A 60,948-nucleotide genomic window follows, 5' to 3' on the forward strand; every position below is an offset into this window, starting at 1 on the left:
TCATTCTCATTCCAATGGAGATGTCCACTGAGACAGGCTTCCATAGACCGGTATATTGCTGCTGTCTGTCTTGCTGAAACATGTTGCACTCCAGTTCACAGCAGGGTTTATCCTTGACTGCAGGTCTAGTAGCATCAGCTAGTCACCCAACTATAGGCTAATGTAATGGTTATGTGGTAATGGTAATGTGTGGTTATGGGTATACTTATCACTATATTGTGAATGGATATTCTTAGGAAACAGAATCAACAATGATAAATACTTGGTGCAGGATAATAACAATGATTCCTAACAATTATTCCTTAATGATATGTGAGGTAAAAGTGTAGCTGGTCATCTTTTTGTAAGCCTACTCCAATCCTACGACCTTTAGCTACTGACATGAGGTCAGAAGCCAGACTCTATGCCAGTGTCTAAGGGCAGCCCTCAACTTTACCTGGTGACCTTAGAAGGGAAAGCTGATTCTAGGTCAGTGCCTAGGGGCCAGAGCTATCCAAACACAACCATGGAGGCAGAAAGCCCTCATGCAACAGTCCTCACTGTAGTCTAGTAGTCCTTGGGCCATCCTGTTGAACCAGCAACATCCGTAAAGGCGTATGCTTTTTACCCATAAATGCCTCAAAGGCCAAAATAAAACTCTGTTCGCTGGCATTTCAAATGAAGAGCACTTCAAATTTCCAAATGGTATTTTGATGAAGCATGACTGTTTTATGGACTTTTGGCTACACCGTTTTGACCTCAGCCTTTACACCTAGCAGCTAGGACACACAAATAGCCTGTAAAAAGCCAGACGTGGCTGGAGAAGGAGCTGCAGTGAAGACTTGAATAATCAGTTTAATAACATTATCCTGGCTGTACTCTGTAGCGCGTGGACGGTACCCTTTAATGGAGTGTCATTGTTAAACCACAGCATCTCCTTCCCGTTATTAACGGCAGCCTACCTTCAACCACGCACACATAATAAAACATCAACAGACAGTCCAGGCTTAATTAAATAGTTATGAGAAGAGCGGTTATAGTGATGAGCGGTGAAACAAATACGTTAAGGTTACAAGGCAACAGAGGAGAAAATGAAAGAATGAAGTTGTAGCCTGGCTGGGAGAGGGAGAGTTATTAATGGTGCTGTAGGATGCAGTGGGGAATGAACGATGTTTAACCACATACATAGCCTCACTTAAAACAATGGGTAGATGCCTCAAGGTTGTCTGTCTGTCTTCTGTTATTGACTGGGCATATCATATGTAGGCTCTCTCTCCATGGTTAGATGGTGTGAGTGAGGTGCAAATAATGGTGCAACTCTCTATCTTTCTCTCCTCTGTAGTTCTCTGGGCAGTCCATTTACAAATAATGGTGCAACTCTAGTTACACATAGTTCCATGTGTAACTATGTGTTGTTGTATGTGTCGAACTGCTTTGCTTTATCTTGGCCAGGTCGCAATTGTAAATGAGAACGTGTTCTCAATTTGCCTACCTGGTTAAATAAAGGTTAAATAAAAAATAAAAAATAAAAATAAAGGTTAGCTGTAGAGGAAGGCCTTGCAGAATGGATAGGAAGTGGAGGGAACTGAGGTTATAGAGAGGATAGGAGGTCAAGAGGCCATTGGATTTACTGTATGTGTCCAAGCTTGTACCAGCATCCAGCTTTCACAGCATTGTCAGTACTCCTCCCCCTCTCGATATGTCCTACATTTAAATCAATGATAAAAGACACTGGGGAATTACTATTAGAATGTCTCAAAGAAACTTTATATCATGAATATTAAAAGTACAGGAAATACAGCAAATAGATAACTCTGAGGGTAATGTTTCAAAGTGCTTCAGTTGTCATTGGAATATAGAGATAGAAAATAATCTACAAGTGTACATCTTGTCTGTATACTTTGAAGTGCATCACCACTACTATGCTACATAAGGTTATACATTTCCTTGAAAAAAAAATCCACACCAAAATTCTACACCACGTAAAAGTATTGAGGGGAAAAGGCACATTTGTGATACAGCAGTCACATTATATTTGCAACGTAAGAGGCATTCCTTTTTGTGAGCCCAAGGCTGCAAAAGTGGTGGTGGTGAGCAGTTTAACTCAAGGTAACCTCCTGAAACCTGTCTGCAGCTGCTCAGGGTTCACACAGTACAAAAGACTCCTCCCCCTTGCCTTGCCTCAGATAAGAAAGTGAATGTCAATTTTGCAGGTTGCGAGATCAATAAAGAGAAAATTGCACACCTTTTGTTCAAGAACACTTCAGCCAGCCCCGCTGGAAGCAAACCACCCCAGTAAAACAATCATTTGTCTCCCTCCTCTTACACGCAGCCAGCCTTTGATAATAGCTTCGATTTTACTCTGCATCCTGGCTCACTGCAACTCTGCATCCATAACCCAGGCACCTCTCCTCCCACCTTGACATCTTCCCTCCTTCCTATTCCTCACTCCCTTGCCCCCTTTACCATCTTTCTCCATTTGTTCCACTACTTCTTCTCTCCATCTCTTGGCGCGGTCACACCAGTGGTTGTTTGTCTCCACTGGTAGAGGCCAGAGACTCCACACTGGCTGTGTAGATGGGCTTCTTCTGAGAGTGGTCATCACTGGAGATAGAGAGAGGGGGAGGAGAGAAAGAGTGAGTTGCACCATTATTTGTAAATGGACTGCCCAGAGAACTACAGAGGAGAGAAAGATAGAGAGTTGCACCATTATTTGTATATGGACTGCCCAGAGAATCACAGAGGAGAGAACGACAAGTAAAAGAGAACAAATAGATTGCCAACCAGTGATCTACAGAATATACTGTAGGTCAAACACACACAGATGTAAAAAGCAACCTAACCTCAATAGCTTTCATATATTATATAAGACAGAATACCTATTACAGAAAGCATGTACTGTACTCATGTTGTAATCACCCTGATATGAGGTTGACCAACATAAGTTGTGGGTCACAATGTGTCTGATTACTGTGTATTTATTATGATTTTAACAGTACATACTATATGACCACAGTATCCTTACATGTTTTGCAAAAGTCTGGTGAAAACACATCCACATGAAAAAAATACTATAGTATAAATACTATAGTATGCATTGCAGTGATTTTGAGGACTACAGTCTGCAAAACACTACAGTGAATACTGTAGTACTTAGTGTAGTATACTGTAGTATCTACAGTTAACTATCTACAGTATAAATACAGTCGTTAAAGAAAACATGTAATATGTACTACAGTAATTAATGTAGTGTTTTTGTGGACTGTAGTATAATGTAGTATTTATTGTAGTGTTTTTGCAGACATTACTGTAGTGTCCACTATAGTGTTTTGTTTTATCTTTTACATAGAAGTGGAGGCTTTCACTTAGAAGAAACGTACTAGAGAAATTCTAAGAGCACATTTTCCATAACCTCTACGTAGGTAGGACTGGGGTCTGAACGTCAGCTCTTTTCTCTGACCTGTAAGTAGGTAGGACTGGGGTCTGAACGTCAGCTCTTTTCTCTAACCTGTAAGTAGGTAGGACTGGGGTCTGAACGTCAGCTCTTTTCTCTAACCTGTACGTAGGTAGGACTGGGGTCTGAACGTCAGCTCTTTTCTCTGACCTGTAAGTAGGTAGGACTGGGGTCTGAACGTCAGCTCTTTCCTCTAACCTGTATGGAACACAATATATGGTCTATACTTGGCATGTAGATGTCTTACTTATAGGTGGCACAAATTGGGATAGGGGAATGGGTAGGGAATATGCAAATTAAATACTGTAGTATTTACTTTAGTTTAAAAAAGTGTTGTGTTTTTGCAGACATTACTGTAGTATTTACTATAGTATTCTACAACATACTACACATGATTGAGGGATACTACAGTGTGTAGTATAGTATTTTACAGTATACCACATAATGCTATAGTAAGTACTGTAGTATTTTATAATAAACTGTAGTATTTTTTCATGTGGGCAGGGAAGAGATCAGGGAGGAAGTCAGCGACTGGGTCGAGCTGGTCACCGCCACTGGGACGCAGCGGTCTACAAGAACACTAACACACACAGTAAATCCACCTTTGACTCTTACGATAGTACCAAGGCTGAGTGAAATATAAGGCAATAGATATAATATATTGGCCTGGCTATAACCTGGGATAAATGGAAGAGGGGAGGGGAAGGAGATAAGAGAAAGGAGGGGGCACCACACACACACACACACACAGGGAGGGAGAGAGAGAGAGAGAGGTGAGAAGGGCACTGTGCCACAGAGCTCAGCACTCACATGGGTCCCTTGGTGCTCTTGGCCTGCTTGGCCCTGCGGACCAGGAAGACGGTGATAGACAGGATGAGCACCAGGAGAACTGCCCCCGCCACGGAGGTCATCAACACCAGGTTGGTGGAGTCGTACCAGGCTTGGTTGAGACGGCCGTTGGTGGCTGCAGACCGGAGAGTCAGACACACTACAGGCTTTAATAGTGGATGATTCACAGACAGTTTATTTTGTTAGCCTAGCTCCATACTGTCCATGTTGTAGTGTATCCAACTCTTCTGGATAAAATGGTTATAATCTGACCCTGCTGGTCATCTATGAACGTTTGAATGTCTTGAAAAACGATCTGGCCTTAATGGCCACATGCATCTCCACCCGGTACAGCCAGAAGAGCCTGATTCCTCTCTAGGTTTCTTACTAGGTTCCTACTTTTTAGGGAGTTTTTCCTAGCCTCTGTGCTGCTTCATCTGCATAGCTTGCTCTCTGGGGTTTTAGGCTGGGCATCTGTAAAGCACTGTGACAACTGCTGATGTAAAAAGGGCTGTATTAAATACATTTGATTGATTGAAAATAGTGTAAAATGAAGAGCAATTGATTGTTCACTTCGATTATTCACTTCCACTTCATACTGAAGCAGTGTCTTTACTGTTATAATTGACATGCATCCATCAAGTTTGATTGGCGTAACTGACTTGGAGGCTAGATAATTGAAACGATTGTAATCGCAAGGATTAAAATGGACTCTATATTGGCGATATGATCGTGTGGAAAAACCCGTGACCATTAATGCAGCGTAATCATCTCGCAGGTCGCTGATAAAAATGAACAATGATCAGTATGATAAATTGAATTAGCTGTAACATAATGAGTCCTCTTCTTCAGTGACATATTTAGTGTTCTAAGAGACGTCCTCTGCAGTGGCCAATTCCCTCCTCCATCACATAGCCGTAAGACCCTCGCCTTCATGGGAGCCTCTCGCTAGACACTCCCCTGTACCCCTCCTCTACATATGTGCATTGGCCCTAACATCTGTACCTCTCGCCCTCCCTCTTCTCCTTCCTGCATTCTAACCCCGACACATAATGTCCCTTTTCATAACCCCTGACCCCCGTAGTCCCCCCCTTCCTAACCCCTGACCCCTACCTACCTGGCAGCACAGTGATGGAGATGGTGCTGCTCTTCTTCAGGCTGGACAGGGTGGGGTGCTCAGCCATGCAGGTGTAGTCTCCACCATCCTCCATCCTCACCTTCTTCAGCCTCAGCTTGGAGGAGGGCACGATCCAGTCCTCTCCCTGTTAGAGGGAAGGATGGTGGGTGAGAGAGAGAGGAGAGAGGGGGGGGGGGTGCGAATGGAGGAGAAAGCGAGCAAACGAGTCAAGAAAACGTTTCTCAGTGGAGTTACAGTATGCTTGTCCCTTTGAGAGAAGCGATAAACTCCCGGACAAGGTGTATTTACCTGAACAGTAATCCCACTGAATAAATTCCACATAAACCCCATTCACTGACCTAGATGGGGAAATCAGCAAAGAATAGCACAGCAACACTGTTAACACAACACATAATGAGAAAACGGGAGGCACTGTGGACACAGAATTAGCTGCTGCGCTATTATTAAGAGGGAGAGTTAGACACAGTAGGGGAGGAATAATAGGAGAAACAGAATAGAAACAAACAAAAAAAAAACATTACACCTTGCAAATGATTTGGCTCCTGGGATCTCACATTTTCCTGCCAAGAAAGTACATTTCAATTTGAATGAGGGGCTGAATTAAGAGGATTTCCAGGAAAGGCCAGGTTTGGCCAAAACAGCATTCTGTATGCAAATCCACTGGCTCAGATGCATCTAGCCTCCTGCCTACCTCCCATTGACATTACTAGAGACCAGGACTGTGCAGTCAGTCAGCTGCTGTCCATCAAATGGCCCATACTGTTTGTTTCTCTGCCCCCATAATTCCTCCCATCCCCATCCTTGAATACTTTCTACCACTTGTCTAGACCTCATTAAACTAGTAATCCTCTAAGTGGGCAAGCTGCTCTACAGAAAGAGGAGGGCCCAAACCAGGGAATACCAATGAATACTGAGCTCCTCTTATGGTGCTGAGAGAGAAAGAGGAGGGCCCAAACCAGGGAATACCAATGAATACTGAGCTCCTCTTATGGTGCTGAGAGAGAAAGAGGAGACAGAGATGTTGTAACAGTTATGCAAATAGTTATGAATGTGTGGACAGACCAGTTCAAAAGGTAGATGGAGGATATTCACAGTGACAGATATTGGAGGGTGGAGGGGTATTCAAACTCAGAAAAATGTATTAAAATTAGGACTAACTTGATTTTAAAGGTGTGAAATTGTATCAGGTCTGAAATAGTTGACCCACAATGTCCTGAAGTAGTGATATCTCATTTTACCACTAGGGAGCAGCAAATCAATTCACCAAGGTCTTATTGTTGCCTGCATGGCCATTCGGAGTTTGACATTTAGCATTGAGAGGTCTTAATTCCCCTGGGCATTTGGTTTGTGGCTTTGGTAACAGCAAGTTGAATAATTCAACAATGGTTAACTGAACATTGAAAAATCATTAGAAATCTATCCACAGAATGGCTTTCAGGTTGAATGCCACTTGTCTAGACCTCATTAAACTATTAATCCTCTGTAAGTGGGCAAGCTGCTCTCCAGAATGAGGAGGGCCCAAACCAGGAAATAACAATGAATACTGAGCACCTCTTATGGTGCTGAGAGAGAAAGAGGAGCGGGATAGAGAGTGAGAGATCGAGCGATAGAAGGCCAGATCCTGACAGACCCAAACTCACATATTTCTGCCAGAAGTATTGTGGTGCCTCAGAGGCTGTGGTGGAGCACTCCACCTCCACGTCGTCGCCTAGTGTCACAAGCAGGTTTTCCTTGATGAACTTCCGGCTGGAGGAGGACACATCGTACACAGACAGCTCACGCATGTCTGAACAGGGGATCAGAAACACAGCAGGTTCAGGCAGAAATCAAGAAGAATGCATGTGTGATGGTTTTAAGAGGTTTGAGTGTGTGTGTGTGTGTGCAGCTGTGCGCACAGTGTACAAGCATGCATAGACATCAGTCAACAGAGTCATATCCTTGAGTATACTGCAGTATCGTGCCTCAAATCCTCTACAAATTGCCCATGAGGGAACAATCAGATAAAGGTAATTGCCTTCATCTTCCTAAGTCCTCACAATGGTGCACTGTGGAGTGTGACGGTTAATTTTCTCCCTCTCTACGTCAACGGAACCATCTCCATGTGCCTTGGGCTCTCTCCTTCTGTCCACACAAATAATTCCCCATTATCGATTGCTCCACAGGCAAAGAAGCCTATCAAAAGACATGACGGACAATTTGATCGCCCCTGTAGCGGAAGGCAAAATAGGCCTCACGCTATGACCACCCTTTCATGAGCCTTGTACAATATGTCTCTTCTTCTGGTTGCTTTGTATTTCTATCTATCCCCTGTGAATTTCTGTTTCTGGAACATTGTTTTTGAAAACAATGAGGAGAATGGATATACTGTACGGTGGAGTGGACAGCAGGCACTCCTCCTGGAGAGCTACTACTGGGTGTGCAGGGGTTTGTTCCAGCACTACACTTACCCTCCGGATTCAGCTAATCAAGGTTCTGGGGAGCAGCTGGTACAAATCAGGTGTATTAAAGCAGGGTTGTACTAAAAGCCTGCATACCCAGCAGCTCTCCAGGAGGTTTGGTCTTTCCTGCTGTGCCGACTTATTGGCCATCGCAACATTTTTTTTAAACAGCTGTTACAGACATGCATGTGACTATATAGCCCACCCCATACTCACAGTTGATGGTGATAGCCAGGGGCTGGGAGGAGTTGTCGGTTGCCGTGGCATTGTCTGCGACACAGCGGTAGAGTCCCTGGTGGAAGTAGCTGTGGATGCTGCGGATGGACAGAAGCAGTTGGCTCGCCTCACGCCTCAAGATAACACCAGGGATACATTGGCGGTACATGGGCTCCTCCTCCAGCCGATACCACTTATTCATGTACTGATGGAGAGTAGGAGAGAGAGGAACAGTGAGAGAGAGAGAAACAGAGATTTACCTAATCTGCAAACAGCAGTCATATGCAGGACTGGCTCAGTGATATGAGTAGTAGTAGTGAGAATGATTACCTTCTTGGTCTACACACATTGGTCATTTTACATACAATAAAAATGATAAAGCTGAGCCCTGTTGACATAAACATACTGCACTAACTGAAGTCGAGTTCAAGTCATGTTTCGATAAGTGCAGCACCTCAACACGCTTTACTTCACATAGTTCAGCAACAGAATTGGCAATCATATAACGCAATTATAAGTAAAGTCAGAGGTAGAAGTAGCATGTGTCCTGACCTTGGAAAACTTCTCAAAGTGGACTTGGCTGGTGTTGAGCTCCGAGTCAGAAAGCAGACATTCCAGGGTGACTTCATCGTTCTCCAGAACAGGCTTGTCTGGTCCCTTTATGACCAGGGCCGCTAGACAGCACAGAAGAAGACAACAGGGACCAAATCAACACCATCATCATACACTTTAGTTGTCGATGCTAGTTTATTGTTTAGTTAATCTCGTCCCATGGCTGGTAGTAGACAAGATTATTGTTTAGCCCACCTATTGCTATAGTCATTCCAGTGGGGTTTCTTTGTTGAGAAGTATTTTGATACACTTCAGTGGATGGGCTGGTGTGCCTAACAATTAGGCCACATATAGGGCATTAGACTGGGCTGTTGCAGCAGCTTACTGTTTGAGTGACAAATACAGTGTTTAATATTTATACAAGTGCTTCCTTTTCCTTCTTGTTGACTGGTTCAAACCAGACTGGCAATTAGCCAAACACAGCCAGATGAACAACAGGTTTGTCTACTTGACGAGGAGATGCTGGTAATAAAAGGTTGGTAGGACAAAGCTGGACAAAGCGTTTTAGTGCAAAAACACAGACCATCCACACACTTGCATTACTTGTCAGAGGAGCTGAACAACACGTTGAAAGCACACCATTTCATGGGGATGACTGTGGCATTATCGATCCACACCATGGACAATGCTGAAGAAAAGCAATTGGAAACATGTTTTTAGATAGTGACAAAAATCTAAACAGTGACTTAAATTGTTTTTCTCTACAGGCGTTGAGTCTCCAAGGTAAATCAAATCCCATGGAATTGGATAGAGGTGCAGAGATTCATGTGATTTGTCACACTTTCAATTCATATTCAAATAATTGGCTTTTCAGGGGAGTTCCGCTCTCAATTAATAATTGAATTGATTACCCAGGCACAAACAGAGACAATATAAAAAAATATATATAAACTCACCAAAAACAAGAAACGTCCCTTTTTCAGGACACTGTCTTCAAAGATCATTCGTAAAAATCCAAATAACTTCACAGATCTCCATTGTAAAGGGTTTAAACACTGTTTCCCATGCTTGTTCAATAAACCATAAACAATTAATGAACATGCACCTGTGGAACGGTCGTTAAGACACTAACAGCTTACAGACGGTAGGTAATTAAGGTCACAGTTATGAAAACTTAGGACACTAAAGAGGCCTTTGTACTGACTCTGAATAACACCAAAATAAAGATGCCCTGGGTCCCTGCTCATCTGCGTGAACGTGCCTTAGGCATGCTGCAAGGAGGCATGAGGACTGCAGATGTGGCCAGGGAAATACATTGCAATGTCTGTACTGTGAGACGCCTAAGACGCTACAGGGAGACAGGACGGACAGCTGATCGTCCTCGCAGTGGCAGAACACGTGTAACAACACCTGCACAGGATCGGTACATCCGAACATCACACCTGAAGGACAAGTACAGGATGGCAACAACAACTGCGCGAGTTACAACAGGAACGCACAATCCCTCCATCAGTGCTCAGACTGTCCGCAATAGGCTGAGAGAGGCTGGACTGAGGGCTTGTAGGCCTGTTGTAAGGCAGGTCCTCACCATACATCACCGGCAACAACGTCGCCTATGGACACAAACCCACCGTCACTGGACCAGACAGGACTGGCAAAAAGTTATTTTCACTGACGAGTCGCGGTTTTGTCTCACCAGGGGTGATGGTCGGATTCGCGTTTATCGTCGAAGGAATGAGCGTTACACCGAGGTCTGTACTCTGGAGCAGGATCGATTTGGAGGTGGAGGGTCCGTCAAGGTCTGGGGCGGTGTGTCACAGCATCATCAGACTGAGCTTGTTGTCATTGCAGGCAATCTCAACGCTGTGCGTTACAGGGAAGACACCCTCCTCCCTCATGTGGTACCCTTCCTGCAGGCTCATCCTGACATGACCCTCCTGCATGACAATGCCACCAGCCATACTGCTCGTTTTGTGTGTGATTTCCTGCAAGACAGGAATGTCAGTGTTCTGCCATGGCCAGCGAAGAGCCCGGATCTCAATCCCATTGAGCACGTCTGGGACCTGTTGGATCGGAGGGTGAGGGCTAGGGCCATTCCCCACAGAAATGTCTGGGAATTTGCAGGTGCCTTGGTGGAAGAGTGGGGTAACATCTCACAGCAAGAACTGGCAAATCTGGTGCAGTCCATGAGGAGGAGATGCACTTAAGTACTTAATGCAGCTGGTGGCCACACCAGATACTGACTGTTACTTTTGATTTTGACCCCCCCTTTGTTCAGGGACACATTATTCCAATTCTGTTAGTCACATGTCTGTGGAACTTGTTCAGTTTATGTCTCAGTTTTTGAATCTTGTTTTGTTCATACAAATATTTATACATGTTAAGTTTGCTGAAAATAAATGCAGTTGACAGTGAGAGGACGTTTCTTTTTTGCTGAGTTTACATACACATCTGCGTCACCTGATTTTACGCAGCACTTGAGATCGTTTCAGCGCGACCAAATAAACACTTGCAAAACCGAGAACAAAATAATCTCTTTCCCATAATATACCAACCATGATAACACACCATGTGCAGGTAATGAGATAATGAGTGCAAGTTAAATCTGAGTATAAGCCCTTATGTGATGCAAACACAGGTGACCTACAATATCCTGTCAAGCAGTGGTGGAAAAAGTACCCAATTGTCATACTTGAGTAAAAGTATAGATACCTTAATAAAAAGTTACTAAAGTAAAAGTCACGCAGTAAAATACTACTTGAGTAAAAGTCTAAAAGTATTTGGTTCTAAATATACTGAAGTATCAAAAGTAAAAGTATAAATCACTTCAAATTCCTTGTATTAAGCAAAGCAGACGGCACCATTTTCTTGTTTTTAAAATGTATGGATAGCCAGGGGCACACTCCAACATTATTTACAAAAGATGCATTTGTGTTTAGTGAGTCACAGATCAGAGGCAGTAGGGATGACCAGGCATGTTCTCTTGATAAGTGAATTGGACAATTTTTCTGTCCTGCTAAGCATTGAAAATATACTTTTGGGTGTCAGGGAAAATGTATGGAGTAAAAAGTACATTATTTTCTTTAGGAAAGTAGTGAAGAAAAAAGTTATATAAAAGTTATATAAATCGTAATGTACAGATACCCTCCAAAAACTACTTAAGTAGTACTTTCAAGTATTTTTACTTAAGTACTTTACAAGACTGTTGTCAAGTAAACTAACTTGAAGGACAATGCTGAACAGAGTTCACATTTGCAGTTTAATTAAAACGAATAAGCCTACATAAAATGTAAGTGTAAAGAGAGAGTAGAATAAAATGAAATTCACTCAGTTAAAGTAAATAAAATTATATTTACCAATACTGCTGTGAGCATGTGCAATTACTAAAATCGCAAAGAGTATAAAACCTCTCATGTTTGTTATTGAATTCTGGGTATTCCCACTCTGCTTCACAGTCTGTATCCAAATACTGCAAATCCGTCTGACTGTCGAAAGGAACGTCTGGCACTGTACTTATTGATACTGGGGGAGGCGTGGCTTCCAGGGTTGTCTTTCTTTCAAAGTTAGGAAACAAGCTTTACACACACACACATATATATATATATATATATATACACACCTCTTTCTTTCCACGTGCCGAATGTTTTTATTAAAGTGTTTTTTTCTGTTTGGTTTTAAATAACTGTTCTCCACTGTTGTAGATATTAAGTAAAAACAATACGTGTGTATATTGATAACAATGGGAGTATACGCTCCAATTACCAATCACTCGTTAGTGCGTCACTTGTCTCCGTGCGCTCAGGAGGTTGATGTACAGTTTCACGCAGGTCAGCGCTATACGAGATCATTGGAAAGTCCCTAACCACAACCATAGCACTTACCTAACATTTTAAAATTCTACTTTAATGGGGTAGGGATGTCCCAAAGATCCCAGATAGCACTGACCGTGTCATGCATGGCTCTCCAACCCGGTTCCTGGAGAGCTACCCTCCTGTAGTTTTTCGCTCAGAACGGTAGCTCACCAGGACCATGGTTGGAGAGACGTACTGCTATCATAAAGCGCTCTTTTGTCACACACAAGAGCTTTTGCCATCTATAGGTCAATTACCTATCATTAACCAAACCTGTCCCGACTTCAGGTGGGTCCGAAAATGGTTCCGTTTACACTTAATTACATATCATGACAAGTGGAAGGACGCTCTTTACGCATGTGGACTGTTCTGCGTCGCCTGATTTTACGCAGCCCTTGAGATCGTTTCAGCGCGACCAAATAAACACTTGCAAAACCTATAACAAAATCATCTCTTTCCAAAAGGTACTGTGAAATGCTGTTGAGTTTCGAGGAACCGTTAACACACTTGAAACAGAGCCTTTTCATGGACACATTTTGATTAGTCAAACTCCCAAGAATGCCCGTCTCATACGTTTTTCATTTTTTCTGTTTCTGGCAAACCAATTCTGCCATTTCTGTAGTGTCATCACTAGTGGCTTGTCATGCTATATGTCTGATATAAGATCTCCCAGATAATTGTACAAGCCTTGCCTGTTGTTGGGAATCCCAGCTGACCGTGGTTTTAGTATCATTTTATACCAGTTAGTAAACATCTGAGACACATCTTGGGTCAAAGAGGCTGGAGTGAAATGATCATTACAAAAGGCCCTATAGATGATGTTTTTAAACAACCCTGAATGACTGAGGGCAATCATTTACTGAAAACTGGTCTATGTGGAAAAACAGATGGATATATAAAATGTATTTTGACAGGGAGACATCTCTTTTACAGATGAGCCATATCTGTATACATACACACTATATACATCAATATACACAAATATTCACATCAACACACAATCATAGAAAACCAACACAATCTTCAGCAAAAAGGTCCTCAATCAGCCTTTCGAACTGCCCTAGAGGCTACAGAATACCAAAGAAGGGAAGTTGGCCAAACAGAAGTTTCAATAGTTTCAGTGTCTGAAAAAAAAGACCCTAGGCAACAGTAGCATTTGAAAATAGTGGGAGGCAACACAGATATCTAGATCAATGGTTCTTAACCTTTTTCAGTAACTGGACCACCAACTGAATTGTGCTCGGTCCGGACTACCCCTGAAGCACAGGAGGTTGGTGATACCGTCATTTGGTAGGATACGCTCATAATGGCTGGAGCGGAATCGGTGGAATGGTATCAAATACATCAAACAAATGGTTTTCATGCGTTTGATTCCATTCCATTTACTCCGTCCCGGCCATTATTATGAGCCGTCCTCCCCTCAGCAGCCTCCACTGCTGAAGTACCCCCCTCATGTGCATTTTACCAGTAGGCCTATGGTCTCATGAGTCTTCTCAAGTACCCCCTGTGGATAGGCCAAGTAGCCCCAGGGGTCCTAGTACCACTGGTTGGGAACCACTGATCTAGAGAAGGGGTGTCAAACTCATTCCATGGAGGGCCTAGTGTCTACAGGTTTTTGTTTTTTCCTTTCAATTAAGCCCAAGACAACCATGTGTGGGGAGTTCCTTAATAATTAGTGACAGCAATTCATAAATCAAGGACAAGGGAGCAGCTAAAACCTGAAGACACTCGGACCCCCATGGAATGAGTGACACCTGTAGCCTAGACAGACTAGTTTCAGAGCCCGTGTTTCTGCTGCTATGCTTCTAAATGACCACTAGGTGGAGATCTGAAGCAATAGAAAACAGGTCAACAAACCATGTGTCTCTGAGAAATGATCCTGATTAAAAAATACTTTGTATAAGAGCTCATCTTCCAACAGTGAAGATATTGATCCTCAATAAAATCACTAAAACACTAACATATCAGTTGTCATGAAGTTTAGTACAGTGTGGTTTATGCAAATATATAATTTTTTTATGTACTAGAATGATCTAATCTGAGATCAAAGGCACAATGAGCTAAATAGATAAACTGATATACACAAGTATATACGGGCCTATAGACATACAATATCAGTTTCTATTATTACAAAATATATATTACACAATGATGCTAAATACAACATATCCTCACTTCTGCACTTACTTTTTATGTATTATTTAACCTTTATTTAACTAGGCAAGTCAATTAAGAACAAATTCTTATTTACAGCCTACCCCGCCCAAACCCTCCCCTAACCCGGACGACGCTGGGCCAATTGTGCGCCGCCCTATGGGACAATGTCTTACAGTGTCATACATTTGAGATGATGTTATCTGTGGATTTTGCCAAACCAGTAAAATAAATAAAAAATAATCCAAAGCTCTCAAATATCATCTTTAGTAGCCTAATCATGGTATTTGGCTTTTGACAAAGAGAAAATTGGACTCGCAAAATGTGAACACTATCGCAAAAGACTTCCTTAGGCCTGGAGTGCATCTTTTAAAGTGGAAATTCAATCTGAAAAATGTCATAGATCCCATTGATAGAGACACTTAATTGTTCACCTCGTCTTCTCACCTCCCTTCACCAACATGCCTTTACACATTTTCCTCCTCGATGAGTCTCAAGCTTTCAGCCTCTTCTCACCTCTCCCTTAGCCTTTGATCCAACAATCTACTGCATCAAGCTTCCATCTCTCCCTCTCACCCCTCCCCCTCAGTGTCCCCCAGGTCATCCTCCTCTACCCCTTCTGTAGAGTAGTGCACCAGAGTTTGGTGTCTGTTTCTGGAGAGAGCGTCCCCAAAACGCAGCCCACAGTCCTCACAGGTGTACAGCTGAGCCCTCCCTTCCCTGCTACTGTCTGGTTCTGCTCTTCCGGAGGGGATCTTCACACCGCTAGACTGGAACTCTTTGTCTGAGGTTACAGTCAGACCTGACAATGGAGAAGCAAGGAGAGACTCAGGGGAAAGGATTTTGGTCGGGGCAGGAGTAATGCTGGAGCTCACGTCAGTATGGGGGTTGTTGCGTAACCTGTTTGGATTGGCACTGGGGCGTTCCACAGCAGCTGAGCTGCCTAGACTCTGTCTCCCCCTATGGGACCCACCGGCTCCTCCACCCCCGCCCATATCTGACACCATCCCATGGACAGTGCGCTGGTGGAAGCGGATGCCGGAGCGGTTGGAGAAGCCCTTCCCACAGAGGCTGCACACAAACGGCCGTTCCCCGGTGTGGATCCTTGTGTGGATCTTCAGTGCCCCCGACTGAGTGAAGCACTTCCCACACTGGGTGCAGCGGTAGGGCTTCTCACCTGTGTGGGTCCTTTGGTGGGCCCGGACCCCGGCCAGGTGGGGGAAGCCCCTCCCACAGTAGGCGCAGGCATAGGGTCTCTCCCCAGTGTGAATGCGCCGGTGGATCTTTAACGCTCCTGACTGGCTGAAGCTCTTGCCGCAGTCAGGGCATGAGTAGGGCCGGGCGCCGGTGTGTACGTTGAGGTGGATGCGGAGGTTGGAGTGGGAGTTGAAGGCGCGCCCGCACTCAGTGCACAGGAAGCCACCGGCCTTGTGAGCATGCTGGGTGCGCTGGTGCTGTAGCAGCTGAGAGGGTCGGGGGAAGGAGGCTGTACAGTGCATGCATGGGTGTAGGGTGGGGGACACTGTGGTCACCCCTCCAACATGGTTCTGGGGGGGTTTGTGTACCTGCTGGTGGCAGAGGAGATGGGAGCAGGAGGGGAAGGAATGCTGGCAGGACAGGCAGGGGAAGGTGCCAGGGGCCAGGCCAGGGTGGGAGTGGTGGAGGGGCAGGCAGGTGGTAAGTGGGCAGTGGTGGTGGTAGTGGGTGTGCGTCTGGGAGAATGGAAAGTCTGCTGCCCCCTGATGGTGGTGCAGTAGCTGGGTGCAGGTCTGGAAGCCCCGGCGGCAGCAGAAACAAGGGAAGGTGGGGATTTGGGGCAGGGGGCTTGGTGAAGAAGTACCCTGGTTAGTGGGAGTGGTAGGGGCTGGGCTGGGGCTCTGGGTACTGGTCTCCTTGTCCTGACTCTGGGGCTGACTGAGCTCTGGGCTGTAGGTGCTGCTGGGCTCAGGCTGTGAGGACACAGTGCCTCTGGGCTTTATGGTCTGGAAGGAGGAAGAGGAGGAAGAGTAGGGGCAGCCAGGGCAAGTGCAGGTATGGTGCTGAGCTGTGTACAAGTGGGGGAAAAGACAAAATCAAGAAAATACATGTATTATAATGCCAGACAAGCCGTTACCTACGAAAACTAAATCTGTTTCCTTAGTATTCCCTGTCCTTTCTTATTACTCCACAATGTTCTCCACTCACCTTGTCCACTGACGTCTCCGTCTCTGGCCTCTCTAATGCTCTCTGCCTGGGCCTGTCTGGGCTGGGCTGAGCCTGGGGCTGCTGGTGGGGCGTCTTTTAGCCCCAGAGCCCCCCCAGAGACCATCAGGTCTCCAATGAACTGGTGCATCTCCAACCAGGAGCCTGGGTCATGCTGGGTGGGGGGAAATTAAGAGGGAGGATAGGTGTCAATTGTAAATAGCAATGAGATTGCTTATACTACAACATATTTAATTTGCGACTTACATATACATTAGCAACAGTTATCAGTTTTACAAATATTTAAACTGTATTATATATATTTTTACAATAATACTTTATTTTTTTTTAAATCCAAGACTGCTTTTTGGTATTTTTTTTATTATGGATACAAATAGGCTACACAATCATACTCTCACTTCTTCAAAATGTGCATTTTATTGACAGGCCTATATACTTACGCTCACAGCGAACTTGTCTTTGTCCATGTAGAATAATGTGTACAGTTATAGGAAGTTTTTGCCGTCTGTTCCGTTTCATCAGCCTACATTGCTCGAAGCAAGAGAAAGGAATTTGAGCTACGTAACCCAACCGTCTTCCGATCGACACTGAAAGGGATATCTATTGCAAACTGTTGTGTGTTCTTACGCCCGCCACATTTCCCTACTTGTGTTATCTGCGCCGGATTTGACAAATTATTTCCGGGCTTTCTTACCATGTGACAATATTTGTAGTCTTTTCTTCAACCGAGCTCTGTACTGCGCGCATTAGCACTATCCAACTGTTTTAAGGAGGTAGGCCTATATAATTATAGACCTACCTAGCCGAGTTAATAATTTATTAACATTTCAAAATGCAACACTGGAATTACAACGCTTTGGTTAAATGTTAGGTTATGTTATATTAAGATTTATATCATTGTGTTTACAATTAGATACACTTACCATAGTGGCTTCCCTACTTCCTCTCCAGCACTCAAGAGTGTTCTGTATAGGTCAATGAAAGAAGGCTTTCCAAGAAAACCCCTCCATACCATTCCGATACTTTGATCTTTATTTGTATCCTTTAAGATCCCAATTTCAGAACAGAATGTTTTAAACTCTACAAAACACTGTAACCATTCAGTTGAAGTAAGACATTCAACGTGATAGAAAAAGATATACAAGTCAATTTAACATTATAAATTGGACAGCACATATATCTTGCATATTTTACCCATTATGGAACTCAAATCAAACAAAAATCGAGCTGTTGAGAAACATTTCTCAGAAAGTTGACAGTACATTAAATCCTGGCTCCCAAACATTCTCCATCAGTACCTGAATAAGAAACCTTGGCGACTGAAGTCCCATACAGCAGCTTATATAGAATAGAAACTACAAAAATTACAAGGACATTCAATTGAAGACTAACTAGACAACCTATAACAAAAAAAACAAATAAGTTATATTGGTATAGTCAAATAGATATGGAGTGTTTGGAAATGTGTGCGGTAACACTGGAAGAAGTGCATGATCCTATTGCCAGCATACGCAACTACTGTAATATAGAAAACAATAGCCACTATTTACCCCAATCTCAATCTCTTGCCACACAGTAAGCAGCTAACAACAAGGATTGTTAGCTCGCTCAGTAAGCACTAGCAGGTACATTAAACATAGACATTGCAAGGTAACAAAAAAAATCATTGGAATACAGGAAAACAACCAAATCCCGAGGGCAAATTAATGTAGAGGCATGGTTTATCAAAATCACCACTAATTCACTAAATGTGTTGCTATTATGATTTAATAACAAGCCTAGTATGAATTGTTTTACATTAGGCTTGGTTATATTGTCCTCTGTTCCTCGGGCCATTAAAAAGCAGCCTAATTAACATTGTTGTCAGCAATCTTACTTTTCACTCTGTAAAGTACTGCCCTTATAATAAACAGTCGTGTAGGGCTCTAGGCTTTTCCCTTGTCCTTAGTGACCTTCGTCTTTTACATGGTGGTGAGGTGGGAGGAGAAAGGATGGGAGAGGAGGGGAGCTGGGTCTCTGGGTTATGGGCTGTGGGTTCATCAACAGGTGTGTCAGACTTCTCCGTTCCATCCTCCTCCCCTTTCCTCTCCTCCGTTCCATCCTTCTCTTTCCTCTCCTCCGTTCCATCCTCCTCCCCTTTCCTCTCCTCCGTTCCATCCTTCTCTTTCCTCTCCTCCGTTCCATCCTTCTCCTCCATTCCATCCTTCTCTTTCCTCTCCTCCGTTCCATCCTTCTCCTCCGATCCAGCCTTCTCCTCTTTCCTCTCCTCCATTCCATCCTTCTCCTCCATTCCATCCTCCTCCCCTTTCCTCTCCTCCGTTCCATCCTTCTCCTCCGATCCAACCTTCTCTTTCCTCTCCTCCGTTCCATCCTTCTCCTCTTTCCTCTCCTCCGTTCCATCCTTCTCCTCCGATCCATCCTTCTCCTCCGATCCATCCTTCTGCTCTTTCCTCTCCTCCGATCCACCCTCATCTGCTTTCCTTTCCTCTGTTGCTCCATCCTTCTCGCCACCCTCTAGCTCCTCCTCTACACAGTCTCCTTCCATGTTCCTCTCATCTGCTTTCTCCGCCAAATCACAACTGGCTGGGTTCCCTCCATTCAACCTCAAGTCGAGCACACAGCCTGGGGTGCCCCCATCCCATCTCAAGTCCAGCCCCACATCTGGCTCAATCTTCCTCTTCAATGCTGTCAGCGGGCTGTACAAACAGAAGTCTGAGCTCTGTGTTCCACTGTCAGCCTCTAGAAACAGTGGTTCCTGCTTTATCTGGACTAAGCCCCGAATCATTTTGGAGTGCAAAGAGCTGACTGACTCGATTTTCAGCTGATTCACTGGATCCACTTTGGCAGTGTTCTTCTGTTTGACGGTCAGGAGCTGTGGTGTTGACGGGACTCCCGGCTTTGTTGCCTTCTTCATTTGAGACTGAGCTGTTCCATCATCTCTACTGTCATTTTGCCTGTCTTCATCTCCACTCCCTTCTCCATTTTCCCCCTTCTGAGCCATAGCCTCCATTTTAGAATCCTCCCCTGGCTCCCTCTTACTCTGAAAGACTATCCCCTTTTTATCACCTGTTAAACTTGTGAATACTTCTTCCTCAGTCTCCTCTGCAAACCCAGGGTCTCTCGGTTCAGTCTTGACTACAAGGTTAGCAGGAGGAGTGGAGCAAGTCGACTTGTTAGACAGATCAAGAGGTAGTATATTAGCAGGCTCCTGTTCGTAGTCAACTGTCTTTAAAGCCAGATCCAGCGGGGCATCAGAGGAGTAGCGCCGGTTTGCCCCTGCAATGAGGCTCAGACCCGGCTCAGAGGTAAACCTGGACTGGCACAGCACCGGAGGAGGGGCCCCTGGATTTGGTGCTGGGTTGAGTACCTTCCACTGGGGCTGGGTGCCTGAGAGGGCTGGAAGCTGGGGGGTGGAGGATGGGCCAGAGAGGCCAGAGGCCAGAGGGGTGTTGGCAGGGACAAACATGACCAAGGACACCCCAGGAGGCGGCTGTTTGTCCAGGCTGAGCTTCCACAGCCCCTTAGTGGGTTGGTCAGGGCTCACCACGCGGACAGTAGTGGTGTTATGGACTCCCATAGTGACTCTGGCAGGGGCAGAGCCTGGCATTCTTATCAAAGTAGGAAGTGGTGCTGACACTTGTCTCTCTGGTTTCTTCACAGGAGCAGGGAGATGCCTTGGAGCGAGCTGGGGTAGGGGTTTGGAAGGAGCAGCAGGGGGGTCCTTCCGTGGTTTCTTTGGAGCCATCTGCACAAAGAGAGAGTTACAACAGTGAACTACTTGTACCCTTCTCTATCCAATCCAACTTAAACTAAAATAATATGAAAATAATTTTATTCCAAAGAGCCATATACAGTGACAAACATATATCAGTGTATTGCAACAGTCCTTAGGGAGGTAACCCATACTCACCACAGGAGGGGGTTTGCGTCCACAGTCCTTGAGGTGGCTCTCGTAACCCTGCTGGTGAGGGAAGCCCAGGCCGCAGTTCTTACACAGACAGGGCCTCGACCCTGCGTGGCCCCCCATGTGTGACATCAGCATCAAGGCCGAGCGGAAGCCCTTGCCGCACTCGGAACAGGTCATCACCCTCTGGTGGGCCCCGGCGTGATTCTTCAGCTCGTCAGCCGTGGAGAAGGCCTGGCCACACTCCATACAGCGGATCTCATCCCCCTTGGTCCCCTGCTGGCCCCAGCAGCCCGTCTCCCTCTTGTGCCTCTGGAAGTCGTTGTGGCTCTGGAAGACGCCCAGGCATGCCACGCAGTGGAGCCGCTCCGGCTCACACTCGTGCTTACGATAGAGCCTGGCCAGGCGGAAATGTGCGCGGCACTGGATGCAGGTGTAAGGCAGCAGGCCCAGGTGGGAGAAGCTGTGCTTGAGGAGGGCATTCTTGCGGCTGAAGTTCATGGGGCAGTCTGTGCAGCGATAGCTGCGGACACAGCCCCGCTCCTTGTGGCGGCGGAGAGAGCGGCGCAGGCGGAAGCGGCGGCAGCACTGCAGACACACGTGGTCCGCCAGCTCGCGCTTGTGCTCCTCCAGGTGCTCCTCACACTTGGTCAGGCAGGTGAAGATGCGCTTGCATGCGTCACACTCATAGAACTCCTTCTCAAAGTGGGACTTGGCTAGGTGGTCCTTCAAACCCTGCTCAGAATCGAAGCCCTTCAGGCAAACACGGCAGCGAAGCTGTACGGGTGGCACTGAGGTCTGGGGCTGGGCGTGCGTCCGCAGGTGGGAGCGGTAGTTGGCCAGCTGACAGAAGCGCTTGCCACACTCGGCACAGCAGTAGGGGCGTGCCCCTGTGTGCAGGTTCATGTGCTCCTGGAGCTGGAAGCTGGAGGAAAGGACGAGGTCACAGACGCTACAGCGGTGTTCGCCTGAACCTCCAGGCTCTGCTTCTGAAAGGTAGAGGGGGAAGGAGGTTAAAGGTCCAGCACAGTCAAAACGTTTTCAGGAAATGTATGATATTTGGATGAAACCAGATCAAACTAGGATACCTAAAGTGACTGTTGCTTCTTCATTGATAAAAGTTTGATCATAAAATTACTGGTCCCCTCCCCAGTGTCAAACACCAGGATTCAAGAGGTGGGAATATTAAGGGCATTTGTGACATCACAAAATCTAAAATTTGAATACACCAATGGTATTGTCATATTCTCTTACCTCGTTTAAATAAGTACCGCCTTGTAACCAACAATTGCAGAAGGGTGTTCGCAGAGGGGCGTGGTTTACATAGCTAGGTAACTAGTCTACTGGTGCCAAAATTTGACTATACTGTATTTGCTGACATAGTGTAATTAGAGGTTTCCCCTATTCATCTAAGGCAAAGATACTTAGAGGTTTCTGCTTTCTTCTGTGTCTTGTGTTAGCTAGTAGCTGGCTAGCTAGGTCTTCAGCCAGCATGAAACAAAAGCGGGGGAAGGGTTGCAAAGAACTCAGACGCAGTTGTCATGTCATTACATCAAGAGACATGCCAAATGGAAGATTAATACAAGCTTCTTGACATTGATAGCAGAGGTGTGGACTGGAGTCACATGCTGTACAGCTAGCTATAGGATCGGATGCAGAGCAAACATGCAGCTCCAAAAATGTTTGGTGATCAAGAATATTAACTGTTTACTTTGCAAGCTCACCAGCAATGGGGCTTCAAGCAACTAACATAGGCCTACTGGTCTCTTGGTATGTCAATATTGCTTGAAATTAATAATTTACTTGCATTTGGAATTTGTTGTTCAAATGAATAATTACATAATCAAAATATGTTAGAGACAAAATAATGAACAGGGCTGTCTGGTAGCCTCAAGAAATAGACAAAGACTTGTAGTTGAACAAGTCATTGCATGCATAGATTTTTTTTATCTTGACGTGCGACTCGACTAGCTCTTAGAACGCACGACTTGGACTGGACCCAACCCGTTCTACATGGGACTCAACTTGAGAATCGGACCTTGTGACTTGAGACTTGCAACACGAATAATAATGACTTGGTTCCACCTCTGACAGACAGTCATGACATATGAATATTGTCTGGTAGTCAATATACAGAGTGTACAAAACATTAATATTGAGTTGCACCCCTTTTGCCCTCAGAACAGCCTCAATTCGTCGGGGCATGGACTCTACAAGTTGTCGAAATGGTTCCAATGGGATGCAGGCCCATGTTGAATCCAATGCTTCCCACAGTTGTGTCAAGGTGGCTGGATGCCCTTTGGGTGGTGGTCCATTCTTGATACACAGGGGATACTGTTGAGCGTAACAAACTCAGCAGCGTTGCAGTTCTTGACACAAACCGGTGCGCCTGGGACCTACCCCGTTGTAAAGGCACTTAAATCTTTTGTCGTCTCGCCTATTCAACCTCAATGGCACACATAGAAAATCCATGTCTCAATTGGCCAGTGGAGTAAAAAAAACGCATAATTATCAGTTCCATTTAGTCAGCATATAAAACAGTTTGGCCAGGCCAAATATAAACACATTCCTTTTTTCTTGAAACATTAATATCTCATCGCCTATTGAAACCTGGGCTACCTACTTTACTCGTAACATTACTAACTTTTACTTGCATTGAAAAATATTTCTCAGAACTTTGTCAGAATTTCCTTGACTGCCTGCTAGGGAAGAGTGGGGGAAATGTTTGGAAAGTTGCACGCTCACTATTAGTATGGGGAGACCATGGGAAATTGTAAAATCCTTTTATATATATATATATATATATATATATATATTGTAGACATGTTTGCACAGTGGGGAACCTATTGGACCTTCAGTGTATTACAGGCTTTTGATGCTGAAAGGACAGCAACTGTAATACCAGCACATGTAGTGGAGTGCACTTTTTGTAAAACACAAAAGGGCGAGTAGTGTAGTGGAGGCTATACGCAGGTATAAACCCTATACCCACTTTTCTTTCAGTGGGCATTGCCGATCCTCACTTCTTAATCCCCACTTATACGTATCAAAGCAATGTAGTGGAGGTGTACGACTTAACAATTAAGCAGTACAATAAAAAAAATTATGTAAAGTAGCCTACACAAATCACAAAGCATGTGGAATATATTCAAATGCACGCTACTCAGAGCCTAGTTTCAGCAGAATATCATCTGCAGGCAGCAAAAGCACACAGCTCTCAACTGGTTGTGGCATGGAGCAGCTCTCAACTGGTTGTGGCATGGAGCAGCTCTCAACTGGTTGTGGCATGGAGCAGCTCTCAACTGGTTGTGGCATGGAGCAGCTCTCAACTGGTTGTGGCATGGAGCAGCTCTCAACTGGTTGTGGCATGGAGCAGTTCACAGAAGAATGACATCGGTAGCCGGTAGTGTTGGTAGGAAAGAAGGTTAAACTTATCTACCAATAAATAAAATGGAAAATGGGTATGCAAATAAGGTATTGAAAAAGGTTTGGTCCGAAGTCTTGGTTAGTAGGCTATTAGTGATGAAACTGGCTCATGAGGACCGCCACAGGAAAGGAAGACCCAGAGTTACCTCTGCTGCAGAGGATAAGTTCATTAGAGTTACCAGCCCCCCGAAATTGCAGCCCAAATAAATGTTTCACAGAGTTCAAGTAGCAGACACATCTCAACAGCAACTGTTCAGAGGAGACTGTATAAATCAGGCCTTCATGGTCGAATTGCTGCAAAGAAACCACTACTAAAGGACACCAATAAGAAGAAGAGACTTGCTTGGGACAAGAAACACGAGCAATGGACATTAGACCGGTGGAAATCTGTCCAAATTTGTCAGACGCAGAGTAGGTGAACGGATGAACTCCGCATGTGTGGTTCACACCGTGAAGCATGGAGGAGGAGGTGTGATGGTGCTTTGCTGGTGACACTGTCAGTGATTTATTTAGATTTCAAGGCACACTTAACCAGCATGGCTACCGCAGCGATACGCCATCCCATTTGGTTTGCGCTTAGTGGGACGATAATTTGTTTTCAACAGGACAATGACCCAACACACATCCAGACTGTGAAAGGGCTATTTGACCAATAAGGATAGTGATGGAGTGCTGCATCAGATGACCTGGCCCCCACAATCACCCAACCTCAACCCAATTGAGATGGTTTGGGATGAGTTGGACTGCAGAGTGAAGGAAAAGCAGCAAACAAGTGCTCAGCATATGTGGGAACTCCTTCAAGACTGTTGGAAAAGCATTCCAGGTGAAGCTGGTTGAGAGAATGTCAAGCGTGTGAAAAGCTGTCATGGCAAAGGGTGGCTACTTTGAATAATCTAAAATATATTTTGAGTTGTTGAACACTTTTTTGGTTACTAAACTCAGCAAAAAAGGAAAAGTCCCCTTTTCAGGACCCGGTCTTTCAAAGACAATTCGTAAAAATCAAAATAACTTCACAGATCTTCATTGTAAAGGGTTTAAACACTGTTTCCCATGCTTGTTCAATGAACCATAAACAATTAATGAACATGCACCTATGGAACGGTCGTTAACCTGATGAGGACCAGGGGGTGCTGTTTTCACTTTGGGGAAAAATCGTATCCAATTTAAACGGCCTCGTACTCAATTCTTGCTCGTACAATATGCATATTATTAGTACTATTGGATAGAGAACACTCTCTAGTTTCTAAAACCGTTTGAATTTTGTCTGTGGGTAAAACACAGCTCATTTGGCAGCACACTTTCTGACCAGGAAGTGGAAAGTCTGAAATCGATGCTGTGTTCAAGGGTCTGCCTATAAATGGGCATTATACGTATGACTATACGTGCACGTCATACACCTTCACCCGGATGTCAAGAGGAAGTGAGAGGAAAAAGGAGTTGATTATCTCTGTCTGACGTTGAATGAGCCCTCTTGGAACAACGTGTCCCCCATTTTCTGTTGTCTGCAACGCGCGTGGAGGGACCTGTTATTGCCTACTGGAAACCTGCCGTTATGGATGAATATGATCTCCGGCTCTGATTTTATTTGATACATCTTACAATATCATCCTAAAGTATGTTTTTTCAATATAGTTTCATTAGACTATTGAAATTTATTCGGGACTTTAGGCGTGTTGCGATGTTTGACTTTGTTGACGTTGGAGAGCTTAGCGCAGCATGGCCAGTGTGCTTGCTAATTCAAGAGGGAAAGAGTTCGTTCTGAATCCAAAACAACGACGGTTCTGGACAAAGGACCCATTGTACAACATTCTGATAGAAGATCAGCAAAGGTAGGAACCATTTTGTGATGCTATTTCATATATCTGTCGAACTGTATACTAGTCGCTTTGCGCTCAGGTTTTGGTTATTCCCTTACCATAACTAAGTCTTATGTCGTAATGAAGATATTTTTAACACTGCGATTGCATTAAGAACTAATGGATCTATCGTTTCCTATACAACATGTATTTTTTTGTAATGTTTATGAATAGCTATTTGGTCAGAATAGGTGAGAGTCTAATAGAAATATCCGCACATTCTGGGAAAAAGATGCTACGTTAGCACGTTATGCTACGTTATGCTACGTTGTATAACCACGGATTTCAGCTCTAAATATGCAAATTTTCGAACAAAACATGAGTGTATGTATAACCTGATGTTATAGGACTGTCATCTGAGGAAGGTTTATGAAGGTTAGTGAAATTTAATATCTTTTGCTGGTTTATTTTCGCTAACGCTAACGTGCCTATTGCTATCGCTAACGTGCCTTGATGAATGAATGCGGCAGTGTGGTAGGCTATTGTAGTAAGCTAATATAATGCTATATTGTGTTTTCGCTGTATAACACTTAAAAAAATCGGAAATATTGGCTGTATTCACAAGATCTTTGTCTTTCATTTACTATACACCATGTATTTTTCAGAAATGTTTTATGATGAGTATTTCGGTATGTCACGTTGGTGTCTGTAATTATTCTGGCTGCTTTCGGTGCAATTTCTGATTGTAGCCGCAATGTAAACTATGATTTATACCTGAAATATGCATATTTTTCGAACAAAACATAGATTTATTGTATAACATGTTATAAGACTGTCATCTGATGAAGTTGTTTCTTGGTTTCTTTGGTTTGTTCTAGGTTAGTTTGGTTGATTTTGTGCATGATACCTGTGCTGTAAAAAATGTCTGTGCTTTTTTCTATTTGTTGGTGAGCTAACATAAATATATATTGTGTTTTCCCTGTAAAACATTTAAAAAATCGGACATGTTGGCTGGATTCACAAGATGTGTATCTTTCATTATCTGTATTGGACTTGTTAATGTGTGAAAGTTAAATATTTCTAAAAAATATTTTTTGAATTTCGCGCTCTGGCTTTTCAGTGGAATGTGGGAGGAGTTCCGCTAGCGGAACGGGGGGGAGAGAAAGGTTAAGACACTAACAGCTTCCAGACGGTAGGCAATTAAGGTCACAGTTATGAAAACTTAGGACACTAAAGAGGCCTTTCTACTGACTCTGAAAAACACAAAAAAAAAAGATGCCCAGGGTCCCTGCTCATCTGTGTGAACGTGCCTTAGGCATGCCGCAAGGAGGCATAAGGACTGCAGATGTGGCCAGGGCAATAAATTGCAATGTCTGTACTGTGAGATGCCTAAGACAGCGCTACAGGGAGACAGGACGGACAGCTGATTGTCCTCACAGAGGCAGACCATGTGTAACAACACCTGCACAGGATTGGTACATCCAAACATCACACCTGCAGGACAGATACAGGATGGCAACAACGACTGCCTGAGTTACACCAGGAACGCACAATCCTTCCATCAATGCTCAGACTGTCCGCAATAGGCTGAGAGAGGCTGGACTGAGGGCTTGAAGGCCTGTTGTAAGGCAGGTCCTCACTAAACCTCACCGGCAACAACGTCGCCTATGGACACAAACCCACCGTCGCTGGACCAGACAGGACTGGCAAAAAGTGCTCTTCACTGACGAGTCGTGTTTTTTTTCTTTTTGCAAGACAGGAATGTCAGTGTTCTGCCATGGCCAGCGAAGAGCCCAGATCTCAATCCCATTGAGCACGTCTGGGACCTGTTGGATCGGAGGGTGAGGGCTAGGGCCATTCCCCCCAGAAATGTCTGGGAACTTGCAGGTGCCTTGGTGGAAGAGTGGGGTAACATCTCACAGCAAGAACTGGCAAATATGGTGCAGTCCATGAGGAGGAGATGGACTGCAGTACTTAATGCAGCTGGTGGCCACACCAGATACTGACTGTTACTTTTGATTTTGACCCACCCCCCTTTGTTTAGGGACACATTATTCCATTTCTGTTAGTCACATGTCTGTGGAACTTGTTCAGTTTATGTCTCAGTTGTTGAATCTTGTTATGTTCATACAAATATTTACACATGTTAAGTTTGCTGAAAATAAACACAGTTGACAGTGAGAGGACGTTTCTTTTTTTGCTGAGTTTACATGATTCCATGTGTTATTTCATAGTTTTGATGTCTTCACTATTATTCTAGAATGTAGAAAATAGTAAAAATGCTCAAAAAAATTTGAATGAGGATGTGAGTCCAAACTTTTGACTGGTACTGTCTCTGTGTGTGTGTTGGTGTACACACACACACACACACACACACGAGTCCCTTCGGAAAGTATTCATATTAAAAAATATATATAAATCTACACACACGCACAACACCCCATAATGACAAAGCAAAAACAGGTTTAGACATTTCTGCTAATTTATTTAAAAAATTTAAAACACAATTACATAACTATTCAGACTCTTTACTCAGTACTTTGTTGAAACACCTTTGGCAGTAATTACAGCATGTGTCTTCTTGTGTATGACGCTACAAGCTTTGCACACATATATTTGGGGAGTTTCTCCCATTCTTCTCTGCAGATCCTCTCAAGCTCTGTCAGGTTGGATGAGGAGCGATGCTGCACAGCTAATTTCAGGTCTCTCCAGAGATGTTCGATCAGGTTCAAGTCCGGGCTCTGGCTGGGCCACTCAAGGACATTCAGAGACTTGTCCCGCAACCCCTCCTGCGTTGTCTGGGCTGTGTGCCTAGGGTCATTGTCCTTTTGGAAGGTGAATCTTCGCCCCAGTCTGAGGTCCTGAAGCAGGTTTTCACTCAGGATCGCTCTGTACTTTGCTCCGTTCATCTTTCACTTGATACTGACTATTCTCTGAGTCCCTGCCGCTGAAAAACATCCCCACAGCATGCTGCTGCCACCACCATGCTTCATCGTAGGAATGGTGCCAGGTTTCCTCTAGATGTAATGCTTGGCGTTCAGGTCATAGAGTTCAATCTTGGTTTTATCAGACCAGAGAATCATATTTCTCATGGTCTGTGAGTCTTCAGGTGCCTTTTGGCAAACTCCAAGCAGGCTGTCATGTGCCTTTTACTGAGGAGTGGCTTCCGTCTGACCACTCTACCATAAAGGACTAATTGATGGAGCGCTGCAGAGATGGTTGTCCTTCTGGAAGGTTCTTCCATCTCCACAGAAGAACTCCAGGGCTCTGTTAGAGTGACCATCGGGTTCTTGGTTACTTCCCTGACCAAGGCCTTTTTCCCTCGATTGCTCAGTTCGGCTGGGCGGCCAGCTCTAGGATGAGTCTTGGTGGTTCCAAACTTCTTCCATTTAAGAATGATGGAGGCCACTGTGTTCTTGGGGACCTTCAATGCTGCAGAATGTTTTTGGTACCCTTCCCCAGATCTGTGCCTCGACACAATCCTGTCTCAGAGCACTACGTACAATTCCTTCGACCTCATGGCTTGGTTTTTGCTCTGACATGCACTGTCAACTGTGGCACCTGACACAGACAGGTGTGTGCCTTTCCAAATCATGTCCAATCAATAAAAAATTGACCACAGGTTGACTCCAATCACGTTGTAGAAACATCAAGGATGATCAATGGAAAGAGAATGCACCCGAGCTCAATTGAGACTCATAGCAAACGGTCTGAATAGTTATGTAAATAAGGTATTTCTTTTTTTTCTTTTTTATAAATTTGCTATTTAAATGTCAATATATAAATTTCAATATAAATTTCTACAAACCTGTTTTTGGCTTTGCCATTATGGGGTATTGTGTAGATTGCTGATCATTTTTATTTACTTAATCCATTTTAGAATAAGGCTGCATTGTAACAAAATGCGGAAAAAGGGAAGGGTTCTGAATAATTACAAAAGCATACATACAGTGCATTCGGAAAGTATTCAGACCCCTTCCACTTTTCCACATTTTGTTACAGCCTTATTCAGTTAATTTTGTATACATTTGCAAAAGATTATAAAAAACTGTTTTTGAATTGTCATTATGGGGTAGTGTGTGTAGATTGATGAGGGAAAAAACGATTTAAATCGATGTTAGAATAAGGCTGTAAGATAACAAAATGTGGAAAAAGTCAAGGGGTCTGAATGCTTTACGAATGCACTGTATACAGTGCCTTCAAAAAGCATTCACACCCCTCAACTATTTACACATTTTGTTACGTTACAGCCTGAATTAAAAATGTATTACATTTAGATTTTGTGGAATTATGTTTTTATAGATGTTTACAAGTTAATAAAAAACGGAAATCTGAAACGTCTTGAGTCAATCATTATTCAACCCTTTTGTTATGGCAAGATCAGGAGTAAAAATGTGCTTAACATGTCACATAATAAGTTGCATGGAAGACTGCCCCATCTCTGTACCCCACACATACAAACTATCTGTAAGGCCCCTCAGTCGAGTTGTGAATTTCAAGCACAGATCCAACCACAAAGACCAGTCAGTAGATACATTTTTTTTTTTTTTTTTACATTTCCCAGGGATATGTGACTCGTGATGATAGCTTGAGCATGTTGCAGTTAATAATTACATTTTGGATGGTGTATCAATACACCCAGTCACTACAAAGATACAGGCGCCCTTACTAACTCAGTTGCCGGAGAGGAAGGAAACCGCTCAGGGATTTCACCAGGAGGCCAATGGTGATTTTAAAACAGTGTTTAATGGCTGTGATAGGAGATAAATGAGGATGTAAATGAGGATGTATCAACAACGTTGCAGTACTCCACAATACTAACATAAAGCCATGGATTACAGGCAACATCCGCACTGAGCTAAAGGCTAGAGCTGCCGCTTTCAAGGAGCGGGACTCTAACCAGGAAGCTTATAAGAAATCCCGCTATGCCCTCCGACGAACCATCAAACAAGCAAAGCGTCAATACAGGACTAAGATAGAATCGTACTACACCGGCTCTGACGCTCGTCGGATGTGGCAGGGCTTGGAAACCATTACAGACTACAAAGGGAAGCACAGCCGAGAGCTGCCCAGTGACACGAGCCTACCAGACGAGCTAAACTACTTCTAAGCTCACTTCGAGGCAAATAACACTGAAACATGCATGATAGCACCAGCTGTTCCAGAAGACTGTGTGATCAGACTCTCTGCAGCCGATGCGAGTAAGACCTCTAAACAGGTCAACATTCACAAGGGCCAGATGGGTTACCAGGACCTGTACTGCGAGCATACGCTGACCAACTGGCAAGTGTCTTCACTGACATTTTCAAACTCTCCCTGTCTGAGTCTGTAACACCAACATGTTTTAAGCAGACCACCATAGTGCCTGTGCCCAAGAACACTAAGGTAACCTGCCTAAATGACTACCGACCCGTAGCACTCACACCTGTAGCCATAAAGTGCTTTGAAAGGAAGGTCATGGCTCACATCAACACCATAATACCAGAAATCCTAGACCCACTAGAATTTGCATACCGCCCCAACAGATCCACAGATGATGCAATTTCTATTGCACTCCACACTGCCCTTTCCCACCTGGACAAAAGGAACACCTACAGTGGGGAGAACAAGTATTTGATACACTGCCGATTTTGCAGGTTTTCCTACTTACAAAGCATGTAGAGGTCTGTAATTTTTATCATAGGTACACAGAAAATCACATTGTATGATTTTTAAGTAATTAATTTGCATTTTATTGCATGACATAAGTATTTGATACATCAGAAAAGCAGAACTTAATATTTGGTACAGAAACCTTTGTTTGCAATTACAGAGATCATATGTTTCCTGTAGGTCTTGACCAGGTTTGCACACACTGCAGCAGGGATTTTGGCCCACTCCTCCATACAGACCTTCTCCAGATCCTTCAGGTTTCGGGGCTGTCGCTGGGCAATACGGACTTTCAGCTCCCTCCAAAGATTTTCTATTGGGTTCAGGTCTGGAGACTGGCTAGGCCACTCCAGGACCTTGAGATGCTTCTTACGGAGCCACTCCTTAGTTGCCCTGGCTGTGTGTTTCGGGTCGTTGTCATGCTGGAAGACACAGCCACGACCCATCTTCAATGCTCTTACTGAGGGAAGGAGGTTGTTGGCCAAGATCTCGCAATACATGGCCCCATCCATCCTCCCCTCAATACGGTGCAGTCGTCCTGTCCCCTTTGCAGAAAAGCATCCCCAAAGAATAATAATTCCACCTCCATGCTTCACGGTTGGGATGGTGTTCTTGGGGTTGTACTCATCCTTCTTCTTCCTCCAAACACGGCGAGTGGAGTTTAGACCAAAAAGCTCTATTTTTGTCTCATCAGACCACATGACCTTCTCCCATTCCTCCTCTGGATCATCCAGATGGTCACTGGCAAACTTCAGATGGGCCTGGACATGCGCTGGCTTGAGCAGGGGGGATCTTGCGTGCGCTGCAGGATTTTAATCCATGACGGCGTAGTGTGTTACTAATGGTTTGCTTTGAGACTGTGGTCCCAGCTCACTTCAGGTCATTGATCAGGTCCTGCCGTGTAGTTCTGGGCTGATCCCTCACCTTCCTCATGATCATTATGCCCCACGAGGTGAGATCTTGCATGGAGCCCCAGACCGAGGGTGATTGACCGTCATCTTGAACTTCTTCCATTTTCTAATAATTGCGCCAACAGTTGTTGCCTTCTCACCAAGCTGCTTGCCTATTGTCCTGTAGCCCATCCCAGCCTTGGGCAGGTCTACAATTTTACCCCTGATGTCCTTACACAGCTCTCTGGTCTTGGCCATTGTGGAGAGGTTGGAGTCTGTTTGATTGAGTGTGTGGACAGGTGTCTTTTATACAGGTAACGAGTTCAAACAGGTGCAGTTAATAAAGGTAAATAAATGAGTGGAGAACAGGAGGGCTTCTTAAAGAAAAACTAACAGGTCTGTGAGAGCCGGAATTCTTACTGGTTGGTAGGTGATCAAATACTTACGTCATGCAATAAAATGCAAATTAATTACTTAAAAATCATACAATGTGATTTTCTGGATTTTTGTTTTAGATTCCGTCTCTCACAGTTGAAGTGTACCTATGATAAAAAATTACAGACCTCTACATGCTTTGTAAGTAGGAAAACCTGCAAAATCGGCAGTGTATCAAATACTTGTTCTCCCCACTGTATGTGAGAATGCTATTAATTGACTACAGACAGCGTTCAACACCATAGTGCCCTCAAAGCTAATCAATAAGCTAAGGATCCTGGGACTAAACACCTCCCTCTGCAACTAGATTCTGGATTTCCTGACGGGCCGCCCCCAGGTGGTAAGGGTAGGTAACAACACATCCGCCATGCTGATCCTCAACACAGGAGCCCCTCAGGGGTGCTTGCTCAGCCCCCTGCTGTACTCCCTGTTCACTCATGACTGCACAACCAGGCACGACTCCAACACCATCATTAAGTTTGCCAATGACACAACAGTGGTAGGCCTGACCTATAGGCTGTCTCGCCGACAACAATGAAACAACCTATAGGGAGGAGGTCAGAGACCTGGCCGTGTGGTGCCAGGACAACAGCTTCTCCCTCAACGTGATCAAGACCAAAGAGATGATTGTGGACTACAGGAAAAAAAGGACCGAGCACGCCCCCATTCTCATCAACGGGGCTGCAGTGGAGCAGGTTGAGAGCGTCAAGCTCCTTAGTGTCCACATCACCAACAAGCCAACATGGTCGAAGCACACCAAGACAGTCGTGAAGCGGGCACGACAAAACCTATTACCCCTCAGGAGACTGAAAAGATTTGGCATGGGTCCTCAGATCCTCAAAAGTTTCTACAGCTGCACCATCGAGAGAATCCTGACTGGTTGCATCACTGCCTGGTATGGCAACTGCTCGGCCTCCGACAGCAAGGCACTACAGAGGGTAGTGCGAACGGCCCAGTACATCACTGGGGCCAAGCTTCCTGCTATCCAGAACTTCTATACCAGGCGGTGTCAGAGGAAAACCCTAAAAATTGTAAAAGACTCCAGCCACCCTTGTCATAGACTCTTTTCTCTGCTACCACACGGCAAGCGGTACGGGAGCACCAAGTCTAGGTTCAAGAGGCTTCTAAACAGCTTCTACCCCCAAGCCATAAGGACTTCTGAACATCTAGTCAAATGGCTACCCAGACTTTTGCATTGTTACCCCCCTCCTCTCTTTTACACCGCTGCTACTCTGTTGTTATCATCTATGCATAGTCACTTTAATAACTCTACCTACATGTACAGTCGTGGCCAAAAGTTTTGAGAATGACACAAATATAAATTTTCACAAAGTCTGCTGCCTCAGTTTGTATGATGGCAATTTGCATATACTCCAGAATGTTATGAAGAGTGATCAGATGAACTGCAATTAATTGCCAAGTCCCTCTTTGCCATGCAAATGAACTGAATCCCCAAAAAACATTTCCACTGCATTTCAGCCCTGCCACAAAAGGACCAGCTGACATCATGTCAGTGATTCTTTCGTTAACACAGGTGTGAGTGTTGACGAGGATAAGGCTGGAGATCACTCTGTCATCCTGATTGAGTTTGAATAACAGACTGGAAGATTCAAAAGGAGGGTGGTGCTTGGAATCATTGTTCTTCCTCTGTCAGCCATGGTTACCTGCAAGGAAACACGTGCCATCATCATTGCTTTGCACAAAAAGGGCTTCACAGGCAAGGATATTGCTGCCAGTAAGATTGCACCTAAATCAACCATTTATCGGATCATCAAGAACTTCAAGGAGAGCGGTTCAATTGTTGTGAAGAAGGGCGCACAAGAAAGTCCAGCAACCGCCAGGACCGTCTCCTAAAGTTGATTCAGCTGCGGGATCAGGGCAACACCAGTACAGAGATTGCTCAGGAATGGCAGTAGGCAGGTGTTAGGGCATCTGCACACAGTGAGGCGAAGACTTTTGGAGGATGGCCTGGTGTCAAGAAGGGCAGCAAAGAAGCCACTTCTCTCCAAGAAATACATCAGGGACAGACTGATATTCTGCAAAAGGTAAAGAGATTGGACTGCTGAGAACTGGGGTAAAGTCATTTTCTCTGATAAAACCCCTTTCCAATTGTTTGGGGCATCTGGAAAAAAGCTTGTCCGGAAAAGACAAGGTGAGCGCTACCATCAGTCCTGTGTCATGCCAACAGTAAAGCATCCTGAGACCATTCATGTGTGGGGTTGCTTCTCAGCCAAGGGAGTGGGCTCACTCACAATTTTGCCTAAGAACACAGCCATGAATAAAGAATGGTACCAACACATCCTCCGAGAGCAACTTCTCCCAACCATCCAGGAACAGTTTGGTGACAAACAATGCCTTTTCCAGCATGATGGAGGACCTTGCCATAAGGCAAAAGTGATAACTAAGTGGCTCGGGGAACAAAACATAGATTTTTTGTGTCCATGGCCAGGAAACTCCCCAGACCTTAATCCCATTGAGAACTTGGGGTCAATCCTCAAGAGGCGGGTGGACAAACAAAAACCCACAAATTCTAACAAACTCCAAGCATTGATTATGCAAGAATGGGCTGACATCAGTCAGGATGTGGCCCAGAAGTTAATTGACAGCATGCCAGGGCGGATTGCAGAGGTCTTGAAAAAGAAGGGTCAACACTGCAAATATTTACTCTTTGCATCAACTTCATGTAATTGTCAATAAAAGTCTGACACTTATGAAATGCTTGTAATTATACTTCAGTATTCCATAGTAACATCTGACAAAAATATCTAAAGACACTGAAGCAGCAAACTTTGTGGAAATTAATATTTGTGTCATTCTCATAACTTTTGGCCACGACTGTACATATTACCTCAACTAACCGGTGCCCCCGCACATTGACTCTGTACCGGTACCCCCCTGCACAGTATATAGTCTCACTATTGTTATTTTACTGCTGCTCTTTAATTACTTGTTACTTTTATTTCTTATCCATATTTTTAAAACTGCATTGATGGTTAGGGGCTCGCAAGTAAGCGTTTCACTGTAAGGTCTGTTGTATTTGGCGCACGTGACTAATAAAATTTTATTTGATAAATGACAGTGAAAAGAACGAAGCCTGTACAGAATACAGGCTTCCTGTTTGCAATAAGGCACTTAAGTAATACTGCAAAAAAATTGTCTAAGAAATTTTATTTTTTTATCTCAATACAAAGCGTTATGTTTGGGGAAAATCCAACACAACACATCACTGAGTACCACTCTTCACATTTTCAAGCATGGTGGTGGCTGCATCATGTTATGGGTATGCTTGTCAACGGAAAGGACTGGGGACGGTATTTTTTTTAAGATAAAAAGAAACAGAATAGAGCTAAGCACAGGCAAATTTCCTAGAGGAATACATGGTTCAGTTTGCTTTCCAACAGACACTGGAAGACAAATTCATCCTCCAGTTGGACAATTACCTAAAACTCAAGGCCAAATACACACGAGTTGCTTACCAAAACAACATTGAATGTTCTTGGGTGGCCTAGTTACAGTTTTGACCTAAAACCGTCTTGAAAATCAATGGCAAGACATGAAAATGGCTGTCTAGCAATGATCAACAACCAATTTAACACAGAATATTTTTTTAAGAATAAATGGGCAAATATTGTACAATCCAGGTGTGCAATGCTCTTAGAGACAAAGCTCTTTAATCCCTGCCAAAAGTGACTAACACGTATTGACTCAGGGGGTTGAATACATATCTAATCAAGATAGTGTTTTATTTTCCATCAAACATTTTTGACAAAAAATTACAACAAAATTAGGAAAAAGTCAAGGGGTATGAATATTTTCTGAAAGTACTATATGTAATGAAAAGTACCCAGACCTCCCCCTGTAAAGTGAACTGAAATTGAAACTGAAATTGTCCAAGAAGAACTAGCTAGCTCACCTGATAAACAGTGCTGACAATTCCTTTTGGGCTAGCTAGCTAAATTATACAGCCAACATTTTTTCGATATGGATGCTGTTACATAACCAAACAGTTGGATAATTTTTTTTGGTGTGAAACAATTATGTGATGTATGACAGAATTGAATGTTGCATGCAATTTCAATGTTGTTTTAGTTGCTTTTAGCATCAGCAAATTTGCTTGAGATAATCTCACTGCAAACATGTTGCTTGACATCAGTGTTTAAAAAAAACTTTACTCAAGGTGAGCTCCTCACCTCACTCAGCCTACTAGCTCCCCGCCCACTCAGTCTGCCTTTTCAGACTTCCTGGTAGTTTGACACATTTTTTGCATTTTTAAATCAGGGGGAAAATATTACAGTTGATGTTTTAGTCACTCAAAAGGCTATTTTACAATGGAATCAGAATGACTGTTTGGGAGCTTTAACAAACAACATGAATAGGAAATAAGCATAGACGTGTACATTAACGTATGTGAACTTACAACTGTTTTAAGCTAAAAAAAATGTTGTTTGACAATAAGGCTAAAAAATGCTGTTTGACAATAAGGTATTATGATTTGAGAGCTGTAGCCTACCTGGGTCCAGTTCCTCCTCCTCCTCTTCCTCTTCGTCATCATCCTCATTCTCAGAAACCTCACTGTCATCTGTTTCCTCAGAATCCTCCTCTAAACTCTTTGCAACTTCTGCTACTTTCTCTTTCGGTCCTTGCACTTTCCCATCATCGAAAACACCTTTCCCTACAATTTTTTCACCAGGTTCTTCTTCCTCAGCTTTATCAGTGACCGCCCTTCCTAGCTTCCCTGTGTTTACAGGTTTTGGAGTGGTCTGAAACATTGCAGTCTGGTCTGCCAGCGGCAGCTCAGAATCATTCTTAATGGTTCTTAAGTGTTCAACAGGGGGAGTGGAAGTAGCTGGTACAGTAGTCAACACAGTACCAGCTCCAACACGAGACACAGATATCAGGACAGTTTTAGTTATTTTGGGGTTTTGGTGAAGGCTATTGCTTTGACCACTTACTAAACTCTTGGGTAGCAATATGGGATTAACAGGCCGTGACGTGTGTGGCACTGCCACGGGTTTGTGTGTAGAAGGAGGGGGTGGGCAGAGTATTGTCAGTGTCTCAGGGGGCCCAGAGGGATTTGGGGTTACTGTAATGTGAGGGCCAGTCTGTGAGGCAACCTGCTGAACTGTAGAAGCAGTCTGTGAGTCTACAGAAACCAGCTGATCTACACTGACCAGTTCTGGGTCCACAGCTGTGGGGGTGAGTGCAGCAGGAGGCAGCGAGGAACTGGGGGTTTGGAGGTTAGCCAGGGATCCAGGGGAGATATTGTTAGAGGCCGAAGGCGATGGTGTCTCCTTCACACAGGTTGTTTCTCTGGGCTGCAAGATGTCAGGGAACCCTAGTTCTGTCAGCTGGATATCGATGGTGAAGTCTGACATGGTACCTGTGAGACAAACACAATCCATTTATATAATTCTCTAATGCCACCATTTCAGGATCAGGACAAAAGCCATCAGAATTATGTACAGTAAGACCAGACCATAATACAATTCGTGTCACTAAAAGTAACTGTCATTACAAAACAAAATGTTGAATGCTTTTATGCTAATGTTGGCAGAAAACGTCAGAAAACAGCTAAGACAATGTATGTTTGACACTGATTCTGAAATATAGAAAAAGTAACTAGCCATATTCAAGCAAGTGCAGTGAGCGAGCTGAATACATGAACGCACTGACTGTGACGACAACATTCACCATATTAACTTTGAATTGTAGCTAGCTGACGGTAGCTAGTTACTTAGCAAACCTAATTAAAATCATAAGCGCAAAAATGCCTAACGTCAATAAAAACTACCTACCTACTATAACCATTGACAGAATAAGCAGGTAAATTATGACGACATATGGACTTCCGCAGATCACCTCAGTTCTGATTGCAACAGTGAAGATGGCTAATTTTCAGATGCTCCACCTGGACAGAAACACCTTGTGGCCATGGAGGCATGCGCTCTTCACTGTCCGAAAAATATCCAGAAACTATCTTATGTGACTGATCTGTGATACTGTATAACGCTTGTTGCACAATGTTACTATCCAGCCTAAATACTGATTAAAACGTATGTTTAATTTATTTGGTAACACACAATTTGTTGTAATTGAATCACTCACAAACCGCGACCGATCTGCTTCCGTCTTCTACAACAGTGGGACAAAAACATCCGGCACTTTAGACACTTAATGACACCTACTGTCGTGGAGGGGTATTACAATAACAAATAATATTTGATTATTTAAGAAGAGGCTCTTATCCAGAGCGACTTACAGGAGAAATTGGGGTAAAGGGCCTTGCTCAATGGCACATTGGCAGATGTTTCACCTAGTGGGCTCAGGATTCGAACCAACGAACTTTCAGTTACTGGACAACACTCTTAACCACTAGGCTACCTGCCTGACCTGTGAATGGAACTTTGCACTGAGTGTGAAAAAGCATAAAACTACAAGGGGGATATTTAATGGCAGAACATATTTTTTATTATTTTTTGGGATGCGTCTATAAAATTGATTTCACATATTCTCAACATCTTTTAAAAACAGTATGTGCCTCCTGTTTTCTGAACAAAATGCTACAATAAAAAAAGTTAAGATTATGATATGCAGTCCTGACAAGACTATGCAGAAGGGGATTCTGCGCCTGAACGATCCATACTCTGCAGCTCCTCCTCCTCATTGCTTGAGTGTAATGAAGAGTCACTGTGATGATGAGGGGTGGTGAAGTTTATCTCCAAGATCTGGAAGGTGGCACCTGAACTCTCCCTCTGTGGTTTTGTTGAGTTTGCTCTGTGTGCTGCCTGAGCTGCTGCATATGCTGCCTGAGCCATTGCCTTCCCTATGGCCCTCCAGGAATTGCTGCAGAGGTTCTGGCTTTTGTGCTTGCAGAACAAATGATGGCTGCCGAAATAGCCCCCACAGGTGGTACACTGGACCAGCCGAGGGTTGCACTTGTGTTTGTGGAGCACGCCAGGTGACCAGAACTCTCGAGAGCAGGCCTGGCAGACATGAGTAGGTTTGGGGCGGGTGTAGGGTTTCAGCAGCATATGAGCAACGCCTTTAGGCCGGCCTGGGCCACGTTTGGAGAAGGCAGGTCGAGGATGGCAAGGCAGAGCTAAACTGTGCATGTTGACCTGGTGTCTGATGAGGAGCATGTCATTCTTGAATATGCGGCAACACATGTTGCATGGATGAAGGTGCCTTTCCTTGACATGATGGTGCAGAAGAATAGGCAGAGCAAAAGTTTCTTGGCAGAATCGGCACAGCAAGGGACCCGGGGACACCACATCAGGCTCAGGGGTCTGGAAGACACTCTGGCTTGCCTCCAGGGATGGTGGAAAGGAGAACGAGGAGTAGCCCAGATCTATGGCGTCAGGAGAGGGGAGCTGAAGTGGAATATCCCAGGTGGGCTCAGCAGTCGTTTGACTCAGGTTTGGTTTCATGTCAATGGAGAGGTTCAGAACAAGATCCCTAAGGACCACAAGGCACTGGACACAGAAGGACAAATTTCTAAGAGAATCTCTCCAGCCACAGTTACGGCAATAGATCTTCTTTGGACTCAGGTCCAATGGCTCTTCCTCAGGAGATGTAGAGGATTGTGGAGCAGTGGGATTTCCTGATAGGCAGAACAAAAAATATGACAGGGACATCAAATCAGCAAAAACAAAACTTTGGAAAAATTGCCTAGAAATCCCCAGTTCAAACGGCTCATAGTGGGCATTCATAAAATGATGTGCAAGTCCCTGGCATAAAAGGAAGACAGAGAGCTGTGCAATAAAGATGCAAAATACCTGTAAAATCAAACCCAGGTCTCCCTGTTTTTTGGTGGCATCTCTAAATGTATCCAGCCCTCAGGTCGAATATGGTATTGAAGCTGGGTGATTGAGAACACCTGAAACAGGGGACCAAGATACTTTAAGCTTAGATCCATTTTGATAACGCAAAAAAGCAACTCAAAGGTAACTTTATTTTAGAAACGCAAAACTTTCTTTTAAACAGCAGAGGGCGTAGTAAACTAAATTATGTTCATCTTGCTATCGGTACAGGGCATCTGCTGTCGTCTTAATTACTCCTTGCGCGACGGCAAAAACCCTATATTTAATTTAGATTGTTTTTTCGTTTATCTATCATACTCTACAAATAGCCTGTCCACTTATTCAATTACCTGCGCTAGGTGAGGGATTACGTTTGGGATTGTCCGCAGAAAGATTGGTCTCCCGTTGGTTGACTTATGGTCAGTGATTTTTTGGGGCCTACTTACTACCTTTAAGAATGTTTTCATTCCGAATTTAATTGATAATCATCTGTCAGTAGTTACAGCTGCTAGGCAATAGCGGGTGACGTCACAAGCACAAATTAATAAAAATTGGGGGTAAGGAAGGGCACATTACATTTACATTTAAGTCATTTAGCACATTGAAAGGCAAACAGACAAATGTATCATTCTGTAGCAGCCCTCGGGGCACCTTTATTACATATTGGCAGTGTCCAGGCATGTTACATGGGGAGAACAATGAAAACAAGAAAACGTCCATTCAGGCCTCTGGTCATTTCGTCATCATGCCAAACTTAAATCAAATAATTTATGTAAAGTTCATTAGAATATTTATGACATTTAAATTAAGTATAACAAATCAGAAATATAGGTGACAAGGCGTAGCTGGTGGCAGGATTATCCTAATTCGAGTCATTGACTATTAGTCTTCATTACAACCATTGTTTAGGATGACATCATGTTAAAATCCATGCATGACACCAAAGAAGAACCATTGGGCCTAAATCAAACGAACTTAAGAGGATAAATACACTGATATCTATTATACCCTGCGCAATTAACAATAGCAGTACAATTTAGAAGTTAATCATAATTGAAAGTTTGGCATTACAATGCACCACTACATGAACCAGAAACCGTATATAAATAGATGCAATTTCTAAGAGACGTTATGTAACTCCCAAACATTACAATCCATGGTTCACTTATCACAATAATCTTTGCCAAAAAGTAAATATCCAACAGGTTTTATAAAATGCACGGCGGTTGCATTTCATCTACTACAGAAAACGTACTTAGCAATATAAAAATCATAAAACAAACAAGAAAAGCTCCATGTCAGACAGCATGAAAGCCAATTTACATACACCTCTAAAAAATAATGTAAAACCAGTAACTAAATTCTTATGATCATCATTTAAAGATAATCAAAACAGAGGGAACAAACACGATGCCCAAAACTAATTATTGTCGTTCTTAGTCCAGATAAGAAACAGATGGGTTTAACAAAGGCTTACATATTTTGGTTAGTAAGTCAGTCACTCCAAGTGTGATGTGTGCCTTGAACATCTTAACAATCCAAAAATGACAAATGCTGAACAATCAGTGGGATGCCTCAGGCCACCTGTTAAAAATCCTGCAAGAAATTCCTCACATTCTAAAAACACCTCAAACTTATGATCTAAATTTCACACCCAACCTCAAACCAACAAAAACCCTTGACCAAATTCAAATTCTTTAAAACCCCTCTGATACTTCGTCCCCCTCCCCAATCACTTTACAGAAAACACCGCTTCCCCATTATCTCTTGCTGCGGCCCGCCGCCTCTTGCTTCTCCTCTTCCTCCTCCTCCTCTGGGTGGCTGCTCTGCTGGTGGCCCTTCAGGTTGCTCTCTCGGCCAAAGCTCTTGCCACAGGTAGGGCAGGCGTAACGCCCCTTGGTGTGTGCCCGGTTCTTGTGGGCTTCTAGCTGCTCAGGACGGGCAAAGCTCTCCTCACACTCCTCGCAGGGGTGGGCCTTACGTGGGGTGTGCTTTTCCTTCTTGTGGGTGCGGAGCTGGGCCAGGGCAGGGAACGTGAGCTCACACTCAGGGCAGGGGTGCTGCTTGGGGGGAGCGGGAGCCGCTTTGAGTTTCTTCTCCTCTGCTGGGGCTTCACTGTCGTCTTCTCCGGCCTCCTCGCCTACTGCTGCTTTAGGACGGCCCCTCCTGCCACCCCCTGCTGCTGCTGCTTTCCCCTTGGTCTCAGCCAGAGCTGCTGCAGCCTCCTCTGCATTGTTTCCAGTCTCCGCCTCCTCTGTGCCCTCTTCCTTCTTCTTTCTCCTCTTCCCTTTCTTCTCTCCGACCGTTGCGTCCTCTGCTTTAAAGGGCCGTCCGCGCTTCTTGGCAGGCGAAGCGCTGCCGTTGCAGTGCTGGTCACCGGCGTGGTTCTCCTGGTGCATTATTAGCTCAGACTCGGTCTCGAACCCCCGGTTGCACTTCCCACAGCGGTGGGTCTTGGTAGGGTCATCTGGCTCATCCACCTCTGCCTCTGGGCGGGGGTGCTGGGCCAAGCGGTGGGTACGAAGGAGGGCAGGGCTGCGGAAGGTCTCACTGCAGTCCTTACACACAAATTGCCTCTCTGGACAGACCTGTCTCCTGTGGGTCGTCAGCTGAGGGGGAACAGAGTGAACAGAACGGAAATGTGAGCCAAGACTGAGGGAAGAGTCCAGTGATTGACATTAACTGTTCTAGCCACAAGCAGGACTGCGTTTTTACTTGTCTGAAAGCTCAAGTCGCAAAAAAAAAAGGATCTGTAACACCATGGGCCAAAAAGGTGACTGAAAACTGTGTTGAGTGATGCAAGGAACCACTTCCCAAAATAACATTAATTATCAACACTAGTATTGACAATAGAAGGCTGCTGGTCTCGGATCCCATGTACTACATCTCCTCCTAGTGGCCTTGAGCAAAGGCACATAACCCCCACAAAGTAAAATACTGCACTGATATAAAAGGCTACTGTATAAAATATGGTCCGTCAACCCTCCATCTGGAGAGCTACTGGGTGTGCAGGCTTTTGATCCAACCCTGGTCAAACACACCAGAGTCAAGGTCCTGTTGAGTAGCTGATGTTTTACAATGTGGTGTGTTCAAGCAGGGCTGGAGCAAAAGCCTGCACTCCCAAGTAGCTCTCCAGGAGGATAATTGGCCACCCTGCAACATTACAATTACAACCAAATACTTTGATATCTTTATAAAATAACTCCCTCACTCAATGTGCCGGGGATCAAATGGCTAAGGTGGGAGAGGTAGCTAACTAAGATGTTTTTAACTATTTGTAAGGTTAAAATATTCAGTGTTCAAAGAAATGTTGACAGCATAGGAGTTACTAGTCAATAACTTTTTCTTATTACTTTGTCAGAATTTCATGGCCAGTATTGAATAGAGAATCCTAGCCAAATTTGAGGTCAAGACAGTATTACAAACGGAGTAGGCAGCATTGGTTTCATCAACTGCGCACCCGTATCAACTGAACTGTCTGCAATTTACGGTTATACACGAGTGCCAGTGGAAAGTTATTTTAGGACATCGAACATGAATACATGCTAATAGCTAAATAGTTAGTGAGAACCAGCTATAGTACACAATGTTTTGAATTGGCAATTAGTTTGTCTGTTATTATTTTACCCGATGCGCAAACATCTCTGTCTCTCCCTCTATGACAACAACCCACTGACACACACGCATGTGATGTACACACCATGACCTTTCCAGGATTTTCATTTCTGACCAAAAATTTGCCCTAACTGGGCAAATAACTCACTAACTAGCAATGAATATCAACAAATGTGCACTTTGATCAAAACGCATCTCGCGACTGCATGATTGAAAGACCCCTCATGCCCGTCAACACAGGACTACAATAATTATACTCGGATGCACTCTGCATAGATTGGGAGGACAGTGAGAAACACATCATATCCAATTCTGATCAGAGTAGCCTAATTGTTTGATTGTGATTTCTTTAATTGTCCATTTGGACAGCTTTAATCTATAATGTCCTTGCTTGAAAATGTTTTATTGCCCTGGGCAAGCATTAATGTAGCCTGGGTGGCAAGTAGCCTAGCGGTTAGAGTGTTGGGTTAGTAAGTAAAAGGTTGCTGATTCGAATACCCGAGCAGACAAGGTAAAAACTGTCGATGTGCCCTTGAGCAAGGCACTTAACCCTTATTTTCTCTAGGGGCTCCGTACTATGGCTGACCCTGTAAATCAACACATTTCACTGCACCTATCCGGTGTATCTGACGATAAAAACACCTTATATTGGTTCAGAACCCGTGTCACTGTTCTGCACTCACCTCAGAGAAGGTACGGAAGCTCTCTTGGCAGTGGGGACACTTGAAGGGCTTGTCCTCCTTGTTGTGTGAGCCCTGGTGCTGGGTCAGCTCCTCCGAGGACGGAAAGGTACGGTCACACACATAGCAGGTGAACAGAGTATCTCCCTGGGAAGAAAATAGACGTACATAAATTATGTTATGCGTTTGCTAAATTGGGGGGGGGGGACCGCAAATTCCTACTGGTCTAGTCTGGAAATAAGCACTTACAGTTTAAGTTGGAAATTTACACACACCGTAGGAATTGTGACATTTTGTTTAAATGGATTTGGCTGACATTTAATCATAGTAAAAATTCCCTGTCTTAGGTCAGTTAGGATCACCACTTTATTTTAAGAATGTGAAATGTCAGAATAATAGTAGAGATAATGATTTATTTCAGCTTTTATTTCTTTCATCACAGCCCCAGTGGGTCAGAAGTTTACATACACTCAATTAGTATTTGGTAGCATTGCCTTTAAATTCACCCCTTAACATGATGCTGCCACCCCCCGTGCTTCACGGTTGGGATGGTGTTCTTCGGGCTTGCAAGCCTACTCCTTTTTCCTCCAAACATAACAAGATTCATTATGGCCAAACAGTTCTATTTTTGTTTCATCAGACCAGAGGACATTTAGCAAAAAAGTACAATCTTTGTCCCCATGTGCATTTGCAAACCGTAGTCTGGCTTTATGGCGGTTTTGGAGCAGTGGCTTCCTTGCCGAGCGGCCTTTCAGGTTATGTCGATATAGGACTCGTTTTACTGTGGATATAGATACTTTTGTACCTGTTTCCTCCAGCATCTTCACAAGGTCCTTTGCTGATTTGCACTTTTCGCACCAAAGTACGTTCATCTCTAAGAGACAGAACGCGTCTCCTTCCTGAGCGGTATGACGGCTGCGTGGTCCCATGGTGTTTATAATTGCGTACTATTGTTTGTACAGATGAACGTGGTACCTTCAGGCATTTGGAAATTGCTCCCAAGGATGAACCAGACTTGTGGAAGTCAACAATTTTCCCCCCCTGAGGTCTTGGCTGATTTCTTTTGATTTTCCAATATTGTCAAACAAAAAAGCACTGAGTTTGAAAATAGGCCTTGAAGTACATCCACAGGTACACCTTCAATTGACTCAAATTATGTCAATTAGCCTATCAGAAGCTTCTAAAGCCATGACATCCTTTTCTGGAATTTTCCAAGTTGTTTAAAAGCACAGTCAACTTAGTGTATGTAAACTTCTGACCCACTGGAATTGTGAAACAGTGAATTCTAAGTGAAATAATCTGTCTGTAAACAATTGTTGGAAAAATGACTTGTGTCATGCACAAAGTAGATGTCCTAACCGACTTGCCAAAACTATAGTTTGTTAACAAGAAATTTGTGGAGTGGTTGAAAAACAAGTTTTAATGACTCCAACATAAGTGTATGTAAACTTCCGACAACAACTGTATGTTGGTCTGAAGCTTATGATATGACAGAAAACATTTTAAGGTAAAAACAGTGCCTCAGTAGATAATACCATCTAGAAAGTTTTTGATTGTTAGGCAGGTTGTGTAGTAGCATACCTGCTGGAGCTGCTGCTTGTACTCCTCACGATGGCTCTTCTTCATGTGCCTCTCCTTAGCTTTGGAGTTACAGAAAGTGATGAAGCACTGGAAACACTGCAGGTTCTCATGCTGGTCTGTGAGAAGAGGGGGTCAGCGATATGACAGCTGAATATTTATTGCCTTCCCTACCTACCAGATTGATTTCATTCAACCCAAAGAAAATCTGTATTTGTCTATGAGTATGGCTGTGACGGTCATTACATTTTGTCAGACGGTGATTAGCAAGCAAATGACTGAAGATCTCAGTAATTGACTGTTAATTAACAAACACATTTAGCATCTTCTACAAGCCACTGATGCAGACCTTTGGAACAACTAATTATTATTTATTTTTTAAAGTGTAACAAATCCATGTAATATCACAAAACCATTATTTATTTTAGACAGGTCTAAAGAAACATGAAGAAAATGTAGTCTAGTTCAGAAGAACAGAATATCATACTCAGTTGTCCTTATGTTAGGCCCTGATCTGGTTATGCCATATGGCTGTGGGCTACACTAGATCATTTGGGAGAAAGGATTTGCCATGGCATTATTTTATAGTATTCAGAATAAAATTGAAAATAGCTGAACAAAATTGAAAGGATATTTTCTCCAAATTATTTGAGAGATTGCGCACATGCGACTATTCTGTGTTGACAGTAAAAAATAAATAAAAAGATTATACACAGGCACTCCTATATGATTAATTTAGAGTAATGTAACTTTAGTTGTGACAAATGTTGGGTTGTGTTTTGATTTTTAATACATTTTTGGCTACATGATGCAAGTAAAGATTTTTTTTTTTTTTTAAGTTGCATGAAAGGCATGAGCTCTGCTTAGTTTATTTGGCAAGGCTTTACACACTTCATCAGTCTCTCATTCACAATTTGACAAGCACTTGATAATGCCTCGAATTTCCCAGCTGCATCCTCTGTGTGGCCGAAATGCCCCCTAAAATAACCCATGCCTTTTGCGGAGAGTGGCCTTTGTGCCCTTGGGCTGAATATAATAATTATAATTCCCTTCTGCCGGCTGTGTGCCGAAGCACACCTCTCATTGTTTACGCTTTCCGTCACGTGATCAGGTCTTTCTCACAGGCTAAAAGTGACGTCAGACACGTCGGGGAGGCAACTGTGCGTGTCCTTATCCAATTCCGAAGTGCATATTGAGGATATTGGAAGAACTGTCCAAATTTACTTTGTCAGCCAACAAGATGAGTAGGCCTAACGAACAGCAAACGCACTAGCCTATGTCAATCGATTATCACCCATACTACAAAAGTTGACCTATTCTATTCTGTGCGAGAAATACATATTCCTAACAGTCTGGGACAGTTGTGGGATGCAATAGATCCCAAATTAATACAAACACTAGCATCAAAAAACCTGTTTCAAGCAATGAGCCTAACGCAAGAGATGAGAACGGCATAAAATGTTGATAAACTATTAGGCTATTTCTTCACACGCAGCAATGCGCACACGGCAGTAGGTTATAAGCTCAAATGTTCCATTAGCAGGAAAACACAATTTTCAAAAGTGCAATTATGCATGTAATACTTTTATGATAAAAGGTGCATTTTTATGGTGTATACTATCTTCCCCGAACTTGAAACTCACGTGCTGAGTATTTATGCCAGTTAAGCTCTACACCCAATGTGTGCATCTTTTAAGGTCTTTGTATAATAAGTAATTTCTTGTACCCCAAAGCATATGTTGTTAACATTGTCTGTTTGTATACTTTTGTATGTATACTGTTTTTTCTGCAATAAAAATACAATTTCAACAAAAATAAATAACTGCCACCCAACTCACATGGTTGAATGGTGGGTGGAGGCGGTGCTTTGAAGGAGGAGATGGGTTTGTAGGGTTCTGCTGGTTTCTCAGTGGTCAGTTCTGCAGGGGGATCTGGTTGCCCCTTCCCCATCACTATCTCCTCTATATTCAGTATGTCTGAGTCCATCGTGGGAGACTGGATGTCCTGAAAAGTTTAAACATAAGATGATCGAGTTTGCCAACCAGGGAGGTACATTACTATGTAATGTAGCCAGATGGGCTTTAATATAGCTAATAATAAATTATCACATTGCAAGCTAAATAAAAGTTATGACAGACATTTACTTACATTTTAAATAACTAAGTCTTGTACACAGGCGTATCTCAATTAAATCCCACTTATTTGGACTGAATGCTAAAAATAAAAAAGGGTTCACTGACTTTATGGCTGGCTGGCTAATTCGATGTTAGTTGCGAACTAAGTTCTTGACTAGTTAACTACATAGCCAGCTGTTAACTAACATTAATTAACTACAGCTAGCTAAATGCCCATAATTGATTTTATAGCTTTAATTTGCTTGCAAAAGTTAGAAATAAGAACGTTAAAACATGCACAGCTAGCAGCTCAAGGCTCTAACGTTAGCTGAAATAGGCTCCCAAACCAACAAGGCCCTAAAGTTAGCTAACGGTGAGAAGGATGCCCATATCAGCTAACGGTAGCAGGTTAGTCGACATTAGAAGGATAGATTGCGAGTTTCCTCAGAAACAGATTATAATTTTCACAAGGTGAAGCAACGGTAGTTATACTTTGGCTAGATGCATTTAATGTATACACTATGCCAAAGACGATAGACATGTTACATTTGTACTAATGTTAACGTTTGTCTAAATAGGACTTCGCGAAACTCCTGTTAGACAAACGTTAGCCTTTTCCAACCATTAGCTACACCGACACGCATGTTACACAGCCCGATATTTTCGTTACGAATTCATAAAAAATAAAATGTTTAGTGGTCAGTTTTAGGTTCTTGCTAGACGGTTTAACAGTCAGCTGTGTCTTTACCTTAGCTCAGCAAACCATTGATGGAGAAGACTAACACCAAGTTCGAATAACAACCTAGCTAGCTACATTAGCTGGCTGGCTAACAATTCAAAACGGAGAAATAACAATTTAGCATATTACGGACGTTTAGTTCACGGAAACCAACTGCCCCACCATGATATTGTAAATATGTAGTCATAAGTCTTAAACGATATTAGCAAACTAACGTTACAGCTAAACATGAATTGCGAACAAGCCGTTAGCCACCTACCTCAAACCGCTTCCAGTACAGTGAAAGTGGAAATTGAATTGCCCCTTGTCACGTGACAAGGGCAATATTTGTCTTCAACAAAACAATTCCATTTTGAATGCTTCTCTGCTCTTTCTCCTTAACTTGAGCAAATGCATACACGTGTTTGTCTATGCTTGGGTGCAGTTGATTTGGTAAATCATCGAATTAATTCGCTGTTTGTTGCTAGAGATTTGATGAATAACTCCGATGAAAAAAATTTACCTTGAGAGCAGCAGGTGGACCAATACAATTCACAACCCAAACAGTCAGGAAACGTACATGTATTTGCTCCAACAGTATTAACTCAATTATTCAATTTACAAAGAACGCCAAAAACACATGCTGAAGCTTCTTGGCATGTAAACAACAAAACAAGGTTCAGAAAAAAAATTCAGCACCATTTTAAAATTATAATTTCAAAAACATCTTCAAATGTATTTTCACTTGGTTTCAGAGACATTGACTTTATGGTTATCATTAATTCTCTTTTCACATTTTATTTTGTAGGCAAATTCATACAAAAGCCATTGCATACATTAAGATTACATTTACACAGTAGGGTAAAAAGGGACAAAGTTCCTAATTTGCTGCACAGGACTGAAGCTGACACTGAAAAGAGAGAAGTACTCAAAGAACTATGGTGTAAGGGGAGAAATATGAAATCAGAGCTTCTAAACTAAAAGAAAAAACATATTTAAAGAAAAGCTAAACATAGCATTAAATAAAACATGCACCACTTAATAAAAAAAAATCTTATCAGCTTCAAAAACTCCCTTGACTGTGGAAATTCAAGAAGCAGTTGTGGTTACGAGAGATGCAGAGAAACACGCAACACTTGAGGCATCGTACTCGAGACATTCGCTCACAGCCTCCGAAGCGGCACCTGCCACCTTCTCCCTCCCCAAGCTGCTCCGGCCAGTGGCCCAAACCGTCGTACCGCGTGGCCACGTCAGGGAGAGGACTATCCTGTAGCAGGCCAGGATCTGGGGCTGTGCCCGGGGAGTGTAATTTCTGAGGGGGGTGCGGAGGGGCTGAGTCCTGGGTGTCTGAGCCACTAGAGAGGATCAAGGCCTTGGAGACCTCTAGCCTGAATGCCATGAGGTTCAGAGGCTCAGGCAGAGGAACATGATCCTGCCTGTACTGCATCCATGAGTTTACCAGAGCCAGATCTGTAAGGTACCACAGAACGGCCTGTGGCCAGCTAGATGGTGCTGAGGCTGAGAGTGGGGAATGGTAGAGATTCAGTAAGTCTCTATTGAGGCTGGCTGCTTTTTGAGCCTTCTCGAAGCTGTCGATGAGAGATGCCATGTTCTGCTGGGCCTTCCCTACAGTAGAGAGGATGAAGCCGAGATGGTACCTGTGTAGCATAAGCCGCCCGTCAGAGCTAACAAACTCATCACCCATCTGTCCTTTGGCTCCTCCCACCTTGCCCGCACCATGCACCCCAGACCCAAGGAGGTGCTCCAACATGGCAGGGGTAGAGAGCTCCTGCTTGCAGAGATACACCATCCCATCTCTGGACACCATTTTCTCAACAGTGGCCTCTTTGTTGGAGAGATCCAGACTAAGGTTGAAATCTAGGATCAGACCGTCAGATCTAACTAAGACTGTGCTGTGCAAGGAGGGCCGCTTGTTGTTGATCTCTCTACACGTCAAAGGGAGAGGGTATTGATCGACTCCATGGTCAACCTCTCTTCTCAGCATCAGGCATCCGGCCCGAACGTGGTCCATTAACGGTCTAACCCTCCAAAGGGGGTCAGTTTTAAAACTAAAACAGTCCTGGCTGGATGGTATGTCCCCACACCTCTGCCAAATGCTGTGAGGGATTGTGGATGTCTGGGTTGTGGATTTTGCAGACACAGACTTGGAGCTAAGAGCTTGTATTTGACTGTGGCCGCGTGTAAGTGTGTGGCCGCTGCCATCCAGTTCACCTCTAGTTGTGCCAACTGTAGGGTTAGCTGGGGTGTGTAAAGCTCTGAGTGGGTTGCGTGTAGGGTCTCCCTCCTTAGGCCTGTCTGGATTACCACTGTGTCCAGCTTCCTGGGTGTCCATGGGATCCCCTGCTGGCGCTGGAGATGACAGTTGCAGTTTGCAGGAGAGTTGGGAGAAGCGGGAGGAAGACATGGTGTCAGCAACCAGAGGCACCCTGGTGAAGTCCTGCCAGTACAGCTTGAGACTGGGGAACTAGGAGAGGAGAAAGGGAGAACGACATTGAAGACAATGCTAGTTTATGCAGCATTAGATAGTGTGCTCATAAGAATAACTGTAGACATTCAAAAGTGCAGAGATTAGCATGAGTTTGACCCAATAAGCCTAACTAATTTGTTCTTTACATGTCCCATTCAGTGTAGTAAGGATGACGATGCAATAAAACTAAACGCCACATGAATAAGATTCAGGTTATACGCCAATAGTTTCATTTACATACCTTCAATGTTCCCATGGCAATGTGGATTCCAACAAACTGTGCCACCTCTTTTGCTGTCACTGTGTTCGAAAGATGGGACACTTTATTTGTGCACCGGGCAATCTCTGCCCAAGCGTCCCAACCAAAATACTTGGAGAAGTAATCAATGGGTTTCCTGTAGCCAGTCCCTGTCTGGGACCCTCCCATAGATCCTGAATGAGCCTGGCTTTCTGTGGTTGGCAAGCTGAGGAAAACAATTTACATCAAAACTGACAACATGACATGTCCTTAAGGATACATACAGTACATGACAATAAAAAGTAGAAACTTTCAAATTAAATTGTACAGTGTAGTCATGAGTAAAATGCAAATTATAATAGTTACTTGTTTGGTATATAATTTGAATGCAGTGAGGCATGGCTTTGGCTGTCATGGAAACAGGCCATAACTACAGCCTCAGGGTCAGGCTGCGGGTCAGAACATTCAACAACCTCTGACTCCACTTCGTCAGAATTCTGAAGTAGGAAATCAACAAGCTCCTCAGTGTCTTGCTGCTCAAAGTCCAGCTCACCTGGAAAAAAGAAACAGTATTTAGTTACATCTATGGATAACTTCACTATTGCTTATGAAAATGTACATTGCTACAACACATGACTCATGTTGAGATCTTACCTTCTCCATACTCATTGATCTCAGATCCCAACTTTGCTGCTCTCCTGTTCACCTCATACTCCTCTACTGCAGGGTTGGTAGTGGATAGAGTCTCCACTGGATGGTTGAGTATGGCCTCTCCAGGCACCACCAGCGCTGGTACCCCCTGCTCACTTTGAGATGGCTCCTCCAGAAGCTCCCTCTCCTCCTTCACTGGGTAGAATATGCACTGCCTGGTACTGCTGTGCTCCACATTCAATTGCGATTGACCTTGACTAACCTGGGGATCATTCAAAACCAGGTTGTTTTCCTGCTTCACCAGATACATCCTGACCCCCCTCTGCTCCACTGTGTGTCTGGCATGAGAGTTGTGTGGCACAGGAACCAAATCTGAGGTGTTCTCCTCCACCTTGACCTCTTGACCTCTCAAGTCTGCCATGAGCACCATTCCATTCTCCCCCACTGCTGCCTCTCTCTGCCTTGAGGTGAGGAACCTCTCCAGTATGATGCCTGGGGATTGGCCAGTGTCTCTGTCGTTCTGGTCCCCTGCTACTCCCTTCATCACCATCCCATCTTCGGTCTTCAACATCTCCACTACACTGGTGGTGACTGACTCTAGCTCAAACACTACCTGGTCCTCAGGGTCCTCCTCAAGCGATGAGATGAAGGATCCAGATGGACATGGAGCTGTTAGCATGTTTTGCTCAGAGATAGATCTGATCTCGGTCTGTAAACTGATGGGAGATGACTGACCAGGATGGAGAGTAGTGACGTCTGCTTCATCCTTGATTTCAGTATCATTATTGAGTGAATACAGCTGGTAGACTACCTGACATTCATCAATTTCTTTCTCTGGTTCAATTTCTCTCATGCCCTCTCCTTCTAGACTCTTCTTTGTGGCTGAACCTCTCCTCCCACGTCCAACTCCTCTTCTCCTGCCCCTGGTGTAATTCTTTCTGCCCACTCCCCTCTTTTCCACTTCTCTTCTCTGCACCATAATCTCCTCCTCTTCTTGCTTGATCTCCAGCGGGTCAGAGGGGCAGGATTCGGTCTGTACATTTTGTGTTACAGTTACAGTTCTATTCACATTTTCAATCTTAGCATGTGGAGATAGTGCATGAGTGCTATTGTTTTCATGAGTGCTGTTTTCATGAAGGCTGGATCCCTCATTTTGTGAACTGTCTTTATGACATGAGCTCTGGTGTTCCCCCTCATTTTGGTCCCCATCCCCAACAGTGACCAAATCCACCTCCAGTAGTAACTCCTCTTTAATTTCATCCTCAATAGGCCCTAGGTGCTCAAATCCAGAAACAGTAGGTATGGGAGCATCAGCAGTGTCATTCATATTGCTCTGACTCTCTGACTTAGTGTCCGCTGTTTGGTGACAGCTGTGGAGGGGGGCTATGGGTGTGAGGTGAGGAGGAAAAAGATTCTCGGACAGAAGGGGTTGGACCTTGTCAGATTTGGCCAGATAAGTGAATTGAACTTGTGGAGGGGAGTAAGAAAGAGTTGAATTTGGGGCCATATGAGAAAATGATTCCATCCCCTCTGAGATTTTATCCATGTTCTTCTCCCTTTCCTTCTGTCCACCTTCAACAAGTGCAGCAGCCAGAGGCAGAGAGGGGGAAGGGTTCAGGGCTGGGAAAGAGACTCGCTCCCCTCTTTCTCCCAACCCTATCATCTCCACCGCCATATCCCAGTCAGATGCTACCTGCATTCCAAATGTGTTTTGACTCAATGAATTTTCAATGACCTCTTCAGTCACATTTAGTGGAGGCTGGCCTAGATGTGACCCAGAAACGCCCTCAAAGATGTTGCCGTTAGTGTAGGTGAGACCAGGGCTCTCCACTGCATGCAGGGCTGCCTTGTGCTCCTGGAGGGACGAGACGTCAGAGAACCTCTCACCACAGTCCTTACATTCAAGGGCTCGCTGGGAATGAAAGCCACTGATGATCCCCTTTGGCTCCACTTTTTGGGCCTTACGTTTCCTGCTGGTCTTTGGCTTGGTCGGAGATGTGTCAGAAGAATGAGACGTAGTCTTATAAGGAGCCAACACAGAGAGTGCTGTGTGGTTCTTTTTGGGTCTCCCTACTTTTCTTCCCCCTCCAGCAGCTAGCATTTTTAGTTGTTTGCTTTTTGGCCCTTTCTTCTTATGGATGGGATGGGTGTCTTGGTGGAGATCTGTTTGACCTTGGGGGGCTTTTGAGGCATCTAATTTGTAAACTTTCAATTGGGGCTGTTTGTGACCTTTCAGTAGGAGTAGGGACTGTTGCTTTATTTCAGGGTCGGGCATATCTTCTGATATTGGGCTTGTTTCCACATTCGGTTTATTTTTCTTTCTTCCCGTTTTTGACAGCTTTTGCCCCTTTGTTTTCTTAGGCTGGTCCTCCTGCGCTATCTTCTGCTGCTTTTTCTTTTTTGGCTTGGGTGGAGTGATCACCTTTTGCTCGCTAATCGGTTCAGGTCTAATCTGCTCAGAATAAGTCTCACTAATTACATAGTTTTGCTTTTTTACTTTCTTCTTCCTCAGCTTCACTTGATGCACCTGCTCGTCTACCTGCAAGACTTGCTGCACATGTGTGTCACACAATATAGATGGGGATTTGATTTTTGACTTGGAAATATTGTTTTTCTTCTTGACTGTTTTTTCTTTACCAACCTTTAAGGGCAATTTCTTGTCAGGTAGAGTTGAGACACACATTTGGTTCATATCCTGAATCTGGTCTCCTTTCTGAAGCAGCTTAGATGGTTGTGGAAGCTTATTCTGGTTTTTAGGCTTCTCTTTAGGACCAAACTTAACAACAAGACGAGCTTTCGTTGCTCTTGGTCGTTTGGCAGGCTCCCCTTTCAACTCCACCGTCTGCGGTTGCATATTTCCTTGCATTATAGAGTTATTTGGCTGCTTTCTCTTCCTCACTTTTACAAATTCTTGTACTGACATCAAATGCACAGGCAGTTGTGAACTCTGTGGCGCCTTTGTCTCTGACGGCGGAGGGAATATTTCTGACGTCTGAGTGCGAGGCATCTCTCTGCTGTTTAGTGCGTTGTTAGAAGCAGACTTATCTATCAGTGTCTGCAACTGCTCTTGTGATGTCCGTTTGTTTCCTTCGCAAGGATTTTCCAAAATGTGCTGCTGCTCATTCTCTGTGTTTTCTAGAAGAGGTTTCTCAACTGATCTTTGCTGTCCTATTCCCATCTGTTGCGTCTGTCCAATACTGGAGTAGATCTGATCAAACTGTAATGTCTCCATCTGTGTGGCTGTCTCTCCTACCTGGCTTGTTTGTCCAGGAGGAGTTTGTGCAAACTTAACTGTTGGTACCAATGAGGAAGTGGAGAGTTCTTCCTGCTGGTCAGTTTTTAATGGCGTCAGCTTTAACTCCACTGTTGGTATGAGTGACGGGACAGACATGTTTCCCCCCTGAACCATTAGATTCTGTCCAGAAGTCCGTTCAAATAGAAATGTTGGTAGTGACGAAGCAGACATAAGTCCATGTTGATCGGTTTGAGTCTGTTCCAATTCCAGAGTTGGTATCAGTGAGGGAGTGACTTCCAACACAACCGTTTGACTTTGTTCAGTCGTTTCCCTGAGCTCAACTGTTTCACTGTGACAGAACACCTGTTCCACTGATACAGTCTGAATCATAGTGTTCTCTTCTTCAACTGTCTGACCAGTCTGTCCAAGTAACTGCTGAGGAATCATCTCTCCTTCATGTGTTTGTGTTAATCCAGCATGCTCAGCGTATGTAACTTCCTGTGTGTGTGAAAGTAATGGGGTCTCCATTTGTCCATCTGATATTACAGGTTCCAATGTAATAATTGGTTCCAGTGATTCACATTGTGGCTTTGCCTGTTCCAGTCCCATTGACTTAGTCTCTCCACCCCCAATCTTTTTCAGCTCTATAAACTGTGGTTGAGTAAAACGGAATTGCAAATGCTCTCTCTTTCCCTGTAGCCGCTGTAGAGCCAATGGTTGACCGTGTGGCAGCACCTGTCCCAGTATCACCACCTGGTTCACTTTGCGCACGTTCCCCAAAGACTCTATTAGTTTCCGGATTTGTTCAGTGTCTATGTTGTCCACCTGCTGGAGGGGCCCAAGGGATTCCATTTGGAAAAAGGTTGGCTGGCCCAAAATAGCCTGGGTTATGATGGGCTGACCTGGCTTCACCTGTTGGCCAGCTAGTGTGGTGCTGCTGGGTGCTGTAATACACAGGTTGTGCTTGTGTTTCATGTGATGCAGCCGTGTCTTGGCAGTCTTGAAGGTTGCCTTGCACACGGAGCAGGACAATTTTACCACTGCAGTGCCTAGATACAAAGAATACAGATGAAAGTTTACATCTTGGCGTAAAAGGTGAAGTAGTCATTTGTCACTAACAAAAAGGTTTGGCTCTGCGTAGAATCACTAGCTTTATCACTGTATAGTGTATATCACTAGCGTTTCACTGCACATCCCAGTATGGGAAGTTGTATGACATGAAAACAAACAAGTTTTTCAGTACTCACCACTATTCTTCTTTAGCTGTGCCTTCGTCAGTGGTGTGATCCCTCCACCTCCTTCCGGCGAATGCGCTAGTGCGTGTTTCTGGAGGGCCTTGGACATGCTAAACCTCTTGCCACACTCCTTACACGCATAGGGCCTCTCCCCTGTGTGCGTGCGGCGGTGATACTTCAGTAAGGTGAGTGTCTTGCAGGGTTTTCCACAGTCTGAGCAGGTGTATCCGTACAGGCCGAAGTGAAGCTTCTTATGGAGGGTGAGCTCAGAGGAACGGCTGAAGGCCTCACCACAGATGGGGCACTTGAAGGGCGTCTTTTCCGTGTGTGCACGCTGATGAAGCATGAGGTCACTGGAGTTGGTGAAGTGGCGGTCGCAGACGTAGCATGCAAACAGGGCATCCACCAGCATGCACTGCTCGTACTCTGCCGGGTGACTCTGCTTGAGGTGGCGCTCTTTGCTCTTGTGGTCGCTGAAGATGATGTGACACTCCAGGCACTGCAGAGAGATCTGGGAAGCTGGGGGGAGGGAGAAGGGATTAGAGGACAGAACACTTGTATCCCAGCTTCAAACCTATATTAACACACAATAGAGGTTATTATAAGAGCAAAAAAAATGAATGAACTGGAGTAATAGCTTAAAACTGCGTATGAAAGAACTACAAATAAATCACCTAAAAACACTACAGGGGACATTATGAGATTCTGTCTGCAATACTAAAGCCTTGAAAGATAAATACAAAAATGTATTACATGGTAACCAGTCATGTCAGACTATCAGAGAAGTTAAATACTCACATGTGAGAGGCATCACCATTTTTGGTGGCCTAGACATGTCCATCTTGAGTGGCTCCATTCTGTCCTTCTTGGGGGGAATATTTTTTCTGTCACCAGCAGTCACGTCATTCACATGGGTCTCCTTCTGTGCATCCTCAGGTTGGCCCAGTTCCCACTCTTCAGGAGCAGCAGACTCTAGAGGAACAGCGGATAGTTCAAGTATTATCTCTGTAGAAGCAGTGGGGTCTGAGACACACTCCAAAGCCTCTTCTACTGTGGCAGGTAGCAGTTCCCTCATTGGTTGTTCTTCAGTTTCCATGTATTGTTCATCTGTAACTATTGGTTGTTCCTCGATTTCTACTGCTTGTTCAACTGTCTCCACTGGCTGTGTCAAGCGCTCCATGGCCGACTTGGTTCCTGCCTCCACAACTGGAGGTTCCTCCAGGTCTGTAAAACGAATTCCCTGCAAAAGAGTGACAAGTTCAACAACCCTCACACAACATCTGCATTAAGGTAAAACACAATGGTGTGGAAAACAGTGAAGCACACACTGCACACTAAAACACAGGCTAAAAGAGACGTTTTATTTATTTAAAAAAAGAAAACGACGCATAATGTGTGAATGTAAAGCAACCGACTCTGTATTCTAAAGAGAGTATACGCCCATAAAATGGCCATCCCAAACTAAGCCTATAGGCTCTGATTCCAAGGGAATCATGACATGCTGCTGCCTTTATCGACAGCTGGCAGGCAGGCAAATTAATGGACACTATATTTGTATGATAAAAGATGCTCTCAAAGAGGGATGGATAATAGGCTACAAGGATGGTATTTTACATTGCGCTAGAACAACAAGCCTACAACCAGGGTACTTTACTGCTGCGCAAATGACGGCCCGACTAAACATGCCAAATACTGACGAGGAACGTTATTGCTCACAACTAACTGGTGTCCATCCATCATCTTTAATTGTTCGGATGTCTTGCTGCTAGGCTACTGGACAGCTCAGAAAAGGCATTGATGAAAGGCATACAAATAGCCTATATTGCGTGGATTTAAAACATTTGCAACGCTCAGCATTACACGCAAGCGGCATATGTATCGCCGTATGACTGCTCATATGATCACACCACTATGTGTAAATCTATTACGTTACCTATGTTGGTTTCTTTATCCCAAACATCTCCGCGTCGTTTCTCGCTTCGCACAAAGCCAACAGAAACGAGCTGCAGAGATTATGGAGTCATACACAAACCAGGTTGCAGAATGGGATTTGTAGTTTTTCCTGGGAAGCATTTATTTGTTGATCAGCCTTAAAGGCCCTGCGTGGTAAATCTGCTGTTTGAATTGGCCGTGCAGCATTTACCGTGATATGGCCTCTGCAGAAATGGGGAATTCATGCTTCGCGGAGCAGAGCTGTTGTGAACGAAGTTGGCAAGGAAGTGAATTTGTATTTATACAGGACCTCCCGCCCTCACCTACCGCCAACCAACCATGTCAATGCGGAGCTATATGGAGCCCTCCATATTATTACATAATTTGAGAGTCGCACAGCGATGCGGTAAAGAGCTCAATTTGGCCTCTTTAAAAAAAAATTTTTTTTTTAAGTTTAATTTATTTATTTTCTTTTAATTTATTTATTTTATTAACAACAAATCAACAAACAACAAATGGCCTCTGCGTGCCTCCAAAGGCTCCGCGATTGCGTCACATCATCCTTTTCTTTCTTTTTTTCTTTTTTTCTTTAAAATCAAATCAATACAGGAAGTACATGTGGGAACACAAGTTTATATACATAATATACAAAGGACAATTGGGCTAGGGGGTACAACATCACATTACACAAGGACCTTGTGGGACATACATACACTTATAATTCTAACAGCTTCTTTGTTGGTAGATTATTTAATTGTCTTAAAATATAGTTCAATGTATTTTTGTATGGTAAGAAAATGTGGTGTTTTGTTTGTAAATTTACATTTGTGAATATGAAATGTGGCCAAAAGAATAATGAAATTAATTACATAAAATTGTTTCAACTTATTTCTTTCATAGGTAAAGAATCCAAGCAGTACATCTCTCCGCAATAGTGTAATCTTCATAAATGTGTTCAATTATAAATCTACTGATGTCGTGCCACAATTTCCTTACATGAATACAATGCCAAAAAAGATGCAACACCGTTTCTGAGTGGTCATTACAAAAGGTACAATTTGAGTTTATGTTTTTCTTAAACTTCTTCATACAGTGGTTGGCAGGATAATATTTATGAATAATTTTAAAGCAAACTTCCTTAATTTTGTTAACAAGTAGGTATGTGTGTGGCAACATCCAAACTTTTCCCCAACAGATATTAACATTAGAACCGTTCCAATAAGGCATGACATAAGGTATAGATAGATACAACATCCTGCTGAAACAAGGTTCGTATCACTCTATTGTTGAATGGAAACTAATCTTTCCTACTGATGAGTCAACAGGGTTAATAGAAGGAAGGTTCTGAGGGTCAGATCTTTACACGTTCCTGAATAATAAAGCAACAAAATCTGGCAAAATCTTTAGGTGTTACAGGTATCTTGTAAAGTGATAAGAATTCCTTATAACTAAGTAAAAAACCCTCTGCATTTACAAGTTGGCTCACCAATAGGATATTATTTCGGAACCAATATTCTAAAAACAAAGAAGTATTTTTATACACTATATCCCGATTATTCCATATATAATATCTGTGTGGAGAAAAATTATGCTTATAAATTAAGGACCATGACAAGAAAACCTGCTGATGAAAAGCAGAAAGTTTCACTGGAACTTTGTCAATATTATAATTGCAAACCAACATGAAGTTAAGGCCACCAAAAGTACAGAAGACATGATGAGGAATAAAATTCCACATAGAAGTGGGTCTTCT

The 60,948-nt window shown here is 43.8% G+C and overlaps 5 protein-coding genes and 1 long non-coding RNA gene across 11 annotated transcripts; all 6 read right to left on the bottom strand.

Annotated features, from left to right (window-relative positions):
* Positions 1-1,718: 1,718 nt before the first annotated feature.
* Positions 1,719-9,581, bottom strand: LOC139573438 (cell surface glycoprotein MUC18-like). The gene is made up of 7 exons (XM_071396866.1): positions 9,562-9,581; positions 8,606-8,727; positions 8,054-8,258; positions 7,040-7,185; positions 5,379-5,523; positions 4,244-4,397; positions 1,719-2,583 (listed from the first exon to the last, which is right to left on the bottom strand). The coding sequence occupies exons 3-7, from the start codon at positions 8,253-8,255 to the stop codon at positions 2,496-2,498; spliced, it is 735 nt and encodes a 244-aa protein (XP_071252967.1). The 5' UTR covers positions 8,256-8,258; positions 8,606-8,727; positions 9,562-9,581; the 3' UTR covers positions 1,719-2,495.
* A 3,691-nt stretch (positions 9,582-13,272) lies between these two features.
* On the bottom strand, positions 13,273-17,720 carry LOC139573437 (zinc finger protein 260-like). Of its 2 annotated transcripts, XM_071396865.1 has the most exons (4): positions 17,253-17,720; positions 16,795-16,966; positions 16,579-16,654; positions 13,273-16,548 (listed from the first exon to the last, which is right to left on the bottom strand). In XM_071396865.1, the coding sequence occupies exons 1-4, from the start codon at positions 17,277-17,279 to the stop codon at positions 15,183-15,185; spliced, it is 1,641 nt and encodes a 546-aa protein (XP_071252966.1). In that variant the 5' UTR covers positions 17,280-17,720; the 3' UTR covers positions 13,273-15,182. The 2 variants fall into 2 exon arrangements, with proteins under 2 accessions (XP_071252966.1, XP_071252965.1); XM_071396864.1 differs by having other exon boundaries at positions 13,273-16,654.
* A 101-nt stretch (positions 17,721-17,821) lies between these two features.
* On the bottom strand, positions 17,822-39,059 carry LOC139573436 (uncharacterized). Of its 2 annotated transcripts, none has more exons than XM_071396861.1 (4): positions 38,708-39,059; positions 37,423-38,292; positions 20,723-21,705; positions 17,822-20,557 (listed from the first exon to the last, which is right to left on the bottom strand). In XM_071396861.1, exons 1-4 carry the CDS (start codon positions 38,718-38,720, stop codon positions 18,713-18,715), a joined length of 3,711 nt encoding a protein of 1,236 aa, XP_071252962.1. In that variant the 5' UTR covers positions 38,721-39,059; the 3' UTR covers positions 17,822-18,712. The 2 variants fall into 2 exon arrangements, with proteins under 2 accessions (XP_071252962.1, XP_071252963.1); XM_071396862.1 differs by having other exon boundaries at positions 38,772-39,042.
* Positions 39,060-39,357: 298 nt separating this feature from the next.
* On the bottom strand, positions 39,358-41,153 carry LOC139573442 (uncharacterized). The gene is made up of 3 exons (XR_011674596.1): positions 41,062-41,153; positions 40,688-40,788; positions 39,358-40,512 (listed from the first exon to the last, which is right to left on the bottom strand). It is a non-coding gene; the product is annotated as an uncharacterized lncRNA (long non-coding RNA).
* A 183-nt stretch (positions 41,154-41,336) lies between these two features.
* Positions 41,337-49,829, bottom strand: LOC139573440 (zinc finger protein 574-like). Of its 3 annotated transcripts, none has more exons than XM_071396869.1 (5): positions 49,697-49,829; positions 48,423-48,588; positions 46,588-46,703; positions 45,010-45,153; positions 41,337-43,320 (listed from the first exon to the last, which is right to left on the bottom strand). In XM_071396869.1, exons 2-5 carry the CDS (start codon positions 48,568-48,570, stop codon positions 42,472-42,474), a joined length of 1,257 nt encoding a protein of 418 aa, XP_071252970.1. In that variant the 5' UTR covers positions 48,571-48,588; positions 49,697-49,829; the 3' UTR covers positions 41,337-42,471. The 3 variants fall into 3 exon arrangements, with proteins under 3 accessions (XP_071252970.1, XP_071252971.1, XP_071252972.1); XM_071396870.1 differs by having other exon boundaries at positions 48,733-49,702; XM_071396871.1 differs by lacking the exon at positions 49,697-49,829 and adding an exon at positions 49,447-49,581.
* A 369-nt stretch (positions 49,830-50,198) lies between these two features.
* LOC139573439 (uncharacterized) lies at positions 50,199-59,468 on the bottom strand. Of its 2 annotated transcripts, XM_071396868.1 has the most exons (8): positions 59,197-59,468; positions 58,062-58,503; positions 57,276-57,782; positions 52,797-57,077; positions 52,509-52,695; positions 52,146-52,368; positions 51,588-51,901; positions 50,199-51,551 (listed from the first exon to the last, which is right to left on the bottom strand). In XM_071396868.1, the coding sequence occupies exons 2-8, from the start codon at positions 58,441-58,443 to the stop codon at positions 50,480-50,482; spliced, it is 6,966 nt and encodes a 2,321-aa protein (XP_071252969.1). In that variant the 5' UTR covers positions 58,444-58,503; positions 59,197-59,468; the 3' UTR covers positions 50,199-50,479. The 2 variants fall into 2 exon arrangements, with proteins under 2 accessions (XP_071252969.1, XP_071252968.1); XM_071396867.1 differs by having other exon boundaries at positions 50,199-51,901.
* Positions 59,469-60,948: the final 1,480 nt, after the last annotated feature.

This window comes from Salvelinus alpinus, chromosome 4 (assembly GCF_045679555.1).
Source record: "Salvelinus alpinus chromosome 4, SLU_Salpinus.1, whole genome shotgun sequence".
Lineage (NCBI taxonomy): Eukaryota > Metazoa > Chordata > Actinopteri > Salmoniformes > Salmonidae > Salvelinus > Salvelinus alpinus.

Coding starts and splice junctions, on each gene's coding strand:
- LOC139573439 (XM_071396867.1), bottom strand. CDS start 58,443: ATGGAGCGCTTGACACAGCCAGTGGAGACAGTTGAACAAGCAGTAGAA. Junction 52,696..52,796: donor GATCAATGAGTATGGAGAAG/GTAAGATCTCAA, acceptor TCTTTTTTCCAG/GTGAGCTGGACTTTGAGCAG. Junction 52,369..52,508: donor TCAAATTATATACCAAACAA/GTAACTATTATA, acceptor TGTTTTCCTCAG/CTTGCCAACCACAGAAAGCC.
- LOC139573438 (XM_071396866.1), bottom strand. CDS start 8,255: ATGAATAAGTGGTATCGGCTGGAGGAGGAGCCCATGTACCGCCAATGT. Junction 4,398..5,378: donor CTCCATCACTGTGCTGCCAG/GTAGGTAGGGGT, acceptor TCCGGTCTGCAG/CCACCAACGGCCGTCTCAAC. Junction 2,584..4,243: donor AAGAGCACCAAGGGACCCAT/GTGAGTGCTGAG, acceptor CTCTATCTCCAG/TGATGACCACTCTCAGAAGA.
- LOC139573437 (XM_071396864.1), bottom strand. CDS start 17,279: ATGGACAAAGACAAGTTCGCTGTGAGC. Junction 16,967..17,252: donor AAGACAAGTTCGCTGTGAGC/GTAAGTATATAG, acceptor CCCCCCACCCAG/CATGACCCAGGCTCCTGGTT. Junction 16,655..16,794: donor CGGAGACGTCAGTGGACAAG/GTGAGTGGAGAA, acceptor ACTTGTACACAG/CTCAGCACCATACCTGCACT.
- LOC139573440 (XM_071396869.1), bottom strand. CDS start 48,570: ATGGACTCAGACATACTGAATATAGAGGAGATAGTGATGGGGAAGGGG. Junction 45,154..46,587: donor ACAAGCAGCAGCTCCAGCAG/GTATGCTACTAC, acceptor TTTTCTTCCCAG/GGAGATACTCTGTTCACCTG. Junction 43,321..45,009: donor GCTTCCGTACCTTCTCTGAG/GTGAGTGCAGAA, acceptor GTTCCCCCTCAG/CTGACGACCCACAGGAGACA.
- LOC139573436 (XM_071396861.1), bottom strand. Junction 21,706..37,422: donor GGAGGAGGAACTGGACCCAG/GTAGGCTACAGC, acceptor TCTACCTTTCAG/AAGCAGAGCCTGGAGGTTCA. Junction 20,558..20,722: donor GACGCAAACCCCCTCCTGTG/GTGAGTATGGGT, acceptor CTCTTTGTGCAG/ATGGCTCCAAAGAAACCACG.